The sequence below is a fragment of the Lactuca virosa genome, chromosome 9 (assembly GCF_052849685.1).
Source record: "Lactuca virosa cultivar CGN04683 chromosome 9, Lactuca_virosa_CGN04683_v6, whole genome shotgun sequence".
Lineage (NCBI taxonomy): Eukaryota > Viridiplantae > Streptophyta > Magnoliopsida > Asterales > Asteraceae > Lactuca > Lactuca virosa.
In genome coordinates, this window is record NC_136434.1 from 212,091,303 (window position 1) to 212,163,391 (window position 72,089).

General features: G+C 38.5%; 1 protein-coding gene, 2 non-coding genes and 1 pseudogene across 4 annotated transcripts; 3 read left to right on the forward strand and 1 right to left on the reverse strand.

Moving 5' to 3' along the window:
* The first annotated feature begins 46,845 nt into the window (after positions 1 to 46,845).
* TRNAG-CCC (transfer RNA glycine (anticodon CCC)) lies at positions 46,846 to 46,916 on the forward strand. The gene has a single exon. It is a non-coding gene; the product is annotated as a tRNA-Gly (tRNA).
* Positions 46,917 to 47,368: 452 nt separating this feature from the next.
* Positions 47,369 to 49,893, forward strand: LOC145141324 (beta-glucosidase 18-like; annotated as a pseudogene). Its single transcript, XR_013722601.1, has 11 exons — positions 47,369 to 47,595; positions 47,666 to 47,732; positions 47,822 to 47,871; positions 47,976 to 48,126; positions 48,209 to 48,296; positions 48,383 to 48,635; positions 48,740 to 48,855; positions 48,931 to 49,112; positions 49,191 to 49,293; positions 49,375 to 49,483; positions 49,607 to 49,893. The product of XR_013722601.1 is annotated as a beta-glucosidase 18-like (transcript).
* A 59-nt stretch (positions 49,894 to 49,952) lies between these two features.
* Positions 49,953 to 50,023, forward strand: TRNAG-CCC (transfer RNA glycine (anticodon CCC)). The gene has a single exon. It is a non-coding gene; the product is annotated as a tRNA-Gly (tRNA).
* Positions 50,024 to 50,444: 421 nt separating this feature from the next.
* LOC145138731 (AP-5 complex subunit zeta-1) lies at positions 50,445 to 54,244 on the reverse strand. Its single transcript, XM_079072764.1, has 16 exons — positions 53,909 to 54,244; positions 53,652 to 53,792; positions 53,482 to 53,573; positions 53,305 to 53,401; positions 53,184 to 53,227; positions 53,023 to 53,111; positions 52,842 to 52,933; positions 52,620 to 52,763; positions 52,374 to 52,518; positions 52,184 to 52,260; positions 52,020 to 52,091; positions 51,859 to 51,906; positions 51,358 to 51,485; positions 51,116 to 51,272; positions 50,819 to 51,029; positions 50,445 to 50,704 (listed from the first exon to the last, which is right to left on the reverse strand). Exons 1-16 carry the CDS (start codon positions 54,017 to 54,019, stop codon positions 50,637 to 50,639), a joined length of 1,716 nt encoding a protein of 571 aa, XP_078928890.1. The 5' UTR covers positions 54,020 to 54,244; the 3' UTR covers positions 50,445 to 50,636.
* Between the last annotated feature and the right edge of the window lie 17,845 nt (positions 54,245 to 72,089).

The following is a 72,089-nucleotide window of genomic DNA, read 5'->3' on the forward strand; positions in this document are numbered from 1 at the left end:
TTACTTCTACTAAGTCTATTCGTAAACCAATCAAAAGAATGAATTACAATGTTTTCAAAAATATTGCTCCTCTTCATTCTCAATGTAACATCATGTTCGAAAAGATTCTTATTTTGGGATTGTGGATAATAAATGGATCGAGTAAACGCTTTGGGCTTCAAGAGAATAGGGTTTAGACCCTATTGGATGTTGATAATATTGGTTATATCATCTAAGCCCTTGGGTTGTGTTTTGTAGCCAAAGGGTAAAATGGGAAAAGTTATATGTTAGGCTTCTTGCATTGATTATGGTTTTTAGTTTGACATGTGTCAAGCCAAAATTAACTAGATAGAAGTCTGGGGCTCGTCAATACCTTTCTGTAGATATAAAATCGCTGAAAACGGAGTTAAAACGAAGAAGTTATGGTTGTTTGAAGCTGGAATGGATTTGGGTGAAAATCTGTGGCCACTGCGTGGGAGTCAGAGCCCATGGCGTCATGGTCAGTCAGGCCCAAGCCCATGATTTTTTTAGGGTATTCAACGTATTTGAGCTTAAGGTTTCGTATTTTTGGGCATTTTATCAGCCTCCATCATCTCTAGAACCTCTTGGGAGAAACCCTAGCCTCCACCTTCAAGATTTGAGCTTCTCCTCTCTCTCCTCCCTCCTCTTTTGGATGCCTTTTCTATTATTTTGATGGAGCTTAAAGATCAAGAAGGTTCTTTTGGTTGCAAGGAATGATGCTTCAAGTTTGGATCCATCAAAGGCACTACATTTCTAGACCATTGTGAGTATAAAGTTCCAATCTTGCTATCTAGTTCATTAGATCTCGTCATTTGGGGTATTTGGCACTTTTGGTCCATTTTATGAGTGGTCTTGGAGTTAAGTGAACTCCAACATCTTTTGATCAGTTTGGAATGTTTCTTGGACCCCATGGACTAGGAAAGTTAAGATCTTTTGCTTTCCCTTTTAGCCATGTAAGTTATCTTGGTCCTTAAGTCATTTCGGTGTATTAAAGTTTAGATCATGGAAGATTGTGGCATTATTATGGATAAAGTTGGAAACTTTATCCATCTAGACCTCTTGTTGATTCAGCTTTGAAAGTTGGAGACGTAGACTTAATGGATTAAGTTGAGACAGATGCATTTTGGGTCCCTTTGAGACTTAGAGCCTAGATCTTGGTGGTTTGGACCTTCCCAATGGATAAAGTGAGAAACTTTATCCATTAAGACCTTGGGAAGGATCGGATTTGAGCTTTGGAGCTCTTGAAATCAGAAGAAAATAGATTAAGCTAGTTTGAGTTGTTCAGACCAGTCCACACGGTGTGGCCTTAGACTGCCACGGTGTGGCAACTGCTGGATTAGTGACTGTTTGTGCATTGTATGCCCATGACGTGTCTAAGGATGGCTACGACGTGGAGGGCTGTTGATTGGCAATTTTGATTTTGACCGTTGACTTTTGACCAGTTTGACTTTTGGTCAAACTTGAGTAGAATTGAGATTTTGGCTAAGGATTTGTTTCGGTTTAGCTTTAGGAAGCTTGGTTCGGGTGTTCTGTTGCTGAGGTAGCTGTTGGGATTCTGTTGAATAGTTCAGGTGAGTCTTTTCATTATACTCGTGGGTTGAAGGCACCAATGCTGACCCACTAGATTATGTTTGTAGGATGATAATTGTCTTTGTGACACTTGTTGATATATATATATATATATATATATATATATATATATATATATGCGTGTGTGTGTGTGCTTGTTGTATTTGTGACTCTTGCTGATATGATTGTATGCTTAGCTGTAGGGATGAAATAGACCCAATATCGGTTGAAAGATATCGAAGGAGTTGAAATAGACTCAGGGGTGAAATATGTTGGTTTTTAAGCAATATAACACTCCTATGGTGCACATGCAACCCTAGATGCTTTGGATCTATGTTTTCTCTAATTATACATGCAATATGAATTTTCCAAAGCATACATCCTAACTAGCATACGATGGAGGATATACAATATAAAACTCATAGTTAGATGAATACCTCTTGATGTAGTTGTCGTTCTTGGCCTTTCAAGAGATTAGCACCTCAAGTGTTATGCCTCAAATGGTTCACAAACACCATGAACAAAGGAGGACTTGCGAGAGAGGTTAAGCACCACCAAACTCGGCTAGTGTTCTTTTAGAACTCTTAGGTGTGTCGATTTTGGCTAAGGGGTGACATTTATATAGTGTAGGATTCCAAGATTCATGGGTAAAACTTAATCCATACACTTGGGTTATGATCCATATCTCATGTGGGTTAACTCTTATGGATACTTACATAAACTTAGCCCATCATGGGTCAATAGCCCAAACACTATATATCACTTATTTACATAATCAGCCCCCGTTAATTTAATTAGTCTCTTTTAATCATTAAATTAATTCTAAATTAATTCTTGATCAATACTAATTAAATATTATGATTTCATATTAATATATTATACTTGTAATATATTAATAAATCATAAATAACCTCTTTCTCAAATATCCATCCTATCAGATTGTTCTGGTGAAGGCAACCCAAATAGACCATGCTACTCTCGGGTCAAGTACATAACAATTATAGTTATAGGCTTAGACACCTAATCCAACAGTCTCCCACTTGGATAAGTCTAATAACTATTATTGCAAGTATGACTCCAAAATCCCGACTAGCAATCGTAGCTCTTAAAAGCCGTTATCGAACTCTGACCTAGTCAAATAATGCGTCCATTAGATAAGGGATCATATATTCCTCCATTCTAGATATCGTATAAACTGAGACATGGATTTATAATCATTCTCTATGTTCATGTGTTGTTTCCCGATTTCCGATTTATGACGACCGACTAATTGAACCAATCAAATCAGTCCAGGCTTGGCCAAGCACTTAGGGTTGTCATCACTAATCATCAAGGGGCCCATATATATCGCTTTTATCCACATTGGGTAAAAGGAACGGATAAACTTCGACTCAAATGCTTGCTTGTACTTACTCATCAAATCACACACAACAATATGTTTTATAACACCAATTTACTGGTGCGTTTACATATGTCAATGTGCGACCGACTTGTAAACTACAACTCACATGTCTTGGTTTCAAGAATATAAGATATTATCGTCTCACAAACACTCGTGATAAAATCCATGAAGTGATTCAGATGAGCGTGGGTTTAATCCAATACTCGAATCTTATTCCAGAAGTACTCATGAACACTGCAGCAAACTTGTGCTATGTGTAAAACACTTTAGACAATCTACAGACGGATTCATGACAGTCTTGCCTCAATACCTACTTCCAAAGTATGATCGACTGTGGATAGTTTGAATAACCTAGTTATTCGGGAAGTCAAAACATGCAAAGTGAAACACATGAATAATCGAATCCAATATGGTCTCAAAACTTTTGAATATAAAGAAAACACCTTCTATTTAATCACCATATTGATTACACATTATTCGTTGTATAATGTTTCGATTAATCAACTTGAATTGAAACAATAGTTGTCTCATGCTCCAAGCATCCACACTATGTTTACCTATGGTCTTTACTTTGTTAAATAGATCAATTGGAAACATTTCCAATGACACTCATTTCACAATTCCAAATCCTTATCATAAGTGTAAGAGTACCAAGTCCTTCCCACTTACTGTAATCTATTAGATTCTAAGCTTATATGCAGTGATCCTTTTGTAATGACTATGTGCACAAGTCACAGAGACGTTTCCAGTTACAAAAGTTTCCATTGGATATTATTACAAGACAATTCCATAGATCCAAAGTCTCATATGCAAAGCATATTCCTTTGAACATCCTTCCTGCATAAAAGTTTCTAACTTACTCATAGATTCTTGATATCCAACTCCCATTACGGAAACTTTTCCATAATTGGCATATGACTATCCATTCTTAATAGAATCATATCTATTCAAAATCATATCAATATGGTCCATTCATTACTATACTTCCAACTGTCCTTAAGAAACCAATCCTTAGCGAACTTCAGATCATCCTTGACAGTTGTTTAATAACTTTAGCCATATCCGATTCTAGTCCTTTTTTCCCTCTTAATGCCCTAGGCATTTGGAAAATTATAACATGTGAATATTATAGCATATGTAATTGATCCTATATCCGAAGGTCACGATTCATAATGTCTTACATACAAACCTGATACTTTACCAGTCTCTTGCTATAACATTTCCATATACAGAATTTCCTTATGTTGAATCTTTTCAACATAACATTCATATATGTCCTTGACTAAATTAAAATCTTAATCTAAACTTTTTGAATTGAAATGAAGTATAAGTTCCTCTCCTTTAATTATAGCAAAACAACTTTTCAAACCCTGCAACTTTGAGAATTGAAATCTTTGTTTTCTATAATTAGCATTGCTAACTCGCAACACATACTATAATAATTTTGCTCCCACTAGCATAAAAATTATTATCTCACTAGCATAACACTTATGCTCCCACTAGCTTTGACATGTACCCTGAAATAAGCTGGACTTCGAGAAATCAATACTTGTTGACTTTCTTACCAAAATTCAGATTTCTGATACAAGACGCTTTGATAAGACTCTATCTAGGCTTCTTAAACTCATACACCTTTCCTTAGATAGCTTACATGTGTGTCTAAACAATTTTAGAACTTACAGCAATAAGTCTCAAATGTTTAGACGTTTTTTCCATTACTCACAATTCGAACTATGAATAGGGATGCAGTAATCATAATCGAATTTGAGAATGCAAATATCACAATTGCTAACTCTTTAAAATCTACTTAGCGAAAGCGTTTCCTCACAATCATTTTCATGAATTGGAGAGAAACCTTATGACACTTAGATTTTATGGTGTATGTGTTCCTATCTATGTGAATTTGTCATAACCATAATAAAAAGACAAGGTTAGTGACAAATCTAAACTCATATGGACTAAACTTGTTCAATCTTAATTTCTTGCCACTTGGCAGCACAAGGGCCTACCATGTCTTCCAGGTTGTTAAGCAGCTCACCCATGCTGATCAATGAACTTTCACTGATCAAGATGCTTTGCCTTATGCAAACAGACGAGAACTCATAGAACTCACATGCATAGTCAACTTTAACTGGAATGGCATAGAAACAAGAATATGTCAACACGATAGGTTACAAACCTCAAGTCGTGTGCTAGTGATTAACAACAGGTTTATTCTTGATTAGTTATTGAAACTTTTCAAGATCTTTAAGACTCCCACTGACCTCTTGACATATAAGTTTCTCTTTGTCAAGAAACATTCCTTGACAACCAAATATTCAAGAGTTAGTGCGGTTTCTTATCAAGACAAACACTTCTGACAATCGGTCTTAGTTGATCTTTGGTTTATCCAAAACATCACAACTTACCAATTTCAAATGTACAAGAGTAGAAAACATTTTACTCTACATTTGATAAGTGTTATAAACATTTCTTAAGATTATGTCACTCAATGCACAATCTTGGAGTATGACTCTAAGACTTGATTTTGGAACGAAGTATGATTCACCTTTTGATTTAACCATTTCAACAATTCACGATTCCTCTTCTTAGCCATACAAATGCACTAAGATGTCCTTAGAGGATCATTTTGTGATATGATTTCATAATCACTAAGATAATCATAAAACATGATACTAAAGTACTATCCCATCCTTTTAGATTGGAGAAACTTTTATCTTTCTGCCTAATTTGATTCTTCTTATTCGTTCTGCTATACATTGAAACTTTTCCAATGACTCAGAATTATACTTAATCTTGTAAGCATAACCATATTTACTAAACTTTTAGTAAATCATAACGAATAGTCTTATCGTTCTTTGTGGTGGACCTGACCAGTGCACAACCAAGTGTACCCAATCCCCTAGTCCTTTACTTGACTCACATATACATGTGAACAAGGAATTAGTCTTAATTTCCCAAAGATGAAGGTTCTCATACATCACACAATACAAGTTGCATGATTCCAAGTTTCTATTCAATTGAAACTTGGGTGATAAGAATCTTTCCTTATTTGGTAAATTTCGACACTACCACAAACGAAAGAATCAAATCCATATTGCTAAAATTAGAAACATACAAACATCAATTTTCACAAATGCCATTGCAAGGAAATATAAAACAAGATAAATTTCAAAATTTTCTCTGTATATAATACGCGGATAATCTTGTCCTTAAAATGCAAGTACATGTGAAAACTATGTTACTACATATTTCTAAGCAATCTGTCATAACTCTTAAGTAGCATCTCAAAAATCTGATCATCGAACCATGCGATCGAAATCCATCTCTCCGCGATCAGACTCAACATATTCTTCCTTTAAGCTTCCTTTGATCCTACAAAACATCAAAATGTAAATACATTACATCATGTATTAAGAATCTCCAAATAGGAACTTAATGGAGTTAGATAGTTGACTTACCTGAAACAGTGTCAAACTTTTTGACTTTACCATCTCTTAGATTTCTCAGGTAGTCAGGACAGCTTCGCAGCCAATGCCCCTTCTTTTGGCAATCGAAACAAACAGACTCTTTTGGAATGGTACACGGGACAATCTCAGACTTAGCCTTTCCCTTTCCCTTGGAAAGAGAAATCTTTTCTGGACTTCCAATGTTTCCATTGCCAATGTCCATGGAAGTTTGGGAAGCAGATCTTCCAATCAAATTTGCATTACCAGTGCGCCAAATCATTGCTGATTCGGCAGCAATTAGCAAATATGTAAGATCGATAAGGGACATGTCGCGGTCTGTCATATAGTAGTCTTTAACAAACTGACTATACAACTCGGGAAGTGATTGAAGAACGAAGTCAACAGCCAACTTCCTCGACACAACGACTCCTAACATTCCCAGCCTGTCAATGTGTGACTTCATCTCCAAGACATGTGCACACACAGACCTTCCATCTTGGTGTTGGCTTGCCAATAGGGCTTGAGTGACCTTGAACTTTCCAAGTCTTTGAACTTGTGGGTTAGGGAGAATTATTGGAGGAGGTGGAGGAAGTGAAGTTCGACTACATCACGAAAAAGGGATTAATCTTTCACCTTGATTGCCTTGTAGAATATCATCTTCATGTGGAAATATTTTTCCATAAGATTCGGGAAGACCATAGTTGTCTGACCTAGACATCTATAATGGGAGAAATTCAAGTTAGTTGATTCAAGTCCTTAATATAACACCCAAATGAAATATTAAGGCTAGGGCCCAACACAATATTCTACAATTCGGAAGAGGGATGTCGTAATCCAATTGTAAAATATTTGAAGGTAGGTAAATGATGATTTACCAATTTCCACCATGAAAAACGAAAATGAATTTTAGGTTTTAAATGAATTGAAATTCCTAGATTCTTTGAGATTCATTGAACTTTTCAATGGCATGTTTAAAACTCGATAATGCCCTTCAAGTTTGTGACTGGGATGCCGAGGATCACAAACAAGGTGTGAATAACCATGTAAATTAGCTTGGTACACTTAATGTTACAAATCACCTAATCAATGTGCCGGTTAACCACACACGCGCCATTGATCTATGATTAACATCGAGCTACCCATTGCCATCCTTCATTAGTCCCAGATTAGTGTGCTGGTTAACCATACACGCTGCACTAACGACTAATAAGGTGCAATGTGAAATTTCATGGGTTAGCATCAAATTTACATTTTTCTTAAGTAACTAAGATTGGGAATTTATAAGTGTTTAGTTACTTGATATTTTCATTATACTTTTAATGAGAATTAATGTCCTATCCACCCGTTCGGCTAACGACCCTCCACCAGTCAAGGAAGCGGTGGGTGAGAATGGACACCCATTAAACCACCATTTTATAGGCAGTAACCTTATACCCCCTTATAGACCGACTTCGTGAATGAGACCTACTAACGGTAAGACTGACCTTGAACTTATACATATATAATATATTAAACTTTTAATTTTATATAGTATAAGGGTGTATTTTAAACATTTAAAATACTTGGTGGTTTAATCTATTAATAAATTATACTCTTAATTTAATTAATCTTAAACCATGTTATTATGGATTTATTAAACTTCTCTTTTAATTAAACACTTTAATCAATTTAATAAAGTCCATAAGGTGTAATTGAACTATTCAAAGCAACTAGGTTATTAAAAATTCAAAATTAAAACTATTTAATTAATTTTTAAGTTATGAACCCAAGAGTTGCATCTTTTGAAACATTTTAATTACAAGAGTTAATGTTTTCATAATTTGAGACTTTTCAAATACCAAAACTTGAGGGCAAGTTTTGTAACTCTTGAAAACTTTTCATTTCCATAACTTATGAGTTTTAATGTCATTTTAATGGATGAGACTTTTCATGTTTCATAACTTGAGGACAAGTTATGGAACTCATTAAAACATTTAGATCAATTCCAACAAATAAAATTATCATATAATTCATGATTGATCTTCCTAAACTCATAAAGTAAGATAATTCATATCAACAATTTACAAGCAACTTTGTTTATCATATAAGCAACAATTAACTTAAAACTTTGACAATTATCTTTTAATTGGAAGAGGATCATCATTACCAAATCAGAAAATACAATTTTTTATGATTACAAAACAGTTTGTGGTAATGATCATAATCCAATTCTGGCCAAAAACTCGAAATTCTGCAACCAGAAGCACCTACTCGACGAGTGCATGAACCTGACTCATCGAGTTGCCCTTTTACTGAGTGGACTTGTCGAGTCATCCAGTGGACTCGGAGAATTCATCAGTCAGAGGCCATAAAATCGATTTTTTTCAACTTTTAAAATTAGCAAGCATCAAATATAACAGAAAACAATCTTAGGCTCTGATACCACTGTTGGGTTTTAAGCACTATAACACTCCTATGGTGCACATGCAACCCTAGATGCTTTGGATCTATGTTTTCTCTAATTATACATGCAATATGAATTTTCCAAAGCATACATCCTAACTAGCATACGATGGAGGATATACAATATAAAATTCATAGTTAGATGAATACCTCTTGATGTAGTTGTAGTTCTTGGCCTTTCAAGAGCTTAGCACCTCAAGTGTGATGCCTCAAATGGTTCACAAACACCATGAACAAAGGAGGACTTGAGAGAGAGGTTAAGCACCACCAAACTCGGCTAGTGTTCTCTTAGAACTCTTAGGTGTATCGATTTTGGCTAAGGGGTGACATTTATATAGTGTAGGATTCCAAGAGTCATGGGTAAACCCTAATCCATACACTTGGGTTATGATCCATATCTCATGTGGGTTAACTCTTATGGATACTTACATACACTTAGCCCATCATGGATCAATAGCCTAAACACTATATATCATTGATTTACATAATCAGTCCCCGTTAATTTAATTAGTCTCTTTTCATCACTAAATTAATTCCAAATTAATTCTTGATCAATACTAATTAAATATTATTATTTCATATTAATATATTATACTTGTAATATATCAATAAATCATAAATAACCTCTTTCTCAAATATCCATCCTATCAGATTGTTCTGGTGAAGGCAACCCAGATGGATCATGCTACTCTCGGGTCAAGTACATACCAATTATAGTTATGGGCTTAGACACCTAATCCAACAAAATAGACCCAGTACCGGTTGAAAGATATCGAAGGAGTTGAAATAGACTAAGAGGGAGAAATAGACATGGTACCGGTTGAAAGATACCGAAGGAGTTGAAATAGACTCAAGGGGTGAAATAGACCCAATTTAGTTTCGATCTGTTATGTATGTTTGGTATGTGGTATTTTGGGGAACTCACTAAGCTTTGTGCTTATGGTTTATGTTTAAAATGTTTTCAAGTACTACTGTATCCAAAAGGAAGGGCCCAGTTTGATCACACCGCATCCCATGGAGATTTATTCTGCATTAACTACTTATGATTTTACTATGATGTTTTGAGCATACTTTTATTATGATCGTCTTTTGGGATAATGAATGAATGGTTTTGACTTGTTTAAAATGAAACTTTTACTTGGAAATTTTGGGATGTTACAAGTTGATATCAGAGCTTTGGTTTGAGGGATTCGGGCACACTCTCGGGTGTATCTGAACTCAAACTGGGGATTTGGTAATCTTTTCTAAAAATAAACAAATTTTCTGAGAATATTTCTATAAAGAAAAAGCGGTGCGGTGCATGCAATCAGCCGATCTCTAGTAAGTATTTCCCAAAATACCCATACATGTGTTATGTTTATTGTTTTGGTATGAGTATATGAGAATTTCATGTTAGATTAGGGCTAAGGATCTGCTTTGTATTTGCATGATAGAATGCTAGGAGAGATGCATTTATATGCCTGTTGATTGAGCTTTTCGAACTGCATGATAGTATGGATTTCATATTGTTTAATAGACTGGCCTGATGAAGTGAGGCACTGGTTTAGATTACTCGATGCTCAAATGATGCTTGCTTTGTGCTTTAAGGGACCTCCAATAATATTGACTAACTATTAAGCGAATACATTAGGTTACATGTTGGAAGGATTAGATAATTTTAGAAGTCTAGGTTTAACTCTATTACACAGCTCTTGTTTGAGTCTAACTGTTGTAGTATGAGACCTTACAGTCGAAGAATTATCTAGTGCCTGTGGTATGTAATTGTATTCGCGCGTGAGGTAGTTAGAAGCTATTAGAGGGAGTCTCTTTTGCAGCTGATGGTGGAGAGTGGTGTGAAGAGGACCCTAGGAAGGCCTAAGAAGAATGTTAGAATGTGCTTGTATGAGCATTTTTAAAAGAGAGGTCCTAAAAGGAGAATCTAGGAAGATTAGCAATGTTGGTAGAAGTTCCTAGCATCGAAGAAGCAAGTTAGTTGGAGGGTGCCTTTTATGTTTTGTGGCCTATAGAATGTTATTGCCTGAATGTTGCTTGATTTGTGCTTTATGGGACCCATATTGATGTGGGCTAACTATTAAATGAATATGTTAAGTTACATGTTGCAAAGGTTAAATAATTCTAGAATGATTGATTTAGCCCTATTGTGCAACTCTAATTTGAGCCTAACTGTTGTATGGTTGGGTCTTTTATTCAAAAAATTATTTAAGTTTTGTTGCATGTAATTATATTCATGAAGTAGTTAGTTGATATTAGTAGGGGTTCTTTAACAGCTGATGGCAGCGTGAGGTAGGAATCCTAGGAGAGCCTAAGAAGTGCCTTAGAGGAATTGGTACATTGTCTAGCAGTGCATATTCATTTGAGAGCGGGTATATGTAATTGGATCAGACGGTAGTGGACATGCGTAGTTCCTTAGAGGATCCGGAATGATTCTTGAGGAAAATATGTATAGGTGTGGAAGGTAGTATTGGGCCCGTACTACTGAAAGCACAATATCTGTACTCGAATCGAGGAAAACTTTCTAGGATTCTAAGGAGTTGATTGGGGGTAGATTGTATGGTTTGGCACCATGATTCATTGCAATGTGTTTTCGTCTTTTTTTTAGTTTATCGGTTATGGTTGTTCAGACCGAGGATGGGTCTAGTAATTGTTTGGGTCTTAGTGGCCATATCAGTTTGTTTTGAATGGTGCAGACCTAGGTGAGTCTGTTGATTTGAATTCTCGAGGGACCTTGCTCGAGGTAGTGTCAGTTGAGTCGCGAGAATCAAGAAGGAATCGAATGTGATGATCGGCTTGAGGATTGAAGCCAGAGGCTGAGTGATTGGCAGACAGATTGGGATGTCACTATCTTCGATAGGGGTTATGTCCTTCTACCTTTCCGTGTTCGAATGAAAGAGAGATCTTACATGTGATTTTTAGATTTGGGATGCAGACCCAACATAGGGCTTGATAGTTGTGGTTTTTGGCGGCAAGTATGATAGTGTGGGAATGAACAAGAGGATTCTTGTGGTAAAGTTGCCTTGAGATGAGATCAAGGGTCTGCTTTCTTTGAATATAGGCAGTTCAGGTGCTAGTTGATTATTTCAGGTGATCAAAGGAGGTGAATTGGGAATGACAACATTTGTTGTCTCTAATGTATCCCGACTAAGAGAATGATGCCTCTTTCATTTATAAATGATCCTCACAATGAGTTGATGGTTAGGGATTTATGGTCGAGGTGAGTGGTAGTCTATTTGTTTCTAAATAGAGAATCGGTGCTATGAATGGACTATTAGAATTATTTCTTGTGTATTTGCATGGGATTCTTGATGTTAGAGGCAGGTTATGATTGGGAGCTTTCTGAGGTCTCCATCCAAGATTCGAAATCTCTTTGAGTTTACTTGGTCTTTCTAGAATATCATCTAGCATTATGTTATACATTCCAAGGGTCAGAGATACTATGTACCTGGATGAGCTGATTGGAGTTTTGGTCTAGTTGCAATGTCAATTATAGGTAGTTTGAACCCTAAGTGAGGGAGAACTAGGCATTCTGCTTGGAGGATCATCGATCTATTCAAGTCTATAGTTTCAGAAGAATGATTCACAGGGATCTGCAGTTCAGGTATGCAAGACTTTGGTTCAAGATTTGGTCAAGACGGGGGTGCAGAGCAGGTTACCATCAGATGTATGTGCTCAGGAATGCATGAGTTATCTTCATGGCAGGAATCTGTTGGAAAAGGAGCTCGTTGTAGCCATTGGTTCCTTTGGGATGATGGCGAATAGATCAAGAGGCATTTGGGTTGCTCAGGTTGAGTATCAGTTGTTGAGGGATTCATCGGCTCGTTCTATAGATTGCTATCTATAGTTTAGGCTAGGTAGTTATTTATCGATAAACCAGCTTCGTAGTTTGGTCTGTTTAGTTTTGCATGGGTTTTGGTTCAATAGTGTATTGGATCATTGGATTCGTTGTCAATGCATTGTCGATCGTTGGTCATTTCATTCATCTTCAATAGCAGAGGTTCTTCGAAAGTTTCGGGTTGTATCAGGTGAAGTTCAATGGATACATCAACCTATCGTCAAATTTTGTATGTTGTGTATTTGGTTTCTGGTTATGGGTACCCTCAATCATTGGTTGTGGAATCACTGTTCATAGTAGGCTCGAGTTTGGAAAATGTCCTTGGTTATTGGAAATTCGAGATAAAATAGTGTAAATACCTGCCGATGTAGGCTTGATCTTGTCATCCTTAATGTCCTACAGGTACTTGGGGCAGTTTCTCTTCCAATTCCCCTTGTCTTGACATTTGAAGCACGTTGCATCCTTTGGATCTGAGGCAGGGGGAGCAGAAATGGTGTTTCCGTTGGATCCACTACTAGAAGACCCATCATGAGAATTTCCCTTCCAATTTTGCTTTGAGTGAGCTTTCCTCGTTTTCCCCTTTCCTTTTCCAATAGCCAGGACTGGAGCAGCAGCAGTAGGAGTGGATTCAACACTTTTTCCTTTCAATCCACTTTCAGCGGTTCTCAGCAAGCCTTGAAGTTTACTCAATGTAACTTCCTCTTTGCTCAAATGATAAGTCATCTTGAACTGGTCATAGCAAGGAGACAATAAGTGCAAGACTATGTCAATAGCCAGCTCCTCATCAAAGTTCACATTCAGCTTGAGTAAACGATCCACATATCTTTGCATGTGTTGCAGGTGGGTCGTGATGGACTCTCCATCCTTCATCTTGGTGGTTATGAGTGACCTGACTATTTCATACCTTTCTTGACGTGCACTTTGATGGTACTTCTCCATCAAGTCCTGGCACATCTCGTAAGGCCAATAGTCCTCATAAACCATTGTAGCTCATGATTCATAGTCGCCACCATAATGCAAGACACTTTAGTAGCATCCTTGCATTGGGCCCTATACTCAGCCATTTCTTCAGGAGTAGCTTTTGTTTCATCTATCTCGTTCAACTGTTTGTCGAGGACGTATTCCTTGTCCTCGTAACGCATGGCCATTCGGATGTTTCGGATCCAATCATTGAAATTGGAACCATCGAATGTGACCCTCGCACAAATGTTTAAGAGCGAGAATGAGTTTGAGGAGTTGTTGTCGTTGGAGGAACCAGAAGCGTTATTTGAGGTAGACATTTGAAAAAGAAGAAGAACAAGTTTTAGATTAGATAGGAAATCCTTAATATAACACCCAAAATGAAATAATAAGGCTAGGACCCAACACAATTATTCACAATTCAGAAAAGGGATGCCGTAATCCAGTTGTAAATTATTTGAAGGTAGGTAAATGATGACTTACGAATTCCAATGAAAACGAAATTTTAAATGAATTAGGTTTTGAATGAAATGAAATTCCTAGATCTTTTGAGATTCATTGAAATATTCAATGGCATGTTTAATCTCGATTATACCCTTCAAATTTGTGACTGGGATACCAAGGATCACAAACAAGGTGTGAATAACCATGCAAATTAGCTTGGTACTCTCGATGTCATTAACCACCTAATCAACGTGCCGGTTATCCACACACACTCCATTGATCAATGATAATTTACAAGCTACCCATTGCCACCCTTTGTTAGTCCAAGTTAGTGTGCCGGTTAACCACACACGCTTCACTAACGACTTGACAAAGTGCAATGTGCAATTTCATGGATTAGCATCAAATTCACATTTTCCTAAAGTAACTAAGATTAGGAATTTATCAAAACATTTAGTTACTTTATATTTATCATTATACTTATCAATGAGAGATTAATGTCCTATCCTACCCGTTCGGCTAACGACCCTCCACTAGTCAAGAGTGCGGTGGGTAAGAATGGATACCTAATGGCGGTCATTTTATAGGTCGCTTCCTTAAACACCCCTTATAGACCAGCTTCGTGAATGAGGCCTACTAACGGTAAGACTTACTTTTTGTTATACATATATATAAATTAAACTTTTAATTTTAAGTATAAGGGTGTATTTTAAACTTTTAAAATACTAGGGTTCTAGAATTTAAGATTTCAAAATTAAACTTTTAATTAAATTTTAAATTCTGAAACCAAAGGGGTATTTTTAAAATTTTCAAAAATACTAGATCAAATTTTAAATAATTAAATTAATCAAATAATTTTGTCTTTAGCTTAAAATTTCACCAAATCTCTTAATTTGATAAGGATATAAATTTACTTTTCCAGAAAATTCTATTTTAGACATTTAAAACGAATTTGGAAATTATCCTAATCAAACAAAGATATAAAAAATCGAAAAATCAGGGATCTGACAGCCCGACTCGTCGAGTTATTGCAATGAACTGGTCGAGTAGGCTCAACTCGTCGAGTCCCATGTGGAACTCGTCGAGTCTGACGAACAAATTGACGAATCTGTTCCCACCTCCTTTGGACAATTCACATATGCATCAAATTAAACTGAAAAACATCTTAGGCTCTGATACCACTGATGGGTTATGAGCATAACTACATTCTATGTGATCATGCAACCCTAATTGCTTTGGATCTAAGTTTTTCACTAGCTGAACATGCAATTGAATACCAAAGTAATGAACCCTAGATCTAGCATTTTCGAAAATCAAATAACAAAAGGGTTTTGATGTTTACCTTGCTTGTTATGTAGTAATAACAAGAACTCCTTGTAGATCCTTGACTCTTGAAAGCTTAGTGCCACAAATGTTGCACCTCTAATGGCTCACAAACACCACTAGAAAAATGATGAGAGGAGAGAGGATGGAAGCACTTAGAATTTCGGCTAGGGTTCTCTAGATGCAAGCATTGGCCGGAAATCCTAAGCCTAGGGGTTCCTTATATAGCTGAGGGCTGCTAGGGTTTCTGGAGGAAACCCTAATTTCCTGCTTAAGGCTTAAGCAACCCATGGACCTCCCACTAAGAAGCCTTGGACGAAATCCATAGGGCTTCCCTATAGAATTTCGTCCACTCCTAATTAAGGAGTCCATCAGCCCAGTTTCACAACTATCAATGATTTGCAAAACAGCCCCTGTTCTTTTAATCAGTTCCTTTAATCCCAAAATTAATTCCAAATTATTTTCTGATTAAATACTAATTAAATAACATGATTTCTAATTAATATATTATTTTCATAATACATTAATAAATAAATTTATTATTCCAAATAATAAATTCAACCTCTTTCTCCAAAAGTCATCCTGTCAAGTTGCTAAGGTGAAGGTAACCCAAAAGGACCATGATACTATCAAATCAAGTACATACCAGTTATAGTTATGGGCTTAGACACCTAATCCAACAGTACCACACCCTTTGGGTAAGGTTGTGGGGAAGAAGGAATGCATTAGTTCTAGGGTTGGTTATGTGTTTCCCATGAGAAGTGTATTTGGACTGAGTATGATAACATGAAAACACTTGGATCGGGTTATTGGCATGGTTCTTATTTGGTTTATAGCTCTTGAATTGGAACAAAAGTGCAACTGTCTATCTCATTCTCTAATTGTGTGTGATCATGTTTTCATCTGATTTTGCGTTGGTATCAGCCTGTAAAGGAACTGTGAGTGATAAAAGGGTATGGCACGTGTTGTGTTTGGTTAGCGTTGAAAGGGATGTTGATAGGGTTCCTACAAGTCAATGGATTGATGGTTGAGTATTTTTAGGCCCATTTGGTGTTGGTCGTGAGTCGTTAGGACAATGATGGAATAGCGGCAGGTCGGCGTAGTACTGTGAGCTTATCGTTCTAGAGGCTAGAGGGTGCAATGATGTATCGTGAACCAGTGATTGTATGACTCATATGGGAGGGACTCGGTAGTCATTTGATTGAGACTCTTAGGTCTCAGATCGTTAGTCTTTGGTCTGGTTGTGTGTTAGTGTATTTTCTGGAGTTGGGAGACTCAGTGACCAGTTGGTGTAGATCATGTGGATAGTAAAAGTTTGTTTGGGTTGATGTATTAGTTTTTCATTGGAAGTCTCTTGATGGATGTTTACAATTATGGACCCCGTTTTCTTGTGGATTGTTTATTAGGAGTTTGGTTACCATTGTTGTGTATTGGTTCTGAAATCTCAATTCATGAAGTTCGTGGTAAATGCCTCGAGTGATTTTTCAGGTGGATATACACCTAAGCTGATAAGGGATTTGGATGCAACGTGAGATTCTTGGATGAAACATCATCATGCTCGTGGGATCAGTGGGTTGTCGATGACTTGTCAGGAAGTTAAGTGTGTATTTAAGGTACTTGGGCACAACTTCCGGATCTGGGATTGGTTGAAATTCACGATCGGTATGTTTTGAGTATTCTTTCTACATGTTTTGGTGGTGTTCCTAGTCAGAGACTAGGGGTATGTACGACGATGGATGATCATCAATGTTAGAGTATGGGTTCTTGTAGTGACCTGATAATGATGACTTACGCGGAATTATAATGATCAAGTGAATCTAAAGCAATATTGAAGAACACACAATGTAAATAATCTCGTTTAAGATCTCATTAGATCTATTAAGATGTTACAAAGTGGGTTATATAATAATTCTCTCACTAGACTAATCTCTCAAAATGGATCTTACATAAAATGTGAGCCACTCACTTCCTATTTATAGGATAGGCTAAACTCATTACACATCACAAGAGGGTAAGCCACATCCAAGGAGAACTTTGCAACCTAACATTCTCCCCCTCAAAGTTAGGATTGGATGTCCCGGCTTCAATTTCCAAACGAGCTCCAAGAGATTAAGACCCAACTCCCCCTCAAAGTAACACCGGTCTTCAAATCCGCTTTGAAAAGAATATCCAATAATCTTCGAATACCCATTTCAACATTCTTCCCCTTTTTATAATCAACAAATGATTATAAAACCCACAAGGGTATGAGAAGCGCTCGAGAAATAAATTATACGAAACTCCCCCTTGATGTGTGACAAAAATGAATCATTTCAATCTGAGAAAATCCAAAAAAAATACATCGATGTCTTCAAATCTTTGATCTCCCGGGCTTGAAAATGAACACTCAATGTTCATATACCACGAAAAACTTGCACCAAAAACAATCACGAAAAGCCGAGAAAATTTTTCAAATTTTGTGAAATTTTCGACTTTTGGGTGAAAGTAGCAAGAATTTCAAAATCTAGGTAAAAAGTATCATTTTCTCAAATACTGCAGGGACCCATTGTGACAAAATCAGCTTCAAATGCGAAACTTTATGTAAGGTCCCAAAAATCATGACATAAAAATTTTTGTTTTTAGATTAATAAATCGTTAATACATTTCTTTCTCATAAAACCAAGGTGACCAAGAGTTAGCAAAAACATCATCAAATCAGAGTAATTCATAGAATGGGGAAACATGTGGTGTGTACCCTGCAATCGTACCGAGCTCTTTCATTTGAAAACTGGAGTTGCTGAAACATAAACTGAAAACCGTAAGCACAAAGTTTAGTGAGTTCTCCTAAATACCATACAACATACAACCACAAAATATCATGCAACATAGATATAGTTGCCATGGGTCCCCCATGGTCTTTATCTGGTATGCCATAGGCTCCCCCCATGGTCTTTACCTGGAATGCCATGGGCTTCCCCCCATGATCTGATATACAGTTGTCACGGGCTCCCCTCGGGGTCTTCCATGCAAGTATCACATAGACAACTAGCATACCACATAACACATAATAGGCCGACATTGGTGCCTTCGACCCATGGATATAGTGAGAAGACTCACCTCGCACTGTCGAATCAAATATAAAATCCCTGGCTGCTGGCTGACAGTTCCCCGAACTAACAAATTCAGAACAACACCCAATCAAAAATTGGGTTCCAATCCATAACCATAAATCCATTACTAGGGTAAATGATCAATTTACCCCTTACCTAGTTTGGACAAAGACTTAGGCACAAACCTAATAATCCAAAAGGCCAAAATACCAACAACCATCCAAAGCCCAACCCATGGCCCAATTTTCCAAATTGGGCCCAAACCCATTATAGGCCTTCCCAAAATAATAATCAACCCAAAACCTGATTGGCCAACAGGGCCCAAGACAACTAAACCCAAAAGAAACAACTCAGCCCAACCGAAGCCCATACCAAAAGAGTCCAAGTCCAAAAAGCCTAATTCCCATCTGATCAGATGTATGCACGGCGTACGTCGCCGATCCAAAAACGGGTATCATAGCCGGAACGCGTGGTGTTCTCGACGGCCACCCAAAAGTCATTCTAATGACTTAATCCTTAATCCAAACGTCCAAAACCTTATAATAGCTAAATACAAGTGACTTGATCCATAAAATCGAAGGCTTTAAGCCTTTTCATGGCTTAATGAAGCCCAACACCAAAGATGAACTCCAAAAAGGTCAAAATCACTCCAAAAATGTCTTAAAACTTCTTAATACCTTAAGACCTCAATCCAAACTTCCAGATCTTATTTCAAGGGACTTCTTAAGTCATAAAGTTTCCAACTTTATGACTTAACATAACTCAATGGGACCTAAATCAAAACCCTAAGTCCCAAACATCATCAAATGATGACCAAATCATGCATGGAAGGTTTATACCCATCAAGATCCAAACTTTATGACTTCATAACCTCAATAAGGACCAAATATGAAGCTCAAAGGTTCTGAAGTAACATCTACTCACAAGAACCACCTCAAAGGGACCAAAACCATCACAAAATACTACCTAGCTAGATCTACATGAAAGAGTTGACAAGGTTAAGACTTTATACATCTAGAAGATAGATCTAGATGCACAAAGCTTGGATCCAAAAGCTCCAAGTCAAGCAATGACTCTTCAAGAAGTTCCTTCTTCTTCCTCAAGCACTAAAAACACACATAAATCACTTTGAAGCTCAAGAATCACTCAAATGGAGGCTAGAGTTTCCTTCTTAGGGTTAGAGAGGATGGAGGCTGAAGGAAATGAGGGTTGGAAGTGAGTTAAGGTCTTTAAATAGGGTCCAAGACCCTAAATTAGGGTTTTAATCTGGCCTGACGAACGCACCGCGTTCCCAAATGCACCCGCATCCAAATTCCCATGTACGCCATGCGTACCTCTCTTGTACGCCATGCGTACCCGTTTTGGGCCAATAACCCTCTAACTTCAAATGGTCATAACTTTTGCATCCCTTATCTGTTTTCGACGTTCTTTATATCCAAGAAAAGGTAACGAGAAGCCCTACACATCTATAAATTTTATTTAGTCTGAAAACCAGCCGAGTTTGTCACGAGATGCCAGGAGGAGTTTGCACTAGCGATATAGGTGCAACAGCTGGCGATGGAGTTTTAGGACCTTCGCCAGATTACTGAGACTATGACATAGATCACTGCCAAGTGTCGGGAGAGGGCTTTTTTGGTTCCACAATATGCAGTGGACGAGGATATGAAGAAGGCGGGGTATCATGATATGTTGAGGGAATACATCAGGGAGTTTGTGAGTTTATCAAGGTGCAAGACCCTGAATGATATGATTGCTAGAGCACGAGAGCGGGGATTGATTTGGAGCACCTCAGGAAAAGGAATTCAAAGAAGATTCGGATTGTAGTGGGCTAGACGAAGAGGGTCAAGACTCAGGATTCACATCTAAGAGGGCATCAGGGTCGGGGCCGCTATGCTAAGTATGGGATGACTCATGAGGGAGGTTGTCAGGAACAGGAATAGGATGTTTCAGTTGTGGGCAGATGGGCCATTTCAGTAAGGATTGCCCTCAAGGATTAGTTCCAATGTGTTTTCACTGCAATCGGGTGGGCCACAAGAAGGCCGACTGTCTGAGGATGATGAGTGGAGTAGTGAAGGCACCTACTCCAACTACATTGAGGATTATTAATGACCGAGAGGGCAGAGTAGAGGCTCCATCAGTGAGGAGTCGAGCTTTATAATTGCAGTCAGGGGAGACCAGTGTTTCATCAGATGCTATCGCGGGTATGTTATCTTCTGTTTTCCTCGTGCTTTATTATTTGAATATATATGTGCCTTTGGATCATGTGATTGTATGTGTAAGACATTATCTTCGGTTTAGTTTCCCTATAAGTGTCTAGTTAGTATTAACAAGGGTCGTTATATGCCATTTTACATGCAGAGAGTCATGAGTGGAGCACATCTTGTTGAATTGGATTATTTGATTGATTATTTGGCTTTGGGCTTCAGAGTTTGAGTTTGGGCCTTTCTTTTGAACCAAACTAGGTTAGGGGTAAGAGAGTCTCCTTACCCCAAATATAGAGTTGTGGTTATGCATTGGAACCCAATTATTAATTGGGTGTTGTTTTGATGTTGACAGTTCGGGAATCTGTCAACTAGCAGGTAGAGTTTTATCCGTGAGACTTCAGCAGTGTGAGGTGAGTCTCCTCACCATACCAATGGGTTGAAGGCACCAAGGCTGGCCCATTTTGTGATATGTGGTACACTAGTTGATGTAGTGATATGTAGTATGCCAATTGATTATATGTTATATGCTATGTTATTTGTTTATGTGATATATGCATGAAAGACCATGGGGGAGCCTATGACACTTGGATGTAAGACCATGTGGGGGAGCCCATGGATTTTCAGGTAAAGACCATGGGGGAGCTCATGACACTTGGATGTCAGACCATGTGGGGGAGGCCATGGCTTTCCACGTAAAGACCATGGGGGGAGCCCATGGCACATAGGTGTAAGACCATATGGGGGAGCCCATGGCATCCTGGAGTAAGACCCTGGGAGGAGCCCACGAAATCCTTATATGTGGTATACTAGTTGTTTATGTGATATGTGGTATACTAGTTGTTTATGTGATATGTGGTATACTAGTTGTTTATGTGATGTGTGATGTGCTAGTTGTCTTTATGATACTTGCATGAAAGACCATGGGGGGAGCCCATGGCGCTTGGATGTCAGACCATGTGGGGGAGCCCATAGCTTTCCAAGTAAATACCATGGGGGAGCCCATGGCACTTAGGTGTAAGACGATGTGGAAGAGCCCATGACATCCTAGAGCAAGACCCTGGGAGGAGCCCACGGCATCCTTATACGCTTATGTGATTGATATGCCTTATATGACTGATATGGCCTATGTGATTGATATGGTTTATGCGGTTATGTGGATTATGTGGATTATGTGGGATATGATCTGGGGAACTCACTAAGCTTCATACTTACAGTTTTGTTTATGGCTTCAGGTATCATTGTTTTGGAAAGGAAGAGCCCGGCCTGATCGCAGCGCACACACCCGTGTTTTCCACTTTATGTGATTTTGGGACGTAACTCTGATACACGTTTTAATTTAAGTAATGTTTTGAATGATTGGATGAAGTAACATTGGTGTTTGACTATAATGAAATGAAATTTTTACCCTTGATTTTTGGGTCGTTACAGGTATGTTGGGCGTACGCAACCCAGACTCAAACCCTAATATTTGGGTCTTGGGCCCTAAAGACCTTAACTTATTCCAAACCCTTATTACCTTCAGCATGCATCCTCTCTAACCATAACTTTAAAACCCTAGCCTTATTTGTGATATCCTTGAGTTTGTGAGTGCTTTGGAGTGTTCTTAGTGCATCTGGGAGAAGAAAGAGCTCATTGCATAGGTTTTGGTTGCATTGGAGCTTGTAGATCCAGACTTTCTTCACCTTGATATTTCTTCTAGAGGTATAAAGCTTCAATCTTGATGGTTCTTTTTGTAGATCTAGTTTTGGGTTAATTTTCCATGTTTTGGTCCCATGTTTTTGGTTCTTGTGAGTAAAAGCTACTCCAAAGCTTAAGGGTGTCATTTCTTGTTAGTTATGAGGTTCATGTAACATAAAAATCAGATCTTGATGAGTATAATTCTTTCATGCATGAGCTAGTGGCCTTTTGATGAAGTTAATGATTTAGGGCTTTGGTTTGGACACCATTAAGCCATACAAAGTCATAACGTCGGGAACTTTATGACTTAGGACGTCGCAAAAGTATCAGATCTGGAAGTTAGACGTTTCGTCTTAAGGAATTAAGAGCTAAAATGGAGTTTTTGGGCTTCATCGTCGTACGTCGGGCGTATTGGAGTGGTACACGGGGCGTACGCACCAAGATGCCATAATGGGCCATTTTTGGGACTTGGGTCTTTTGGGATTTGGGCCATGAGTTATTGGGTCATATATTCGAAAGGTAAATGTCACAACTAGAAATTTCCAAGCCTAGAAACCAAGCCAAAAAAGAGACTCGTACATGTAATGTTTGTATCTATGCTATTATTATATCATAGTAATGTAATTTTTTGAGGATTATGCTACTCTAAAACTCCTTTGAGCCATACAAATTAAGGCAATATTGAACTTACGTCAAATATGATCACATAAACAAACATATTAAGGATCTTACACATCTAGACCATAAACACTTCCCTAGGAAGCCCTTGACCGTGAAATACATTTGGTGGAGTGGCTTTGGCCGTGAACAACTTCCAAGGAAGCTTTATGGCCGTAAACTACCCTAAGCCTTCAAGAATGGACCATGACCACCTTCCTAGGATCCCTTTAGGTCGTAAACCACCTTGAGTGGATCTCTTTTGGCCGTAAACCCTTTAGGGGATCCCTTTTTCACCGTGAACCTTGGCTTAAGGAACATCTAGACCGTGAACTCCTTCCAAATTAAGTGTGTTCACGGTGGTTATGAGCTGTAATGCGTAGATTCCCAATACCTATCTTAGTAATTCATGCATTACCCAATAGTAATCAAATCAAACATCTAATCACTTCCTTATCCCATATTAGGGACCGTGAACCCCATTTCTTCATTCCACAATTCATATTTGCATTCTGTAAACTCCATGTAAACTCTCCCAAGGCTTCACCCAAGTTCCAGGAACCATTCTCTTCATCAATCCTTCCAAGTTCTTGTAAGTGTTTCATGCCTAGTAGATGTTTCATACAATTAGTTATTTTAAACTCCAACTCACACATAAATTTATGTGTTCATAATCTTATACTAGCTAAAATCCTCAAGAGGTTCATCCCATACTTCAAGTGTTCTAGGCTCTAACTCCTCATCTCATCTTTTTCAACTACACTATCTTCTACCCAAGGTGAGCTTCATACCCCTCTTTTTGTTGTTTTTCATGGTTTTGGGGGAGGATACAAGTCAAGGTTTTGTTTAAGTCTTGATATACTTGCTTGTTATACATGTATGCCTAGTTATATATGTGCTAAATCCATGAAAACTCCATATGAAATAGTCCTAGAATTCGAAACTGTGTGCAAATTTCAAGTACTAGAACCATAATATACAAATGATGGATAGAATCAAAAACTAGTATATTACAATATATGAGTTACAAAATTTTTATGACAAAAATTCTAAGGATTTCCTAAGAATTTGCTTAAAACAAATTGTTGGACAGCATATTTGAAAGTTGTTAGAAAATGGAAATAATGGTATTTTTGGGGGACCATTTTCGGCCATATAAATATACAAGGACTATTTTGGATTATGGGATAAATTTGGGAAATTATTGAACATCTCAATTTTTAAAGGACCAAAAATGACATTTCTGGATAGACAAGGGCTTTTTAAATATTTTCTCAAACATAAGTCTAAAATGATCATTTTAGAAGAAATGGGCCATTTTCACACATTTCACCAAGTTTCCGGGCTACTTATGACACCTTTTGGCAAATATGGGTCTTATTTGATACTTTATAAAAAGAAGGGCCATTATTGCCAATACCGATAATATAGGGTCGTTTTTTATAATTATGATTCCAAGTGGATTATCATCAATAAATGAAAACGATAGATCTAGTCAACGCGTATAAATATTGTTATTTATTTAATAAATAATGAATTTTCACGATTTACTTAAAAACCTGTTAGTATTCTAGTCAGACAAATCTCCAATGTACCTATATATATATATATATATATATATATATATATATATATATATATATATATATATATATATATATTAGTGTACGCCTAAAGTCCTGTAAAGAGTTATAACCAGAGTCTCCTGGAGGGAGAGCGGAAATTTGTGTATAGATCTATACGGGGTTGACACCCCGCACCTTCGTTGTTCGCTACAGCTAGACCGACCAGTCTAGGGTGACAAATGTATTTAAACAAATGCAGGCGCCTGAGAAACGCCAAGACAGGCCTCTGTCATATTAGTATGGTTATAACGACTCACTTAGAATATAACAGTGAATTGTTTAGAAATAAACATAAGTTACACCTTTCGACTATAATAACGATTGTTTGGATACTTTAAACGAAGCTTTTACCACACAAGTATTAGGGTTTTAATACTACTATTTTACACATCAGAAAATATAGGATTTTCTGGGGAAAACGATTGTATATGATTTCGAAAATGATAAACTAACACACACAAGCAACTATACTTGATTGAAAATGAAACTTACAACTATTTTGACAAGAAAATATTGGATTTTCTGGTTTTTCCAACTATCACAGATTTTTATACAAAATGCTTATGAACTCACCAACATATTTTATGTTGACGCTTTTCAAACGACTTGTATTCTCAGGAAATCGGTAAGAAGGTTAATGGGACGCGGATTCAGGATTATTTTGTTGTATTTTGGAAATTATTCCCTATTGTCTCTTTTGTGTAATTTGAGAGCATAAACATGATGTAAAACGATGTAATATTGTTATCTTTTTGTATGATGTTTGGATTTGCTATGTTTCATTTATATTCAATTGTTATGATACTCCACAATGAAGTCACCCGCCTCCGGACATTTCCGCCACCTGGTTCGGGGGTGTGACAGATTGGTATCAGAGCATTGTTTATAGTGAACTAGTATATCTAGCCATACAATATATACAACTATAAATACAATGGGACTAAAAGACTCTGACTAAAAGTATACATACTTGCTAGAACCATATCATAACAAGAACAAAACAAAAGAACTCCAAGGTTGAACACTACAGTCAAACCTGGACAGTTATGTAATCATATCTGAGATAAATATAGCCTGATCAACTATATTTATTTGAGATATGACCAACATATGTTTGGGAGTGGTAGTGGTGTTGCAACAAGTCTAAAACTCCTCAACTCGTTATCCAAAAGCTTTAAGAACCAAACCTAAACAATTAAAAATACTATAGGAGTATTTTGTCGCTTCGAAAGTTTTCTACACTCTCCTTATGCCCTATTATCGTACAGACGACATGGCAGGATTTCATTTGCCAGGCGATCCCTATTTCCCTAATCAGGGAAATGGAGGGTGGATCGAGGAAGAACTAGAGGAAGAACCCATGGAAGAACTCGAGCAAGATGATATCAATGAAGAAGAAGAAGAGGATGATGTGTCGGACGCCGACTCCGAAGTCATCGACCCTCCTTACGTCAACAGGGTACCTCCACATCGTCTGGGCCCCAATGGTCATATGCCTCCATGGGCTCATGACATCGAGAGATGGAGAAGGAATCAACAACAACCACCTCCTTATGGGATGGAGAAAAGATTCTACGACCTTCGCCAGGGAGGACCCGCTGACCACGCTCTTCCAGTCATGGTCCGACTGATTGGGGACATTGGCGATCAGGCTCAAGTGACCGCCGACCAAATGGTGCAAATGAGAGCTACCTTGGAACAAGAGAATGCTCGCATTCGTGACCTGGAATGGAGCTATGTTCCAATGGAACGCCTGATTGAAGATCTTACCGCTGCACGAGCAGAGAGAAGGGAATATCAGGTGCGACACACTGCCCTTGAGGAGAGAGTACGCATCGCCGAGCGCCAACTAGCTGGACTTCAGGGCCCATCCTCGTCGTCAGCCGCACCATCGGATGCTCCTCATCGCAAGTAGAACCCGTTTTACTTGTTGTCGTTAACCACATAACTCTCTTTTGCTTATGAATGTAGGATTAACTCTAAAAACTAAGCAACCACCCTCCTCGTTGAATCTATGTACTAGCAGATTTTGTTTCCTCTATGTACTGAATGCCTTTCGAAGGCAAATTTTCATGTGTATACCAGTTCTGTGTTTTATTTGAGATGTATCTGCTATGTTTTCTAATATTGGTTAGGTTGTGTAAGCAAACCACCCTGATCTCTAAACAATCACCGACATCTGGAATCATTATATACTCATTATCCTTCTGTTTCATGACAGAAAGATGCCGAAGAGACCAACCCGTAAGAACAAAAACACAGCACCACCACCGCCGCCTCCGCTGGATATGAAGTCTGCTATATTCCAAGCGGCAGTTTCAGCTGCAGTGACAGCGGCCCTAGCCCACATACAAACGGGAAACAACGGTGGTGGGAATGGTCGAGGGACGGGAAGCTCCCACCAAGGGATGAATCAAGGGCCTGTAAAGGTCTGTACCTACAAGGACTTTTCCAATGCCAAACCCCACACTTTCAACGGGACTGGAGGAGTCATGGCTTTGAAACGATGGATTGAGAAGGTTGAGTCGGTGTTCGAAATTTACGAATGTCTGGAGGGGAGTAAAGTGAAATTTACAGCCTATACATTCATCGACCAGGCCTTGTCATGGTGGAACGGTCACATTGAGGCCATGACACTTCCCGTTGCAAACGCCATGTCCTGGGAAGAACTAAAGGAGATGCTAATCGCGAGTACTGTTCCCAAGGGGAGGTACAAAAGCTCGAACAGGAACTATGGAACCTTACGGTGCAAAACTCGGACATTGACGCGTACATATCGAGATTTGGCGAACTAGCTCTCTTGTGTCCTGGTATGATTACGTCCGAGGGAAAGAAGGTCGAACGATTCATCTGGGGATTGACGCCTCCCATTCAAGGTAACGTGATTTCCTTGAAACCTGAGACCTATAACAGTGCAAAGCACCTAGCCAAGAAGCTTTATGATCACAACGACAAGAAGAGTACCAAAGCAACCGAGGGAGAAAACAAACAAGAAGGAGGGAACAAGAAGAACTGGGAGAACAAGCGAAAAAGGGGACAGAAATCAGGGTCGTCCCAGAAACCACAGACAGTAGCGGTCCATTCTATTACCGCTCCAGTCACACCAGCTCCACCCACCCCAGCCTCAACCACAACAGCGCCAGCCAAGTCATACGCGGGTTCCAATCCCAAGTGTGACAAGTGTAATTACCACCATTTCGGGGCATGTAAGGACTTCCACTACACCAACTACAATCGAAAAGGACATAATGTCCGATGTTGCAGGATGCCCCCACAAAAAAACAAGCAACACACTGACAACAACGTCGGAGCCACCCGTGCATGTTACGGATGCGGGGAAACCGGCCACTTTAAACGCAACTGCCCCAAGAACAACAATCAGAATGCAGGAAGGGTCCTAGCCATGGGACAGGGTGAGGCAGTGCAACATCCAACCGTGGTGACTGGTACGTTTCCCCTCAACAAATCTTATGCGTGCATTTTATTTGATAGTGGTGCTGAGCGGAGCTTCGTAAGTCACAAATTCAAAAACCTACTCAATCAAACTCCCCACAAATTGAACGAAACTTTCACGGTCAAAATGGCCAATGGTAAAACAGAATCAACCAACGATATCTACGTAGGGTGCACATTAGCATTAAATAATCGCTCCTTTCCAATCGATTTGATGCCTGTTAATATTAGGAGCTTTGATGTGATTGTTGGCATGGATTGGTTAAGCCCCCACCATGCCGAAATTTTGTGTCATGAGAAGGTCGTTCGCCTTCACCTTCCCAACAATGAGACCCTAATAGTTTATGGCGATAAACCCGGCACAAACCTCCGACTCATTTCTTGCATCCAAGCACAAAAGTGTTTGCATAAAAAGAATCACGCCTTTCATGCTCATGTTGTGGATAAAACAAAGGAGGAGAAAAACATTAACGATATTCCGGAAGTACGTGATTTTCCCGACGTATTTCCTGAGGATTTTCTAGGAATACCCCCCGAGCGTCAGGTCGAGTTCCGAATCGATCTTATACCTAGAGCCACTCCAATCGCCAAATCACCTTACAGGTTAGCTCCTGCCAAGATGCAAGAGTTATCTAGCCAACTGAGCGAACTTCTCGACAAAGGATTCATCAGGCCGAGCTTTTCACCCTGGGGAGCCCCGGTCCTGTTTGTCAAGAAGAAGGACGGATCTTTCAGAATGTGCATCGATTATCGGGAGTTAAATAAGCTCACTGTCAAGAATCGATACCCACTCCCTCGAATCGATGATCTATTCGATCAGCTCCAAGGAGCCAGTTACTTCTCCAAGATAGATCTGAGGTCTGGATACCACCAACTAAGAGTCCGAGAGGAGGATATTCTGAAGACTGCTTTCCGAACCCGATATGGGCATTTCGAATTCGTGGTCATGCCCTTCGGTCTCACAAATGCACCCGCAGCCTTTATGGACCTGATGAACTGAGTCTGTCGGCCGTTTCTCGACAACTTCGTGATCGTTTTCATCGATGATATCCTCGTATACTCTAAGAGTGAGGAAGAACACAGCCAGCACTTACGACAGATTTTGGGAACTCTAAGGGCGGGGAAGCTATACGCCAAATTTTCCAAATGCGAGTTCTGGATTCATAGAGTGGAATTCTTGGGTCATGTAGTCAGTGAAGAAGGAATACATGTGGACCCTACCAAGATCAAAGCTATTGAGGGCTGGACAACTCCAAGAACCCCAACCGAAATCCGACAATTTTTAGGCCTTGCTGGTTATTACCGAAGGTTCATCTAAAAATTTTCCAAAATCGCCAAGCCTCTCACCACTCTCACCCAGAAGGGTGTGCCCTTCAATTGGAATGACAAGCAAGAAGCTGCTTTCCAAACCCTGAAACAAGCCCTCTGCAGTGCCCCGGTGCTGTCCTTGCCGGAGGGAACGAAAGATTTCGTAGTATACTGCAATGCTTCTAATCAAGGGTTAGGTTGTGTGCTAATGCAGTCCGGGAAGGTGATAGCCTACGCATCTAGGCAACTAAAGACCCATGAAGTAAACTACACCACCCACGATCTCGAGCTGGGAGCTGTGGTCTTCACCCTGAAAATTTGGAGGCACTACCTGTATGGTACTAAGTGCACCATCTTCACAGACCACAAGAGCCTCCAACACATTCTGAATCAAAAAGAATTGAACATGAGACAACGGATATGGGTTGAGCTGCTAAACGACTATGAATGCGATATCAAGTACCACCCAGGAAAGGCTAATGTGGTAGTCGATGCCTTAAGCCGGAAGGAATACTCGAGTCGCCGAGTCTGGACGCTAACAATGACCATCCATTCCCATCTATCCTCACAAATCAAGAAGGCTCAGCAGGAAGCCTTGAAGCCAGAAAACATCGCCAGTGAGGCATTGCGCGGAATAGAAAAGAATCTGACGATCAAAGAAGACGGAGCCTACTACCTTATGGACCGGATCTGGACACCGAGGTTCGGTGGATTCCGAGATGTGATAATGAATGAGGCTCACAAAAAGAGGTACTCTATCCATACCGGTTCCGATAAGATGTACCTGGATATCAAACAACATTATTGGTGGCCGAATATGAAAGCGGAGATCGCCACTTACGTGGGCAAGTGTCTCACTTGTGCCAAAGTTAAGGTGGAATATCAAAAGCCCTCGGGTCTACTCCAGCAACCCGAAATACCCCGAGTGGAAATGGGAGAGGATAACAATGGATTTTATAACCAAATTACCCAAGACGGCAGACGGTCTGGATGCTATCTGGGTGATCATTGACCGATTAACCAAATCTGCCCATTTCCTGCCAATAAAAGAGACGTACAATATGGAAAGACTAACGCGAATATACCTGAAAGAAGTAGTGAGACTCCATGGAGTCCCCATATCTATTATCTCTGATAGAGATAGCAGATTCACTTCTCGTTTTTGGCAGTCGCTCCAGAAAGCTTTGGGAACCCAACTTGATATGAGCACTGCCTACCACCCTCAGACTGATGGCCAAAGCGAGCGAACCATTCAAACTCTAGAAGACACCTGCCCCTCATCGAATTCTCATACAACAACAGCTATCACACGAGTATAGGAGTCGCCCCCTTTGAGGCCTTGTATGGCCGGAAGTGTAGATCGCCCCTCTGCTGGGCTGAGGTGGGAGACACCCAGCTGGCAAAAGGGCAATCTCCCAACAGCACCCTCACTGGACCCGAGATTATTCGAGAAACCACAGAAAAGATAGTCCAAATCCGAGCACGACTCCAAGCATCGTGGGACCGACAAAAGAGCTATGCAGATAGAAGGCGGAAGCCTCTGGAATTCCAGGTGGGTGACCGAGTGTTGTTAAAAGTCTCCCCCTGGAAAGGGTTGATCTGATTTGGAAAGAGAGGTAAACTAAATCCCCGATACATAGGACCATTCGAGATCCTTGCACGGATCGGTCTGGTAGCCTACAAACTCCAACTACCCTCCGAACTAAGTAATGTATACCATGTGTCAAACCTAAAGAAGTGTCTATCGGACAAAACCCCCCACAGTTCCACTAGATGAGATCGAAGTGAACGAGAACCTTCTATTCGTCGAGCAGCCTGTCGAGATTATGGATAGAGAGGACAAGCGCACGAAACAAAGCCGCATCCCCATTGTGAAGGTTAGATGGAACGCCAAGTGCGGACCGGAATTCACATGGGAACGCGAGGATCAAATGTTGCAGAAATACCCTCATCTTTTCGCTAGTTCGTAGGAATGACTTCTAAAGAATTTCGGGACGAAATTCCCTCTAACGGGGGGATGATGTCACAACTGGAAATTTCCAAGCCTAGAAACCAAGCCAAAAGAGCCTCGTACATGTAATGTTTGTATCTATGCTATTATTATATCATAGTAATGTAATGTTTTGAGGATTATGCTACTCTAAAACTCCTTTGAGCCATGCAAATTAAGGCAATATTGAACTTACGTCAAATATGATCACATAAACAAACATATTAAGGATCTTACACATCTAGACCATAAACACTTCCCTAGGAAGCCCTTAACTGTGAACTATATTTGGTGGAGTGGCTTTGGCCGTGAACAACTTCCAAGGAAGCTTTATGGTCGTAAACTACCCTAAGCATTCAAGCATGGACAATGAACACCTTCCTAGGATCCCTTTAGGCCGTAAACCACCTTGAGTAGATCTCTTTTGGCCGTAAACCCTTTAGGGGATCCCTTTTTCACCGTGAACCTTGGCTTAAGGAACATCTAGACCGTGAGCTCCTTCCAAATTAAGTGTGTTCACGGTGGTTATGAGCTGTAATGCGTAGATTCCCAATACCTATCTCAGTAATTCATGCATTACCCAATAGTAATCAAATCAAACATCTAATCACTTCCTTATCCCATATTAGGGACCGTGAACCCCATTTCTTCATTCCACAATTCATATTTGCATTCTGTAAACTCCCTGTAAACTCTCCCAAGGCTTCACCCAAGTTCTAGGAACCATTCTCTTCATCAATCCTTCCAAGTTCTTGTAAGTGTTTCATGCCTAGTAGATGTTTCATACAATTAGTTATTTTAAACTCCAACTCACACATAAATTTATGTGTTCATAATCTTACACTAGCTAAAATCCTCAAGAGGTTCATCCCACACTTCAAGTGTTCTAGGCTCTAACTCCTCATCTCATCTTTTTCAACTACACTATCTTCTACCCAAGGTGAGCTTCATACCCCTCTTTTTGTTGTTTTTCATGGTTTTGGGGGAGGATATAAGTCAAAGTTTTGTTTAAGTCTTGATATACTTGCTTGTTATACATGTATGCCTAGTTATAGATGTGCTAAATCCAAGAAAACTCCATATCAAATAGTCCTAGAATTCGAAACTATGTGCAAATTTCAAGTACTAGAACCATAATATACAAATGATGGATAGAATCAAAAACTAGTATGTTACAATATATGAGTTACAAAATTTTTATGACAAAAATTCTAAGGATTTCCGAAGAATTTGCTTAAAACAAATTGTTGGACAAAATATTTGAAAGTGGTTAGAAAAAGGAAATAATGATATTTTTGGGGGACCATTTTCGGCCATATAAATATACAAGGACTATTTTGGATTATGGGATAAATTTGGGAAATTTTTGAACATTTTAATTTTTAAAGGACCAATAATGAAATTTTTGGATAGACAATGGCTTTTTGAATATTTTCTCAAACATAAGTCTAAAATGAACATTTTAGAAGAAATGGGCCATTTTCACACATTTCACCAAGTTTTCGGGCTACTTATGACACCTTTTGGCAAATATGGGTCGTATTTGATACTTTATATAAAGAAGGGCCATTATTGCCAATACCGATAATATTGGGTCATTTTTTATAATTATGATTCCAAGTGGATTATCCTCAATAAACGAAAACGATAGATCTAGTCAACGCTTATAACTATTGTTATTTATTTAATAAATAATGGATTTTCACGATTTACTCAAAACCCTGTTAGTATTCTAGTCAGACGAATCTCCAATGTACTTATATATATATATATATATATATATATATATATATATATATATATATATATATATATATTAGTGTACGCCTAATGTCCTGTAAAGAGTTATAACCAGAGTCTCATCTGGAGGGAGAGCGGGAATTTGTGTATAGATCTATACGGGGTTGACACTCCGCACCTTCGTTGTTCGCTACAACTAGACCGGCCAGTATAGGGTGACAAATGTCTTTAAACAAACGCGGGCGCCTGAAAAACGCCAAGACAGGCCTCCGTCATATTAGTATGGTTATAACGACTCACTTAGAATATAACAGTGAATTGTTTAGAAATAAACATAAGTTACACCTTTCGACTATAATAACGATTGTTTGGATACTTTAAACGAAGCTTTTACCACACAAGTATTAGGGTTTTAATACTACTATTTTACACATCAGAAAATATAAGATTTTCTGGGGAAAACGATTGTATACGATTTCGAAAACGATAAACTAACACACACAAGCAACTATACTTGATCGAAAACGAAACTTACAACTATTTTGACAAGAAAATATTGGATTTTCTGGTTTTTCCAACTATCACAGATTTTTATACAAAATGCTTATGAACTCACCAACATATTTTATGTTGACGCTTTTCAAACGACTTGTATTCTCAGAAAATCAGTAAGCAGGTTAATGGGACGCGGATTCAAGATTATTTTGTTGTATTTTGGAAATTATTCTCTATTGTCTCTTTTGTGTAATTTGAGAACATAAACATGATGTAAAACGATGTAAGATTTTTATCTTTATGTATGATGTTTGGATTTGCTATGTTTCATTTATATTCAATTGTTATGATAGTGCACAATGAAGTCACCCGCCTCCGGAGGTTTCCGCCACCTGGTTCGGAGGTGTGACAGTAAAATGGTCTTTTACCCATTGGTATGATTGAATATGAATTGGACCTTGGATTATGGGAAATTGCCTTAATTATTGATTAGGGAAATTTGGATGTGTTCAGTGTAAGGATCCTGGTAGCAATAGCACGTTTGATTATGTTATCTCTAGATTGAGGTGAGTCTTCTCATAGTGTTTGGCGGGTCGAATGCACCAATGTCGGCCCATTGATTATGTTCATAGGATGCTAACTGTCTGTGTGAATCTTACATGTATTGTATACGTTTGTATGTATACCAGGCGGGGGCCGATGCCAGGTGGGGCCTGATGAATGTGTTGGGCGGGCCCATGGCATGTTACGGTCAGATCTGTATTGGGCGGGGCCCATGGTATGTATGTTATGTGGTATTTTGGGGAACTCACTAAGCTTTGTGCTTACTGTTTTATGGTTATGGTCCCAGGTACATCCAGTTCGAAAGGGAAGGGTCCGTCGTGACTGCACAACATCCCCCAGAGTTTTATTTTGCGTGACTGTTTATGATTTTTACTCTGATGTTTAAATAACATATCTATTTTTATTGGTTTTGGAACAAATCGTTTCTACAGTTTAATGTTTAAAAATGAAAATTTTTCCTTAGATTTTTGGGACGTTACATGCTAGAGAAAGGAAAGTTGCATGAAGCTGAGAGAATACTGGCAAATTTGTATGAAGATGCAAATCAATCGTATTACCAATGAATCTATTAATGTTATTATTATAATATGTTGATTACATAATTTATGCTAAGGTTATCGAAATACAAATGACATTATAATGTTTTTCGAATCTAAAATGAAAACCACCAACAACATATATTCCCCCCCCCCCCTAATTGCATTTGTAGTTGAACAATTTAAAATTATATTCGATAGATAATAAATTTTCAATATGAATTTAACGCCGCCAACATAAAATATTCGGTTCCCACACGTACATTTGGATTTGAACATTCGTCAAATTATAATCGGTACAATAAAACGACAATGTTGCCAATAAACTGAAATATTCTATGCTGACAATTATGTGTAGTGTAAAACCCTATAATATTCACTTCCCATAACCTTATGTCCGGTATCCACGACTTCGACTTCTATCGATTGCAATCTCAAAACTAGAAGAACATGTTTTTTTATGTTAAATATTATTTATTCATAGAAAATTGATTTTTTATGGAAGGAAATTGTTCATAGTTTTATTCAGTATAATATTTTTTGCCGATGATTATGTGCGGTGTTGAGCGGTATGATATTCAGTTCCGACAACCTTATTTTCAGTATCTAAAACTTCAACTTCTATCAATTGTCATTTTAAAACAAGAATAAAATGATCGCCGCTTTATCGACTTTTCGAGCGACATAAGAACTTCCAACAAAGCCCTCATGGTCTGCAAATCTTTGTTCTTTAGACCAATGAGCAACACTTTTAAGCCGAAGTGCTTAGGTGAATTTGATAAATCTTTGATTTCCTCCAATATTTATCATTCGCTTCATACTCTTTACTGATGTCATTAAAAACCTTTCTGAGCTTCTCCTTGACATTTTTCTCGTTGTCGAGAGCATGTTGTAGAAAATTCTGAATGTTGGTCAATTTGGTAAGAGCAATGGTTTCCATTTTTCAAGACCTAAATTTTACATAGAAAAGTAATCAAATTAAATAAGGTGAATAGAAAATATCAAAACTAAGTAGATGATCAACATATATTGAAAGGTGTGTCTGACTCTTCGAATGGTAAGAAATATCATAAGACTCTTGGTAACTAAAAAGACAAAATGTAATGATGACTACTCTTAAATGGTAAATAATCATGACCACATTTACCATAAGACGGTGATAACCTTGTAACTAAAAAGACTCAAGATAACAAGTACTCTTTAAAATAATAATGTGGATAGATTGAGCAAACTCATTTCAATTTTTTGGGGACTAAATTTTGTTGAGAAAAGTAATCAAAGTATATCAGGTAAAAGTAAAGATCAAATTGAAAGTACATAAGGTAAATGTAAAGATAAAATTGACTTAATACAGTGAGGACTATTATTTAAAATAATAATAGAAGATAATAATAATGTGGATATATTGACCAAAAATAATCAAATTAAATAAGGTAAATGTAAATATCAAATTGACTCAATGTAATGATGTCTACTCTTTAAAATAATAATGTGGGACAATAATAATGTGGATAAATTGACCAAAGTTATTTCCATTTTTCGGGGCCTAAATTTTAGTGAGAAGAGTAATCAAAGTAGATAAGGTAAAAGCAAATATCAAAACTAAATAGATGATCAAAATTTATAGAAAGGTGTGTCGGCGTCTTCGAATGAAAACATAATCATATTTGGTTCCTAGAAAGTTATATATAATAATAATGTGCAGTGTAATTTGGAAAAATGTTTACAACGTATGATACTTACTGAACAAATATTACGTAAAATGTTTAAAAAAAACCAAACCACACCAATGACAACAAACACTCAAACAATTTAAATCGTCTTAATTATTTTCCACTATTTCCTATTTATCATTTCTCATTTTCAACAAGGAAAGATTATCACGAATAAAGTCATATATGTTTCATCGTTTGTAACACCCATAAAATTCAAGCGAATTTAAAACTTTTAAAACATTTCCAAAGTCATTAACCATTACAAAACTTGTTTTCAAAATGTATCATATTAGAGTAGCCCAGAAACAAAGTCATAAAATGTGAGGAGATGTACGATCACGCCTTCGCCTTGTCGCGATCCCCTGATATACCTGAAACAATAAACTGAAACTGTAAGCCCGAAAGCTTAGTGAGTTCCCCCAAAATACTCATGCCACAACAATACACATATAATCATAAACAACATACTATGGGTCCAGTCAACCATCGGGTTGGAATACCCCAGGCCCTCAACCATCCGGTTGGAATGCCAACATACTATGGGTCCAATCATCCTCGGGATGGAATACCCCAGGCCCACAACCAACAGGTTGGAATGCCCACATAATACGAGTCCAATCATCCTCTGGATGGAATACTCACGGCCCACAACCTACAGGTTGGAATGCCCATGTCTATTGGCCTCCACACAAAGAAGATAAACCTCAACCTCTAAACGAACATGTGCACATATAACATATAATCACATAACAGTCTATAGACAATACTTGATCTAACAGATCATACCACATAGCACATGACACCATCCTATCTACCAGGATGCCGATCTAACAGCTCATACCACATATCATATAATATTATCCTACCTTCTAGGATACCGGTCTAACAGGTCTTACCACATACCATATAATACTATCATACCCTCTAGGATACCGATCTAACAGATCATACTAGCATAACGTAACCAGATAACAAATCCAAAGGGTCGGCCTTGGTGCCTTAGACCCTTGAGTATGATAAGGATAACTCACCTCGCAAGTAGCTCGGAAGGTAGTGTCAAACTCCTCCAGATGTAGCTCCAACTCCAACACCTATATTCACCAATGTCCTTTGCTATCAATATTCAATTTACCAAAATACCCTCAGAAGTCAACTGGTCAACCATTGGTCAAAGTCAAAGTCAACTGCCACGGTCAACAGTCCATGTTGACCTCAACTCGTCGAGTACCCTTATCTACTCGCCGAGTTCCTTGCATAACTTGCCAACTCGCCGAGTCACTCGTCTGACACGCCGAGCCTAAGGCAATCTTCATCGGACTCGTCGAGTCGTTCATACGACTCGCCGAGTCCCTTCAGTCCTTCATCCATACATATGCTTTTTAAGCCCTGCTAAGGCTCCATACTGCAGATCCAAGCTCCTAGGGCATGTTTATCACGTAAAGTTGCAAACTTTACGTGCATGCAAGGTGCTAATGACTTAAATCAAGCTAAAGAAAAGGTTCTAGGCAAAAGAGCTTCACCAACATGCTAAAGACTGAGACTTTATGATGATAAGAGCCCAGATGAGCCTAGATCTGAAGTTGCAACTTCAGATCTTGGTTCATCACTTGAAATGTAACACCAAATGCCCAAAATGGTCCCAAAACTCAAATATAAAAGGGATCTAGCTAGAAGAAGCTCAAGGTGATGACTTGATACCTTCAAATAATGATAAACTGAGGTAGACTTCAGATCCCCAACTGTTCCTTGCTCAAAGCTTCTTGATCTTCAAGCCTTTCCTCACCAAGATCCACCTTTCAAGCTTAAAAACAACAATGGAGAGAAAATGGAGATTTAGGGTTTCTGGACTCACAGGGGTTGTAAGGGAAGGCTAAGGGGGCAAAGGATCCTTTAAATAGGGTGCAAAACCCCGGGGATTAGGGTTTCACCCTCCAGCTCCAACTCGTCGAGTCACTCTTCCGACTCGGCGAGTTGGTCACTTAAATACGTGGCCCAATCCCGCTCCTACTCGACGAGTCAGAGCACCCACTCGTCGAGTAGACCTTGAAACTTGAAATTTAAAGTCATACTATCAATACCTGAGAATCGGGGCGTTACAATCCTCCCCCACTTGAACTAGACTTCGCCCTCGAAGTCTGATGCGGTGAACAACTCCGGATAGTGCTCCCGCATCTCAGCCTCCGGCTCCCACGTCCATTCGGATCCCCTCCGATGCTCCCACTGTACCTTCACCAAAGGTATCTCCTTGTTCTGTAGAATCTTCACCTTCCTCTCTAGTATGGCCACGGGCCTCTCAATATAGTTCAGGCGCTCATCGACCTGAATGTCATCCAAGGATACCACCGCCTCCTGGTCCATAACACACTTTCGCAATTGCGAAACGTAGAAAGTGCTGTGAATCCGACTAAGCTCCTCCGGAAGCTCTAGCCTGTATGTCACCTTGCCAATCCTGGCAACAATCCTGAACGGCCCAATATATCGGGGACCCAATTTTCCCCTCTTCCTGAAGCGGATCACACCCTTCCAGGGCGAGACCTTCAGGAGTACCATATCACCGACCTGAAACTCTAACTCCGATCGGCGCCGGTCAGCGTAACTCTTCTGCCGACTCTGAACGATCTGCAGCCACTGCCTAATCTACTGAATCTTCTCGGTAGTCTGCAAGACTACCTCCGTCCGACCCATCACCTTGTGTCCGACCTCACCCCAACAAACCGGGGTGCGACATCTCCGCCCATACAACAGCTCGAAAGGCGGAGCGCCAATGCTGGAATGATAGCTTTTGTTTTAGGCGAACTCTTCAAGGGGTAGGTGGGAATCCCAGCTCCCACCGAAGTCAATAACACACGCCCTCAACATGTCCTCAAGGGTCTGAATGGTCCGCTCACTCTGACCGTCGGTCTGCGGGTGAAATGATTGGCTAAAATGCAACCGCGTGCCCAGTTCCTCGTGGAACTTCTGCCAGAATCGGGAGGTAAATCTAATCTCTCGATCGGAGACAATGGAGACTGGGACTCCGTGGCGAGCAACAATCTCGCGGACATATACGTCGGCCAACTTCTCGGCCGATGAACTCTCCCGTATGGCCAAGAAATGGGCACTCTTGATCAATCGATCCACGATGACCCATATAGCATCAAACCCTTTCGCCGTCCTCGGCAACTTGGTAACAAAATCCATCGTGATTTGTTCCCATTTCCACATGGGAATCTCCAGAGGCTGCAGCTTGCCATGCGGCCTCTGATGCTCGGCCTTGACCATCCTACAGGTCAAGCCCCTCTCGACGTACCAAGCGATTTCTCGCTTCATACATGGCCACCAGTAACTCAAAATCAGGTCTCTATACATCTTGGTGGCCCCCGGGTGAATAGAAAAATGAGACTTGTGAGCCTCCTCCATGACTGTCTGTCTGACCCCACCAGACATCGGAACCCAAAACCTGACCGCATCGGGTCAATAATCCCCGGATATCCTGCACAAATCGGGTGTTCTCACCCTTGATCCTCTACAGCTTCCAATTCTCCAGTCGCATGCCCTCAACCTGGGCGTCTCTGATCAGACTCACAAGCATAAAATCCACCACTATCCTCATACATATAATAATCGGCTCATAAGCACAAATACTCATACCTGGCCCAATCAGCCTCGGGCTGGAATACCAGGCATGCCTACGACGGGTCCAGTCATCCCTATGATGGAATACCCTCGTATCACGCACATGTTTGGTCCAATCAACCCTCGGGTTGGAATACCAAACACGTCAGTTCCACTCAATCGTAGGGTCCGGTCATCCTCACGATGGAATACCCTAGATTGGAATACCACTTTATACATAACTCGGGTCTAACCCATAACTTGAAATCCAAGGACCTATCCTTGCATCTCATCTAAAATCCTCTGATTTGTCACAACCGAGTAACACTCATCTGAAATATCGGGTTCCGGCCCGGTCGCGGAGCTAAAGGATTCCCACATAGTTGCCTCACACGACTTCCGAACGAAATCCTTCCCTGGAACTAGTTGGCACTAGATATCATGCCTCTGCGACTCTAACAACCTCCCGAGCCAACCGATCGGATCCATGCATCAAATCCTGACGTCACCAAATCCAAGGCTAAAAGTGATTGCTACCTAACCAACGGTAGACTTATATCACAAACGACCTTAAGCAATTCCTTGCTTCCTTGATCTCTTAACTGTAGTGGCATTCCTACAGTCTTATTGCTGGCTTAACCAGGTCTAATCCCTCTGGGGAAACCCATAACCAATTCGTGGATTTCCATATCCTCACTGCTACACCCGAACTGGTGGATACTATTGTTCCCTCCGCGTCCTAGCAACACCCTCATACTATCTACCAACCTAGCGAATGTTGCGGCTACACCCACAGACTTACATCACTCTAGCACTATTTGTTAACCTTGTGAATGCTACGGCTACACCCACAGACTTATAACACTTCTCACACTATCTGCTGCTAGTGAATGTTACGGCTACCCCCGCAGTCTTACAACACTTCCCATACTAACTGATCACTAGTGAATGCTACAACTACCCCCCACAGTCTTGCAACACTTCCATACCGGTCGAACACGCGCTCGACCTAACACAACTGAACTTAATTCATGGCTAGAATCCCATCTTGTTTTTCCCCAAGTTCTTCTATCAAGCGCCGAGAAGACGCGATTCACATGCTGGGGAGCTTTACCGAACTCCTAACTCACACAACACTCAAACCAAGCAGCCACTTGGGTTGTCTTCCTTCCTGACAACTATGCAAAACTTATCCCATTTTCAAAACCGATCCTGCTTCTGCATTCCGGTTCGATTCTCCCCCACTTAGATTCAACTAAGTCTTCACAATACATGGAAATTTGAGAATTCCCAATCCTTCTTACTTCCAATGATCGATCTGATGACAATCAGACCTCACCAACTAGTACTCCTTACTAGCCGCCCCAAATGATCACATGCTTCTAATAACTAAATGAACACTTCCTGAATCCCAGTGAAACCGACAGTCCCTAATGCTTGGATGACCCCACGTTCAAGTCCTGGAGACCAAAAGGTAGATGCTCCAAACAAGTTTCCCGCTCTCGGGCTCTAGAATCATTCTCTTTAGGGTTTGCACCCTGACTCACTTACCAGCTTAAACATCCACAACTGCACTGCAGCAACTGAAGCAACCTCTGCCCTAAACCGGGCTACAAACCACTCCCAAAACAGAGTCTACAATCCCAAAAGTGCAATAGGCCGCACAATCAATCCTTACCGCCTAATACAAGAGATCCAAGGCAAACCGAACCTCACAAAATATTTATGCCACATCGACCCACCTGCGCTCACCGGTGCTGAAATAATATCGCCAATCCCTGCAACCAACTGACCCGAGCTGGAATACAGCCTGATCCTGGGGTCACAAGCCTGCTCACTCCTTCGAACTCGAAAAACTGAAAGGGCACAACCCTTGCCATAGATGATAAAATTCTAATCAATCACTCTACCTCCCCTCTTCTAATGAATCCCTGAACTCTAATCACCTACAATCCTTTGATAATAAATTTCTCCTGACACCTCCAATGGCCTAACAACTCATGAAACTCCGCAACACATAGATCAGACAGAACAAGCAACTAACCCGAAATTACTGCTTATCCATATTCAACAATACTCCAAGACAAAATAAATACCAATCACGGACGATTTTACCACAATATTATTACAGAATGGGGTTTTCCAATTACATACCAGAGACTTCTTGCAGCTCGACCTTGACCTCCTGAGGAACGATGACCGCTGGAATCTGAATTCCTTCCGTCATCAACCCAAGACAGCTGGACCTGAAATGACCTGGCTGGTGATAGTGAAAGCATATCTGATCCTTCTTGCAATCCCGTCGCACATGCCCTCTCTCCCCGCACTTGTAGCACCTGAATTTCTGACAAGCAAGTCCGTGGGTCCCCCACACTTGCCACACACCTCCTGAACCTCCTGACTTCCAGTACTTAGGTTAGCTGTCTCCAACTCTTCGTCCTCTGCTGAAAAGTCCCTCCTCCTCTTTCCTAGTTGTGACCCCACCACCAGCACTCCCCCAGTAGTCATCCCGGTAGCAACATCTCTCACAGATTGCAACGCTGCAACTTGCTCCTCAAACTTGGCGATCACCCTGGCGGTGACCCGGTCCACGACACCGAACAATTCTTCTTGCAAAATATGAGAAACCTCCACGGAAATCATCTCCTGTATCTGATCGACGGACAATACCGGCCTATCCTGGACACTCGCTCCCGATCCTGATCCGGATCCCGCCTCAAATCAATTCGCCATCACCATACTGAACATATACCAGGAAGATATCAGATAATCTGCATATACGACGGGGAACCTACTCCCAACCAAACCCTAGGGGTTGTGACTTCCTTGATACGTGTATGGGTCATGTGCTTTCAGTAGTACGGGCCCATACTACCTTCCACACCTACCCATATTTGTCTCAAGTATCACCACAACACCCTACAATATACACATACATAGCGCGCGATAAATCCTCACTCCTAGAGGAATGCTAAATATCTCATAACTGGCCTCCCGGCCTCTCACTACCCACCCATCCACCAACTGCCACATGACCCTCCATTGGTGCCAGTTAACTATTGCATGAATAGAATCACATACCACAAGGCTTAAACAATCTTAGACTAAAATATTTAATCCCACAACGGTTGGACTCAGACAAGATTTGCACAGCAGGACCAAATCCCTTACCCTAAGACCATTTAACCCATGTAGCATGTGACTTAGAGTATTCACCCAATAGTTAGTTCACACGCGAAAGAGTCACAAACAATCAATTGAGCTACTCTACATAAGATAAGGCATCAAATATCAGGCAATTCTATTATACGATTCTTGATGATCCCTATCTTACTACTAGCATGCTGTTCTAACATATCACATAATATCAAATAACTTGTATGGTATTTTGGGGTCTACTTACTGGCTCCGGCTGATCATACACCCTGCATCCTCTTTTACTTATTTTGAAAACCTTTTGAAAAATCATTTTGAAAATCCTTTCCTTGATTTGAGACTGGAGTCACACGAGTGTTCCTCCAATTCACTCAAACCAAGGCTCTGATACCAACTTGTAACACACATAAAATTCAAGCGAATTTAAAACTTTTAAAACATTTCCAAAGTCATTAACCATTACAAAACTTGTTTTCAAAATGTATCATATCAGAGTAGCCCAGAAACAAAGTCATAAAAAGTGAGGAGATGTACGATCACGCCTTCGCCTTGCCGCGATCCCCTGATGTACCTGAAACAATAAACTGAAACTGTAAGCCCGAAAGCTTAGTGAGTTCCCCTAAAATACCCATGCCATAACAATACACATATAATCATAAACAACATACTATGGGTCCAGTCAACCATCGGGTTGGAATACCCCAGGCCCTCAACCATCCGGTTGGAATGCCAACATACTATGGGTCCAATCATCCTCGGGATGGAATACACCAGGCCCACAACCAACAGGTTGGAATGCCCACATAATACGAGTCCAATCATCCTCTGGATGGAATACTCATGGCCCACAACCTACAGGTTGGAATGCCCATGTCTATTGGCCTCCACACAAAGCAGATAAACCTCAACCTCTAAACAAACATGTGCACATATAACAGATAATCACATAACAGTCTATAGACAATACTTGATCTAACGGATCATACCACATAGCACATGACACCATCCTATCTACCAGGATGCCGATCTAACAGATCACACCACATATCATATAATATTATCCTACCCTCTAGGATACCGGTCTAACAGGTCTTACCACATACCATATAATACTATCCTACCCTCTAGGATACCGATCTAACAGATCATACTAGGATAACGTAACCAGATAACAAATCCAAAGGGTCGGCCTTGGTGCCTTTGACCCTTGAGTATGATAAGGATAACTCACCTCGCAAGTAGCTCGGAAGGTAGTGTCAAACTCCTCCAGATGTAGCTCCAACTCCAACACCTATATTCACCAATGTCCTTTGCTATCAATATTCAATTTACCAAAATACCCTCAGAAGTCAACTGGTCAACCATTGGTCGAAGTCAAAGTCAACTGTCACGGTCAACAGTCCATGTTGACCTCAACTCGTCGAGTATCCTTATCTACTCGCCGAGTTCCTTGCATAACTTGCCAACTCGCTGAGTCACTCGTCTGACACACCGAGCCTAAGGCAATCTTCATCGGACTCGCCGAGTCGTTCATACGACTCGCCGAGTCCCTTCAGTCCTTCATCCATACATATGCTTTTTAAGCCCTGCTAAGGCTCTATACTGCAGATCCAAGCTCCTAGGGCATGTTTATCACGTAAAGTTGCAAACTTTACGTGCATGCAAGGTGCTAATGACTTAAATCAAGCTAAAGAAGAGGTTCTAGGCAAAAGAGCTTCACCAACATGCTAAAGACTGAGACTTTATGATGATAAGAGCCAAGATGAGCTTAGATCTGAAGTTGCAACTTCAGATCTTGGTTCATCACTCGAAATGTAACACCAAATGCCCAAAATGGTCCCAAAACTCAAATATAAAAGGGATCTAGCTAGAAGAAGCTCAAGGTGATGATTTGATACCTTCAAATAATGATAAACTGAGGTAGACTTCAGATCCCCAACTGTTCCTTGCTCAAAGCTTCTTGATCTTCAAGCCTTTCCTCACCAAGATCCACCTTTCAAGCTTAAACACACAAGTATGGAGAGAAAATGGAGATTTAGGGTTTCTGGACTCACAGGGGCTGTAAGGGAAGGCTAAGGGGGCAAAGGATCCTTTAAATAGGGTGCAAAACCTTGGGGATTAGGGTTTCACCCTCCAGCTCCAACTCGTCGAGTCACTCTTCCGACGCGGCGAGTTGGTCACTTAAATACGTGGCCCAATCCCGCTCCTACTCGACGAGTCAGGGCACCCACTCGTCGAGTAGACCTTGAAACTTGAAATTTAAAGTAATATTATCAATACCTGATAATCAGGGCGTTACATCGTTTGAGCAATCTATTGAACCTCCCTATCAAGTTACCCTCATCCGTACCATAAAGACATTTCTCTATCATGATCAAACAAATAATGCAAAGTAAAGCAACAAAGAATAGATACCTCAACAAGCAATATTGTTTAATTTTGACACAAAATAACAAATCAATAAGAAAACTCACAACTCAACAACTATACAGATAAATGAGAATAAACAAATAATTTGTTGAACATATTATCTAAGAAATCTTATTTATACACCGGAAAACGACTGGTTACAATGGCAATCGAAAGATCAAACGTTGCCATAAACGGACAAACATAAGATGTAACCGCAACCCATGGAAGAATCATTCCCAACCGAACGACATGTTAGAAAATGACCCCTTACCACATGTTATTTTTCGCAAATAGCGTAGAATTACACATGTCATATGGCCTTGAAATGCAGTGTTTTCGACAACTCAACAAGAGTCTTCTTAAGCTAGATAAAGCTAATATAAGATATAGATAACTACCTGCAACCTTAATATTGTCGTGTAATTATATTATTTTTTACATATTATATATATATATATATATATATATATATATATATATATATATATATATATATATATATATATATGTATCGAGATTGGGGTCGGAGACCAAGAGTATCCCATCCACATCCTCATACATGTCTTTTAATTCGGTGATTATCCATATCCCATGTATCCATATCCTATGTAGCCATATCCGATTAATTTGAGGATTTCTATTAAAGCGGGTTTGGGTATCATATTCCCTTAGGTATAAGAATTTTTGTCATTCATAGAAAAGAGAAGAATTGATATTTTGGTTTGAGTTTCTAGATACTTTTAATCATTCGGAATGAAACAATGACAAAAATTGTTTTCCCAAAAACTTGATAAATATAAAGTGAATATAACATACTTGGCACTAATTCGTTTTGTTTGATCCGGTTAATTTTTTTATTCATATTTCAGTTCTGTTAATTCAAACTTATTTTTACACACTCCTTATAAATGCAAGATGGATTTTGGACTATGTATTTGCATTTTCTATCGGCATAATTTTTGTGCTTATGAAAATGATCTATTAGATGCAAGAGGACTTACTCAAGAACAATGACCACCCAATTTAAATTATTTTTTGAAGAAGTTTAAACTTGGTAAAAAATAAATCAATGTTAAACTTTTACAATAAACAATTACTCACTTTGTTGATTGAATTTAAAAAAGTTACAAAAACTATTTAACTTCCGAAAATGGTAATAAAATTCGTTGAATTGAATTTATTAACCTTCATAAGGTACACATTGTCATCAAAGCGCATCTAGTGTAGTGGTATCATAGTACCCTCCCACGGTACTGACCGGGGTTCGATTCCCCGGATGCGCATGCCTACTTTTTTAACATATGTTCTTTTTTTCAAAAGTTATTATTTAGCATATTATAAAATGTTCATCTTAATACAAAACCCATTTTAATACGATTTTGATTTACACCGGCCTTTTTGACTTGAAACTTAAATAAAATCAAAATAATTAACGCAATGTAAATTCGACAAGTGATTGTTAGTTCATCAATTAATAAAACATTTTGTTGCATACGAAACTTGTTTATGTATACATAAATTAAAACAATGCTTTAGTTAGTCATTTTTTGTTAAGCTTACAAACTGTAACACATCCGGTGAAATTTCTTTATTTAAAACATGTGTTTCATAATGCATTAAGCTAATTTAAAAGTTAAAACTTATTTTTGCATGAAAATTGTGTCAACAATTGATTTTGGCATGAAAACTGAGTTTGTGGTTAAGTTTATTACTATTAGATGGCATAATCTTTGACGATATTGATGAAGGGGAGATTTCCCTCAGTGTTCCAGTATGAAAATGAAATCAAAATCACCCTCCATTTTTCTCTTATTGTTTATCATCTGTGTTTGTGCTCTTGTTCTTGAGGCCTCCAACAATGGTCATGGATCCTTCAAAATGGAAGGAAACGAAGAGCACCATATCAAAAGATCAGATTTTCCAGATGGGTTTCTCTTTGGAGCAGCTACTTCATCCTACCAAGTCGATCATCCCCTCTTTCTTGCTCATGATCATAGCTATTTATCACTTAACTCATGATGAATATTTGTAGGTTGAAGGAGCCTATCTTGAGGATGGCAAATCTTTAAGCAACTGGGATGCATTTTGTCATTCCGTAGGTTAATATCATAAATTTCCTGATTTCACATCAAAATGGTTTTAGTAATTTCTACTTTCTAGTCATTAATCCATGGTTATTGATTAGTAGGATGTGGAGAAAATGGAGATGTTGCAGACGATCATTATCATCTCTTCTTGGTTAAACTTCAGTTCATCTATCTAATTTGGAACTTTTATATGCAGAAAACATTCTTTATTTTGATTATTTTTTGTTTATTATTTGTTTTTTTTTAATATCATAGGAAGATATTGATATGATGCATTCCCTTGGTATAAAAGCATACCGATTTTCGATTTCATGGGCTAGAATTCTACCAAGAGGAAAGTCGGGTGAAGTTAATCCTGCAGGAATCACGTTCGATAACAAGATCATAGACAATCTAATTCTCAAAGGTGCTATGGTTTAAAAGTTAAATAATGCATGATCAAATGATTTCATATTATTAACTCATTAATTTTTACTTTCATGATACAGGAATCGAGCCATTTGTGACGATTCACCATTTTGATTTTCCTCAAGAACTTGAAGTGAAATATGGATCTTGGCTAAACCCCGAGATGCAGTACTGCTAAAACATTAATTTTCATTGTCACATCAGTTTTTCTCTGCTGCTTTTTAGCATATATTTATACTTTGTACTTTTGTTAGGGAAGAGTTTGTACTTTTGGCAGAAACTTGTTACAAATATTTTGGAGACCGAGTGAAGTACTGGATCACAATCAACGAACCAAACTTATTCACAAACGCCGCTTATGAAAGCGGGGATTTTCCACCGGCTCGTTGTTCAGAGCCCTTTGGCAACTGTCTGGCTGGAAACTCTGATGTGGAGCCTCTCATTGTTATGCATAACATGTTGTTGGCTAATGGCAAAGCAACAAAGCTATATCATGATATTTATCAGGCAATAATTTATATTTGTCATGAATTTTGTCTAAATTTTTTTCGATGCAATGAAAGTGTTGAACCCTATGGACTTATTGGACTAATGTATAATTATGTGTGCAGCCAAAACATGGTGGATCGATCGGAATTGTTGTGAGTTGTTTAATGTACGAACCACTAACAAATACGGATCTTGATCGTGAGGCTGCTGAGAGGGCATTTGCCTTCAATATTGGCTGGTAATGTTCATGAACGTATGAAAAACAAGAGAAAAATATATATGATCTTAGTTCAACTTCTTATCTATTAAATAGGGTACTTGATCCTTTGATATATGGAGACTACCCCGAAGAAATGCACAAATATCTTGGAAGTCGATTACCAAGTTTCTCCCTGGAAGAAAAGAATCTTTTGATGAACAGTATTGATTTTATTGGCATCAACCATTACTCAACTATGTATGGGAGAGCGTGATGGCGTGTTGATCGGTGAATGTGTAGGATATAATGCTTTTTATTATGAGATTGTGTCTTTTTAATTGATAATAACATGTTTATCTTTATTTTGCAAATAGACGGGTTTAGAAGTATTTTTCGTTGTTCCTAGAGGCATGGAGGAAATTGTTAACCATATCAAGATTCGGTACAATAATAAACCCATGTTTATTACTGAAAATGGTAATGGATGTGTGTTTCAGATTGAATAGATTATAAATGTGTAATTGCTCGTGTCTATAAATTTGTATTTTTTTTTTTCAGGGTATTCTTCACCGGATGTGTACGAGGAACGAGTTCATGAGATTTCGAATGATGTGAAACGAATTGAATTCCACTCAAAATACCTTGCTTTTTTAGCCAAATCATTAAGGTTTCCTCTATAAATATTTCGATACTTCGACTTTGTATATTTTGAAAATTGTCCATTTGACTTCAAAATTCCAAATCTTCCATCATGAATTATGAATGTACAAATGTTGCTTTTGAATGACAGAAACGGAGCCGATGTACGTGGATATTTTGTGTGGTCATTGATGGACAGCTATGAATGGTTACAAGGTTACGATGTGAGATTTGGATTATATTATGTTGATCGTGAAACACTAACAAGAAGACCAAAACTTTCTGCAAAATGGTATAAAGATTTTTTGATGAACAAGAGTGAACTTATTGATATGAAAGCATTAGGAGGAAGAAGATCTTTCCAAAACAATGTTACGATGCTAAGAAATGGATAAGCATAAAAATATTTGATGCAAGAGAAACGTATGGTTTGTAAAATATATATTATTATCGGAAGTATTATTAGTAATAAAAACGTAATGAAATAAAACAAGCAAGCGCATCTAGTGTAGTGGTATCATAGTACCCTCCCACGGTACTGACCGGGGTTCGATTCCCCGGATGCGCATTTCAGAATTAATAATTTTAATGGTTTTTTTCTCTTTATTTAATCTATTTAGCAAAATGTTCCACTTTATACAAATACAAAACCCAGATAATTTATTTTCGTTCGTAACTAATAACCACAATTCCAATTAGATAAACCGATTGTCAGTTCATCAAGTAACAAAGATTATACATTGTTGGTGATCTATTACGATGTCTATAAAATTGAAAGCTTTTGTTTATTTAGATATCAAATGTTCATCTTTATACAAAGCCCAGATGATTTTTATTTTTTTTTTCATTCCAAACTAATAACTATAATTCCAATTTTATAAATTATTTGTTAGTTCAGCAAGTAACAAAGATTTTAGATTGTTGGTAATCTATTAAGATATCTATAAAATTGAAAGCTTTTGTTTATTTAGATATGACAACAGTATTCGTTGTATGAAAAACATCATGAATCATATATAAATCCAGCAACAAAATAACTGAAAAATATACAAAAGTAACTAATTTATTGTAGTGGAGAGATAAAGATAAACCATGGGATACATCATAAATAGATTAAAAATAATGCAAATTAAAGGAAAAAAAATCACAAATTTCCCAAATAAAGTTGTGAAAGCAATTCTCTAAAGTCGATAAGTTGCTGATTTGGCAGGAAGAATGTCCATCAAAGAGAAATCATGATGAGGGGGGCCTACATTTGATCAAACAAGAAACCCATAAAAACTACAACATTCATGTCTTTAACAAAAGTACATTGCTATTTCTCACATTTAATTTAACCCTACTATAAAAAAACCAAAATTACCTTCTTGTCCTCCAAGAACATAAAACGGTATATTGGCAATCATCTTTGTTCTCCCTTCACTCCAATTGATCATTCCCGGCTTCTGTATGGACCCACTTGATGGTCTTGTGGGCCCCAGCACAGACAGACAAATCGCGGGTTCATTCATTAACCCTAAATAATCACGCGCTCGCTTCCACACCCTTGCATCCGATATACGCGAATGAGCCACCTATAACGTTCAAACCAATTATCGGAACCGCTTTGTAAAATGACCAAACTACCCCTTGCCCCCCAAAAATAAAAGACTAAACTAACCTTGCCTAATGACACACGCGCCCTCGGGAGTACTTCGCGATGGTGCGTTGCAATCTTTGCTATTGCGGTCACAACGAAACAAAGAAGCCTTGATTGCGATGATCTTCTGACAGTTGAGCTACTTGATCCAAGAACCGAATCTCCTACACCAAGACGGCTTAAAGAGTATATATATTTGAGAAAGGGTATTTTGGGTATTTGAATATTGTTTATGTTGATGAAGAAGAGTATTTGTGGCATACCTTGATGAAAGATTTTCATAAAGAAGTAATTCTAGGCTCTCGAATAGCTCACGGGCTGCGTCTTTGTGAGATGCGCCACCCCCTCCATGCTCCCCAATGGCCCAACATAATTGTAATGCCAACTCCGTCTGTTGTAGAAGGGTATTTTGGGTATTTAACTTATAATGTAAATGAAAAACATACATGCTATAGAAGGGGTGTTTTGGGTATTGGACTTATAATCCAAATGGTAAAAGTACATATTATAGAAGGGTATTTTGGGTATCTGACTTAATTTAAAAGGCAAACATACATTGATAATACATGGTACAGAAGGGTATTTTGGGCATTTTACTTATGATCTTACATATTATAGAATGGTATTTTGGGTTTCTTACGTATAATTTAAAGGGTAAACGTACATACTATAGAAGGGAATTTTGGGTATTTGTATACTATAGAAGGGTATTTTGGGTATTTGTATACAAGATCATCATGGAGAGTTTTTATTAAAACACTTACCTTTTCAGGACTATCATAAGCTTCTCCAAGCCTATCTACTATGGGCTTCTGCACAAATACAAATGGTTGAGAAATATTTTTAACAAAAAAAAAAAACAAAAAAAAATTCAATAAGAAAAATACTAAACACCAAATTATAAAAATATTTTGCAGAATAATACCTTGAGAATTGCAACGAATTCAGGGGATTGATGAAATGCAGCTAATATGAAATTCAAAAGCCTCTTTCGCACCTATATAATATTATATAACAAAAAAATAAAAAAATATAACCCAAGAAAAAAATTACAAAAACATTATAAAACCAAACAGAATATTTACTTACCTCATAAGAAAAGATCTTTTCAGGAAACAGTTTAGAATTTCTATCAAGAAGCATGGGGATTAAAGCACATTTCAAAGCTGCATAACAAAACAAGTATTTATAATTTTATATCAAACATTTTATAACTTTTCTTATATATAAAAAAAAGGAAAAAATGGCATACAAATATACAATGATACATCATACATACACTGATTGACATCATGCAATGCTATTGAAAAATACACATCAAGAAGCCGAGGTGCCATTTTTAATGCTTGTTTTAGTCTATCAGATGGAATAGAAATTGATGCCTGTAATGCTGATTCCATTCCAGGAGAAGTCCAATGCCGTTGCTGAAATATCATTTATTAAAAAAAATTATTTATTTATTTAAATTGCATTATTACATCATCGATTAATAAAAAAATAAAAAAAGAATGTAATGTTACCATACAGCAAGTCCATCATTTTCATCTTTAAGAAGCTCAAGAAATAATGGATCTGAAGTGATTGAATTATTGTCCTCAGATTCCGAATCTGCCCCTCCATCTCCTATGGTTGAACCAGTATATGCTTCATCCATGAGAGCTAATAACATCTGTATATAAATTGTAAAAAGTTTATTTACATTTTTTATATTTAATTTATATAAAAAAGTTTCAGAAAGAAAGAGTACCTCTGGAGCTGCACTCTTTTGGATTGAAGCTATACTGCTACCAATTAATGGTCCAGAACTTTTTTCAACTTTTTCCAGTGCCACAATCAATACTATTTAAAATTTAAAATAAGAAAAAAAAATGTCAATTGTTCATAATCGATGATCAAACTTTAAATAGAAATTAAAAATGGATGTTTACCTGGTAGATCAACAAGTGAGATAAATAAAGGAAGAAAAGACCCTGGAGATATCAATCCAGGAAAAACTCTCAAGAATGGTTTTTCTAATCTGTGTGAACAAATTAATTTATAGATTTATCAGATGAATTAAGCTACAGAAGAGAAAAAGAAAAGGACTTACTTTTCTCCATTCCATGCGATCATTTTAAGCAGCAATGGATAAAACTGAAAGTGGAGATTGAAAAAGAAAAAATGTAATTGTAGAAAAAGTGAAAGATTTGGATTTTGAGATTATAATGTACCTGAGGGAGTAAAGTAGGAAATGCAAGTAAGATTTTCTTCTTGTTTATGATTAGAAAGTCTAGAGTTGCTTCGGCAACTTCAGGGTCTGCAAACTCACTGCAGTCAATGGCGATTTTAACTTAATTATTGAATTATTTAGAGCTTGCTTTCGGAATCGAAATGGTGGTGTATCTTACCGGCTTAAGCATGAACGGAAGAAAGTACGGAGGCTAGGATCGGCGTCATGTAGAACAAATTCTCCGTAATCAATGAAAAATTGAAGAATGGCCTGAAAATTGAAAGGTGTTAGTGAGTTTGATTAGAAGTGGAAGGAAAAGGGGGGAAGAGAAATTGAAAGATGATTTACCAATAGCAGTAGTCCAGAAGGGGATCGAGAGTGAGAAATAGAAGAAACAGAACGTTGAAAGATCTTATTGAGTTGGGGATAAACCCTAGCTATCAGATTCTCGGAATTTTCACTTTTACACAACTGGGTCAGCTTCCTTACCTACAATAAGTATATTATCGAATTGGAAAGCAGTTTAATTGATTAGGGTAATGAAGAAAACAATAACTTTAGAAAAGATTCACAGACAAATGTAAAAAGATTGAAAAGGGAGTTACAGAACGAAGAAGGGAAGGATATGAAGCGGGATCATTGGAGAAACTGGAGTCTCTGGCGTTCGAAGATAATGTTCTTAGATGTATTTCCCAATCGCTGTCTCCTTCCGCCATTTTCACGGAATTTGTTTTGTAAAGAACACAAAGAAATCTAATCCGAGAGAGCTCAATAAATGGGGTTTCTTGAACCGTAACTTGGATACATGCTCCAACTCACTCAGAACTCAGACCCGTGCCTCTCCTTCCGCCATTTTCGATCAGCAGATTAGGTTTTTCCCTTTTACTTCATAGACTTTCCCGGAGAGATATAAAGGAGTTTTTAACCGTGTTTCTGAAGAACTTATTTATGTATATTTTTGAAGGTTCTAAAAAGCTCCCCTTTCATGTCTTCAAGACTGTATGTGCCGGCAAGCTTTACCAAAAAGCCACTCATATATGTGTATAAAAATGAATAATAGTAGAAAATACCAAGGTTCTAAATAACGTAAGGCGTGACTTGGCGACAATATCAAGCCTCAAGTTTTTTCGAGCCTTGGCGAGTCACGTCGTTTGTAAGGCGTGACTTAAGACGGCAATTTTGTATATAATTCATATTTTTATATGTATTTTCTACTATTGTTAATTTATATACACATATATGAGTCAAGTTGGCGTTTTGGTAAAGTTTGGCGGCACATACAAGCCTTGGAGTCATGGCGCGTCATGACGGAGCCATGGCGAGCTTTTTAGAACCTTGGAAAATACATATAAAAATATGAATTATATACAAAATTGACGCCTTAAGTCACGCCTTACAAACGACGTGACTCGCCAAGCCACGGAAAAGCTTGAGGTTTGACATTGCCGCCAAGTCACGCCTTACGTTATTTACAACCTTGATATTTTTTAATTTTTTATCAAACAATTTAATAAATTAAAAAAATAAAAAATAATAAAATAATAAAAAAAGTCTACTCGTTTTCAATTCTTTTCTTCACAGGCATGTAAATTAACTTTCTCTTTTTTCTTTCAAATTCATTATACTTTTATTTTTTAATATAATTTTCTTTGAGTTTTGGCTATTAATTTTTAAGGAAATTATCAGAAAAATCTTAATATTTTCTGGAAAAATTTCATGTAATCCTAAAAAAAATTTGAACAGCAAAGTCACATTATTTAATTTTGCACGATAATATGTCATTTCCTGTTAAAAAAAAATTTGTTAATTTCAGTCAAAATGAAATAATCAGGACTTTTATGTTCAAAATATTAGGACTTTTCTGAATCTAAATTAATAAAGTGAATCTTTTCCGAAAATATTGAGATTTTTCTAATAATTTTCCTAATTTTTATCATTTTTGTTTTACAATCACGGTTGTAATCAATTATTTTTTGAATCTAAACCAATAAAAGATTCTTACCAAATCAACAAACAATTTTTTGAATTTAAAGGAACATACACCATCTTAAATAAAAAATAATAATATATAGGTTCAATTTAAGTACAAAAACAACAATCATTTCTTACGGATTACAAAAGAAAATAAGAAGCATTCGGAATAATTTGATTCAATAATTACTATTTGTAAAATAATAATAATAATAATAATAAACAAATATAAATAAATAAATAAGATATAAAATCATACCAATGAACACAAAACAAAATATATTGAATATTTCTTCAGTTACCTTGGTTTAAACAGACATTTTTTTATTGTGGCCATTTGCTTACAAATTCCAGAAAGGTTCGTTTTTCTTCTTTCTTTAATGTTCATTCCATTTCATAGTCTCGTTGAGCACAAACAACCTTTTTTATTCCGTAAGAACTCTAAATTTGGAAGCAATTCTTTAAAAAGTGATTGTGGTCAATACGCTTCATGAGGAAATGGGGAAAATTCAGATGCCCAAGTATCACAATACTTTACGATTTAATAACATTTATCAACATATTGCCAACTATTCAAAGAAAGTTTGGCACATGCACTCAAGACATGAGAACAATGATATTTAAACACTTCCCACTTACCACATATGCAAGTTTTTTGCTCCAAATTAACTACTTACACATTTCTTCCTCTTTGTGTTATCAACTCAAATATAAATTTCTCTCGATTAAAATATCTCAATGAATGTGCACTTGCTTTTGACATCAAAGTTACTTGTTTTACAAAAAAATGAGGGGTATATGCATCTCCATTAGCTCGTGAACCATTTACTAAAGGACGTATCTCCTCAAAGTAATGCACTAGTCTATAGAAAGTAATTTGGACACAAGTTGTGATTGGTTAAAAACGAGCACCTTTAAGGATACTAGTGGAAAAATCTGATTATTATAATCAAGACCCATTGCAATCATCATTGTTCCCTTGTACTTAATGTATGTCATCAATGCTAATCACCGGTCGAAAGATCAAACCCCTTGATAGAAGGAGTAAAAGCCCAAAAAAAACACGTATAATCTCCATGGGTTCTGGATTGGTTGATCTCGAAACATACCACTCGACTATAGTCACCAGATTGAACTTCTGAAATGCACATAGAATTTTGGGTAAATTGGAATAAGATTCTTTCCAATTGTCAAACACTTGTTCAATTGCCTTTTGTTTTCCAGTCCAAACCTTTTGTATGCAGGAATATAGCCTAATTTATCAACTATTCCGGATGTCAAAGCATGAATACTAATTAAAGGTTGCTCTTTAATAAGGTGTTTGATTTCCTGAGCTATCAAGCTTCCATCTAGGTTTGGATGGTCTTGAGAAATATTATTGTGTAAAGAAGTACGTGGAGTGATGTACTTTGTAACTTTCAAAATATCCACTTTGTTTTTTTTATTACACGAACTTACCATTTGCAACCAGGTTGTAAATGTAACTTGCATCGTATGGTCCATAGAGTTGGACGTATCTCAATGACCTCAAACTGTTTATGTTTCCTAATGTTGTAGAGCTTGATAGCTCTAATAAGTTCTTTATCATTGAAAGAATCTTTTCCCAACTCTTGTGTAAAACCATTTTTGCTCACTAATTATGATACAATCCAATTGTTGTCACCAGTCATATTTGTTTCCTCTATACTAGTAAAATTTGAAGGAATTTGAAAGTTGTTGTCAAAAGATTCTTCATCATCTTTTTTCTCCTGTAACACCATGATTTTTCACATTTTTTTTATTTTTAAAAACATTATTTAACAAATTTAGGCAACAAAAGTCTTAATTATTGTATTAAAAACATCATCGGTATTACTTTAAAAAATAATCCATCAAAAGTTCAAAGTTGCAAACCCATACCAAAACAAATACCAAAACCAAGTATAAATGAAACATCACAACAAGTCTCAAACTGGTATCATTTCTAAATACGTAAATAAAACTACCCAAAAAGTCCCAACCTCACGATACCATCAATATCAAGCTACCTGTACCAATACAAGCCACAATAACAAGTAGAGAAACAAGTGTCAACATCACAGTGACTCAATCCCAAGCACATGGATAGGAAATAAACATACTACATAAAAGATGTTTGTAACATCCCCAAAAATTTCAACAAATTTTAAACTTTTCAAAACAACTCATCGACTAATAAAAGTGTTTACAAAACCATTGTTTCCAAAACATTATTTAAAATCAGAGTCTCCCAATATCAACAACATAAAATCAGGATGTGTACGGTCACGCCTTCACCTTGCCATGGTCCTCTGAAGTACCTGAAACCATAAACTAAAATTGTAAGCACAAAGCTTAGTGAGTTCCCCCAAAGTACCAACACAAACAGATAACATATAAAAATAACAGCATGTACTTGGTCCACAGCTAAAAGACTAGATTACCCATGAGCCCACAGTATGAGTCTGGCTTGCCTATCAGGCCCACAGCTCATATCTGGCTTGCTCTTGAGCCCACAACATAAGTCTGGCTTGCCCTTGGGGCCCATAGCTTATGTCTGGCTTGCTCCCTAACCTAATCAGTCATCGGACTGGAGTACCAATGTTCAGCCCTCAGTACGAGTCTGGCATACTAACTGGTCCTCAGATCGTACCTGGAATGCTCCTGAGCCTTCAGTATGATTCTGACATGCCTACCTGACCCTCAGCTCATATCTGGAATGCTCCATGGTTTGTTGGCTACAGCACAAAGCAGTACAACCTCAACCCAACACAATATGTCGACTTATAACAAATAGCAAACATATACAGATAATCATGCAGACAGAATCACAGGTAGTCCTACAGATCTACCAGACCAACATATCGACAACTAGAATAGTCATGCATATCTATTCCATACTGTGACAGCCCATAAATTTCAAGTAAATAAAAGTCAACAAAAGTCAAACAAGGTCAACCAAGGTCAATTAAAAGTTAAATTTATTTAATTGCAATTTATTTATGCTAAAATTTATAACTTAATATGTAGAAATTCCTTTCATTAAAGTGTTGCAAAATTTTAAAAATAAAAAAAAAGCATAAAAACCGAGAGATTTCGCATCTAGGTTCACCCTCCCTTCGGACCGAAAACGGGTCCTCCACCGAAAACATACGAAACTGCTGGACCGCAAACCCAGTTCTCGGTCTCGCACCAGAAAACCTGTTCTCGGCCAAGAACTGTTCTCGGCTGTAAACGTCCCTCACACCGAAAACCCTCTCTTCTCGGATGTTGTTCAGGGCTGAAGACCCTATACTTTATCTTTTGGCACACTAATCAACATCCCTACTTGCCAAATATCCCACCGCCTTCTTTTCCTTCTTACATAAGATACAAATGTGGATCATTTAACATTTTCAATAAGCATTGCCATCTCATATGCTCCCAAAACATTTACCCAATTAAATTTCCAACCTTCAACATAAATTCAAGAACATATCAAATCTCCAGAAAATTCGTAAGTATTATGCATTAGTTAATCCTTTTTACAAACAATTAACATGTCTATTCAACTAATCAATATATAATGATATGTGTATAATATTATTAGGATACATTTGTTAAACACGTATTCTAGCCCGGGAAATCATCACGACCAAGTTGTACCCAACCAAAAACACGCACACAAGGTGAGTTCATAACCCTACACTTTTCCAAATTTTTCTATGTTTTTAGGGGGGAGGGGAGGGAATACAAGTAAAAACACAAGTAATATTGTGTTTAAAATACAAATTGTTTATTTCACTCTTTTATATACTTTATAAATATTGTATGTAAAAATACTAAGTAAACGTTTTTATTTCCAAACTTATAAACTCTAAAGGTTGTTAAAATGAAAAAGGCTCATATTACGTAAATTACATGCATATAAACTATAATGGGTATAGTTTATGGAATTTATGGAATATTTTACTAAGTAAGGGAAAACGATATGAAAATACACATATAAATTATAATATGTATAATTTATGGGTCAATTCACAATATCAATCATCTTAAACATATGGATGGAAAAATTTCATCTTTATTTGTTAAAAGGTTTTTCCACTGTATTACTCGTAATCTCGTTAAAACAATAAGTTTGTGAGACACTTCGTGGTGTACTTACCTAAGTACGACCTTAAGTCCTGCCTTATTAACCAGAATCTCCTGGAAGGAGAGCGTGAATTTGTGTATAGATCTATACGGGACTGACAATCCCGCACCTTAACTGTTCGCTACAGTTAGGCTGGCAGGCCTAAGGTGACAAATGTCATATCATTCCGACGCCTGAAGAACGTCGCATCAGGCATATCAGTCATATAGTATGGTTATAAGAACTCACATGGATAAAACAACGATTATTTTACGTAGTAATATACTTCTTTTAAAGCAGTAAAACAAGGTATTTACATCATATCTACTTTACAGGCCAAATATACCTTCAGTTAGTTTTACTTGTGAATAAAACTACATATCATGAAATTAATTATGGAAATTAAACCTATACCTTTTTGGTTTTAAAATGTTTAAAACCACAATTCGGTATTATGGAAAATATAAGATTTTTCCAGGATCAATATCATTATTTTACAGGTGAACCGTTTATAGATTTATTTTCTGAAAACAAACACAACTGCTTATCGAAATCAATGTTTTACAGTAAAACGAATATAACTAAGAATATGTTTACAAAGAATTTAGCACTTATTTACGAATGGTATGTTATACAATAGTTTTATTTGATTATTAACCATACATTCGGATTTCAGGGCAAATGTACTTTCAAATGTTTTATTTAAATAATAAAACTATATTACTTTATTTGTAAGTAATAAATTCTAGATTTGCACACGAATTACACGAAAAGTAAAACATTATATTGTTACTAATATGGTACAAATAGAAGTTCAAGAAAACATATAACGAGTATTCTTTTTATTAAAGTCTATGATTACTTAATGTATACATTACGATTCTATATAATGAAGATATGATAAACAGTGGAATGTGTGATTTCCGCCTTTCTTCCTGTTCCTTGTTTGGTTGTGGGCTTAGGGCAGATTCACCCAATCGACTGTCCGTTCGATTTTTATTATATATAATTGTATACGCTAAATAATCATAGGAGGTAACAGGATGGGTCAGACTAAGTACATGAATCAGAATATCGAATCATAGGTTATAAACATAAGAAACTTATACTTTTTAGTCTCAAAGTACTAAGATTATGATATGTTTACTAAGAAAATATTGGATTTTCTGGAAGAACACATTAACATTGTTAATAACAAAGAACACATCTTTTCCACCAAAATACTTATGAACTCACAAACTTAAATGTTAATACTCTCTTTTCAAACCACTTGTATTCTCAGGAAAGTTAGTAGCAGGTACTCTCTCAGGCGTTACGAAGACGGAGCATAGTAGCATTACGTCTTATCTTTTGCTATAGTTTTAATGTTATACAAGTAATGTTTTGAACACAATGTAAATACTATGTTATTAATAAAATGGTTGTTGTTGCTTTGATTACTATTTTACAATTGTTGTGATACTGTTCATGACGTCCTCGACCCCCGAACGTTTCCGCCATTCCGGTTTGGGGGTGTGACACATACTCAGCATATCAAAATCTGGTGCCTTCGACACGTAAGTACAGTGAGGAAAACTCACCTCAAAATCTGGCGAATAGCTGAACAATACACTGCTTAGAATACCGGCTCTACAGGGCACTTATTCAACAGATAGAGACCATGGTTTAACTATATCTTAGAATACCCAAAATACCCTTAAGTCAAACTTGGTCAACCCTGGTCAAAGTCAAAGTCAATAGTCAACATTTCTATCAGTTGACACTCAGGTCGTAACTGGTCCTTGGTCACGTCGTGAGAACGCACTTAGTCAGATTCTAACTCAAATCGCTTCAACTCGGTCAACTCGGTCCCGAATGACCTACTCAGCAGACCTTACGACGTGAACCTTCCTTGGTCACGTCATGAGATCAGTCAGTCGAAACAATCTCGTAAAAACCACTCTCACGTTGTGCCACTCCCTGTGTCACGTCATGAGCCACGTCTGATGCTAAATCCTAATGTCTTAAGTCCTTAATCCATTAAGTCATCCATTCCAATTTTCCAGAGGGCTTTCATACATCAAAAGCAACATAAAAATATTTGGTTTATGGAGATGCATGTCCAATATTTAACACCCCAAAATTCAAAACCAAAAATTTTGTTTTTAAAATAAGTAAGTGTAAAACCAGTAGTCTGAAACATCCATAGTGTCAACTCATTTCATAATCAAAACCAGTATTTCAAATAACTAAACATGTCATAGAAAAGTATCATCAGAGTACAACTCCCAAAGATCTCATAATGCGGAAATCATAGTGTGATGTGTTGCGATCATGCCAGCTCCTTTCCTTTTTAAGAAGAAGTACCTGAAAGCAAAACTGAAAACCGTAAGCACGAAGCTTAGTGAGTTCCCCCATCATACCACATACCATACAGACATAACAATCTAGCATATATGGCTGCTTACAACCCCTTCGGTCTCTTTCAACCGGTATTGGGTGTATTTCAATCCCTTCGGTCTCTTTCAACCGGTACTGGGTATATTCCAACCCCCTTCGGTCTCTTTCAACCGGTAACTGCCTAGCATATTTGGGTGCTGGACTACCCCTTCGGTCTCTTTCAACCGGTTACGGGGTCTATTTCTCCCCTACCACTTCCACATAATAGCATACATAATCATTCATAAACATACTGTCCGACATATCTGGGTGCCCGGCCTACCCCTTCGGTCTTATCGACCGGTATGGGGTCTATCCTACCCCTCCTACCACTACCACACAATAACATAGCATACAAGCACATAATCTCTACCGATAGTGGCATACCAGACAATTATCACAAAGACAATCATCTCTACTATAAACATTTACTAGTGGGCCAACATTGGTGCCTTCGACCCACTTCTACAGGAAGGTAACTCACCTCACATTGCTGAAGTCCATTGCAGGAAATCCTTAGCTGCTGTCCTGGCAACTCCTTGGGCTATCAATACCAAAAAATCACCCAATTAGCAATTGGGTTCCAAACCATGATCCATAATCCTTACTTGGGGTGAAATGATCGTTTCACCTCCGACCCATCAAGGCCCAAACTATAAAATCCATGAAAGCCCATCAATGGACCAATCTTCCAAGTTGGGCCCAAACCCTTACATGGAACTACCCTTTAGAACTTATTCTGTACTTCATAACCTTCCCGGGGTCAACCTTGGTCAAAGTCAAGTCAAGGTCAAAGTCAACATTCAAGTCAAAGTCAAAGTCAACGCTCCGAGTTGACTCAACTCATCGATTTATTCCTTCAACTCGACGAGTTCCCAGAAACCACAGAATTGTGATACTACGTATCAACTCGTCGAGTTCTCCCTTAACTCGTCGAGTTCTTTCCTTTTTAACAGAACCGGGTCATACTCACATCAACTCGCCGAGTTCCTTTGTGAACTCGTCGAATTCCCCAGTCTGTTTACTTTTTCTTAATGCATTAAGCCTTTATTCTTCAGATCTGAACCCAATACTCTAGATCTAGACTGGAAGTACCTTTTAGAAGGGTAAAGTTTCCAACTTTACCCAATAATCCCTTCCTAAAGAGAATAAGCTCAAACCCTAACCCAAAATAGCTTAGATATAACTCCAAAAGCCATCAAAACTTCAAGATAAACCATGAGGTCATACATCTGGACCATAAGAACCAGGATATCACGTAAAGTCCTAAACTTTGTCCACATGCATGGCCATTTGGGGCATAAAAGGCCAAAACAAGAGCTTAGAGGTTACATGGGACTTCTAGGGCCACAAAGTTGGCACCTTTATGCCATGAGAGCCTCTCAAGGTCCTAGGTCTAAAGTGTTCTCCACTTGGGACGTCCAACTCCTCACTAATCATCTCCTTTGGACCAAAACAAACAAAAAGGACAGTAAAAGGAGATCTAATCAACTACTTGGCAAGTTTGAGACTTGATTACCAGAAAGTGTCGGTACTGGAGTGAGGTCTCTGGATCTAGCAACTCCTCCTTGTTCCTTTAATCTTCCCTTCCTTCCAAGAGCTTCAAGCACCCACAAAAACACCCAAAATAGCTCACAATCACTCAAATATGCTTTAGGGTTTCGAGGTTTAGGGTTAGAGACTTGGAGGCTGGAAATGAGGCCAAACCCTAGAGCTTAAGTTGTTTAAATAGGGTGCAAAGTCCCGATTTTAGGGTTTCCCAAACCCAGTCCAACTCGTCGAGTTGATCCTCCCCAACTCGTCGAGTTGGTCTTCCAAAAACACGTGACCCAACTTTCCAACACGTCGAGTTTCTTTCCCAAACTCGACGAGTTGCCCTTTAGAAATGAAGATTATCTTTCCTTAATTGGCCTTCTAGATTTTCGGGTGTTACACAATGCATGTCTTGAACTTGATTAGGTCAAAATGGATAAAATGAGATCCAAATCTCATTCATGGGAGCAAAACTCAACCAAACCATAAATCTAGCACACCAAACCTCAAAGGGACCTCATAGACCCATAAAGTTGCCAACTTTATGGAATCTAACCACTCAAACCACATATAACATGAAGAAAAAGGCATAAAATTCTAGATCTAGAAGAATAACACATAAAGGTTAGAACTTGAGGACTTACCATGGTCCAAGGTATGATCTTTAAGGTGGTGAGGGAACTTGATGTTGGATCTATGCACCAAGAACATCTTCTTTTTATTCAAGAACCAAAATCTTCATAAATGGATGAAACATGAGAGGAGAGGCTCAAAATGGTGAAACAGTCATAACCTTTCCAACTCTGATCATACAACGGCCTATCCCGATATACTAAAACCATCCTTAGAGTAATATTCTTCAAGCTCGGTGAAGAACGACTCCTCGATCTCTCAAATAAAACCAATCCCGCTTCACCTGGAATCCAAAACCTAAGGTCTTAGTGATCTAACTCCCTGTCAGACCCCTCACACCGAACTGCCACCAATCACACTGCTGCTAAAAAGGAAACAAAGGAACTATCCATAAACGGCTACAGAACACTTATACTTGATAGAAGGCTCAGATAGTCCTTCGAGTAGTAAACTCATTCCTGCAACGGTTAGACTCAGACGAGAGCTGCACAACAGGGTCAAATCAACTACTCTAAGATTATTTAATCCCGTTGTGAGTGACTTAGCATTACCCAAGCAATCAATTACCCATCCATACATGAAATCCTAAAACACTAGTACTACCAAGCATATCTGGGCGATGGCCTCCCCTTCAGTCTATTTCAACCGGATATTGTCGAGCATATCTGGGTGCTCGACCTACCCCTTCGGTCTGACCCGACCGGATACTGTCGAGCATATCTGGGTGCTCGACCTACACCTTCGGTCTAACCCGACCAGATATTGTCCGAAACATTGGAACTGTCTGAAACAGCATGCTGCCTCCTAGCTGCTTTCCAAAATCCACCGATACCCCCTTGGCCTCGTTCGTTTTCCAATCATCTGAAATGCCGGGTTCCGGCCCGGTTGCTAAGCCAAAAGACTCCCACACAGTCGCCCCACACGAATTCCAAACGAAATCCTCATCCATCAATAATTGCCATCAGTTATCTTGCCACCATGGCTCTAACGACCTTCTGATCCAACCGATCAGGTCCATACGTCGAATCCTGACATCACCAAATCCAAGGCTAAAAGTGATTGCTACATGACCAATAGTAGCCTTATATCACAAACGACCTTGAGCGGTCCATCACTTCCTTGATCCTATTACTGCAGTGGTGCTCCCACGGTCTTATCACTGGATCAACCGGGTCTAATTCATCTGGGGAAATCCGTAAACCAATCCGTGGATTTGCCACGCCCTCACTGCTGCACTTGAACTGGTGGGTACTACTGTTCCTTTCGTGATCTAACAACACTTCCATGCTATCTACCAACCTAGTGATTGCTACGGCTACTCCCGCAGTCTTACAACACTCTAGCACTATCTTCCAACCTTGTAAATGTTACGGCTACACCCGCAGACTTACAATACTCTAGCACTATCTGCCAACCTTGGTCCTACCACCAATCCAACTATACCCATCCTGAGTCGAACACGCACTCGACCTAACACTCTGAAGGGTTTTGAGCATTCTAACACTCCTATGGTGTACATGCAACCCTAGAAACCTTGGATCTATGTTTTATCTATGATACATGCAAATTTGTTTTTCCAAGGTTCATAACCTATCTAGCATACATGGGGAACTTTTAAACATAAAAGATAGTAAGAGATACATACCTTTAGTTGCTTGAATTCCTTGAGAACCTTGTGAGCCTAGCACCTCAAGTGTGATGCGTCAAATGTCTCACACAACACCAAATGCACTTGGAATAACTTAGAGAGAAATGAAGAACACTTAGAAATTGGCTAGCCCTCACTTGTATATCTTAGTGGCCGATTTTGGTGAAGAACATGAAGCTTATATAGTGTGTTACAATTAGGGTTACACCATGTAAACCCTAATTGTCATCACTTTTCATTTCCATGACCCATGGGTTCTATAAACACAATGGAGCATCCATGGATCATCCTATGGGTTTTAGCCCAACTTGATAATCCATGAAGCATTAGCCCACTATATAAGTATGGATGATTTACACAATCAATCCATATATTTAATTAGTCTCCTTTTGATCACTTAATTAATTCCAAATTAATTCTTGATCAATACTAATTAAATAATATTATTAATATATTAGAACTTATAATATATTAATAACCTTAAGTGTTATTTCTCTCATTTTAGTCTATCCAAATGCATGATGCCATGCAACCCAAATGGACCATGCTAATCGGGTCAAGTACATTCTAGAAATAGTTATGAACTTAGACACCTAATCCAACAGTCTCCCACTTGGATAAGTCTAATAACTATAACTACAAGAATGACTTCAGGAACCGATCATCAATCGTAGCTCTTTCAAGGTCTCGCAGAACTGAGATGATGATGATACACCATTTAAGATAAGTGATCATATAATCCTCTATTCTAGATATCAGCCGGACAAATACATGGAACAATGTCTTACTTATTGTCCAGCAGTTTGTTTCCCGATTTCCGATTTGTTTGACATAGAACTTAATTGAACACATCAACTTAGTTCTGACCGGGTCCGGTACATGGGTCAACACAAAATCATCGAGGGGCCCAGATATTGCTTCTAATCCAAGAAGGAACAGATAAACTGTGAATCATATGCTTGTTCTACTACTTGTTGAATCATACACAAAGGCACGTTTTATAACATCGAGTTACCAATGCGTTTTCGTACAATCAATTATTAACCAACTCATAGGCAATAAGTCATATCTCTAGGTTTGAAGACTTATATGATATTACCGTCTCACGATCACTCGAGATAAATTCCATGAAGTGATACCAGTGAGCGTGGGTTGAATCCAATACTCAAAACTTATGAGCACTCATGAGTGTTGTAGCACCACTTATGTCCAACATCTTAGACCTCTACAAGCCAACCCATGACAGTCTTGATTCATATATACTTCCAACATATGACCGACTGTGGAGAATTTGAATAATATGAAATAACATAACATAATTATTCTGGAAGTCAAAACATGCAAAATGAAATGATAGTAAACGATTAACAAAGGATAGCAACACTTTACTCATAAATAAATACAACTTTTATTCATTATCAAATGTTAATTACACTTTACACATTTCAAAGCTATCTAACTACTAAAACTAATATCATCCTTCAGCCCTATGCGCCTTGCATACTGGAGATGCTTAACCCTGCCCAGTCCCTTCGTGAGGGGATCTGTCGGGGTTCTCATCCGATGATACCCTCTTTGCCATGAGGAGTCCTTCTTCTATTCGATGTCTGATGAAATGATATTTTCTGTCGATGTGTCTGGATCTCCCGTGATCCCTTGGTTCCTTGGCTAAGGCAACTGCACTTTCACTATCACAGAAAATCTCTATAGGCTCCTTTATAGCTGGTACAACTCCAAGGTCTCCAATGAAGTTCTTTAGCCATATAGCCTCCTTTGCTGCCTCGCTTGCCGCTATATACTCTGATTCGCAAGTTGAATCAGCCACTGTCTCCTGCTTGGAACTTTTCCAAGAAATTGCTCCTCCTTTTAAGGTAAAGACCCAGCCTGACTGAGAGTGGAAATTATCCCTATCAGTCTGAAAGCTAGCATCACTATACCCCAATACTCTCAAGTCATCACTCCCACCGAGGGTAAGGACCCAGTCCTTAGTCCTCCGCAGGTACTTTAGAATGTTCTTTACCGCAGTCCAGTGAGCCTTTCTAGGGTTCCCCTGATATCTGCTGACCATGCTCAATGCAAATGCCACATCAGGACGAGTACAAGTCATAGCATACATGATCGAGCCTACAGCGGAAGGATACGGTACTCGACTCATTTCTGCTATCTCAGCCTCTGTACTCGGACTCTGAGTTTTACTCAGTCTGGCGTTACTCTGGATCGGTAACTCTCCTTTCTTGGAATTCTGCATGCTGAATCTATTCAGCACCATCTCCAAGTAGGTACTCTGACTAAGTCCAATTAGTCTTTTACTTCTGTCTCTCAAAATCCTTATCCCTAGGATATAGGCAGCTTCTCCAAGGTCCTTCATAGTGAAACACTTCCCAAGCCAGGACTTAACTTCCTGCAGAGTTGGGATGTCATTTCCTATGAGTAGTATGTCATCCACATACAGTACCAAACAGCTGACTATACTCCCACTAGCCTTGACATATACACAATATTCATCTTCACTCCTCAAAAAGCCAAACTCTTTGACTTTCTCATCGAAGCAAAGATTCCATCTACGAGGTGCTTGCTTTAATCCATAAACAGATTTCTCAAGCTTACACACTCTATTAGTGTACTCTGTACTGACAAAACCCTCTGGCTGACTCATGTAAACATCCTCAGCCAACTTTCCATTAAGGAAAGCGGTTTTGACATCCATTTGCCATATTTCATAATCATGAAATGCAGCAATGGCTAACATAACCCTAATAGACTTCATCTTCGCTACTGGTGAAAATGTCTCATCATAATCAACTCCCGGAGTTTGAGAAAAACCCTTTGCAACCAGTCGTGCCTTATAAGTGTGTACATTACCATCCATGTCAGTCTTCTTCTTGAAGATCCACTTGCACCCGACTCTCTTGCGACCTGGTACATTGTCAACCAAGTTCCAAACTTGATTGTCATACATGGATTGTATCTCGATGTCCATAGCCTCTTTCCATTTAGCAACCTCAAGGCCTGCCATGGCTTCCGTGTAGCTGTTAGGTTCATCCAAACTCACCAGTGTGCTATCACTGATAAGTGTATCACCTTTCGCAGTAATATGGAAACCATAGTAATGCTCATGTGCATTCCTAACTCTCGTGGAATGCCTCAGAGGTACAGACTCTTCTGTCGGATCAACAGGAGTTTCCTCCTCAGGTTGATTGCTAGGATTTGTGGTTCCTTCACCACTTGACTCTTGAATTTCTTCTATGTCAATTTGCCTCCCACTGTTTCCTTGGCTCATGAATTCTCTCTCGCGAAAGACTCCTTTCCTTGCTACAAAGACCACATTATCACTAGGTCTGTAGAAGAGGTAACCAAAGGATCTATGTGGGTAGCCGATGAATATACACCTCTCACTTCGACGTTCGAGCTTATCGTGAGACTCGCGCCTCACAAAAGCCTCGCAACCCCAAATCTTGATGTGGTCCAGATTGGGAACTTTTTCGGTCCACATCTCATGAGGTGTTTTGGCAACCTTCTTTGTAGGAACTAGATTAAGGATATGGGCGGCAGTCTCTAAGGCATACCCCCAAAATGAGATTGGTAGCGAAGCTCGACTCATCATGGAACGAACCATATCCAACAAGGTTCGATTGTGCCTCTCAGCCACACCATTAAGCTGTGGTGTCCTGGGAGGTGTCAATTGTGAGATAATCCCACATTCCTTAAGATAGTCAAGGAACTCTGTACTAAGATACTCACCACCTCGATCGGATCGTAGCATCTTAATGTTCCTGCCCAACTGATTCTCCACTTCCTGCTTGAACTCTTTGAATCTTTCAAAGGTCTCTGACTTATGCTTGATTAAGTAGACATATCCATATCTACTAAAATCATCAGTAAAAGTCACATAGAAGCGGTTAGCATCTCTTGTGGCGGTTCTGAAGGGTCCACACACATCAGTGTGTATGAGTTCCAACAAACCCTCACCCCTAACACAAGTACCAGTGAAGGGTGACTTTGTCATTTTCCCAAGCAAACAAGATTCACAACTATCATCCGACTTTAGGTCAAACGACTCCAAGACTCCATCCTTTTGGAATTGGCCTATGCGTTTCTTGCTTACATGTCCAAGACGACAATGCCATAAAGATGCTTTATCCAAGCTAGTGGAAGAATCGATACACAATACATTATTTCCTAGGTTATCAACAACCGACACAGTTTCATATACACCATCACAAGGTAATGCTTTAAAATAAAAAACATTATTAAAGAAAGCATTAATACCACCACTATCATTATCAAATGAAAAGGTAAAACCTTGTTTGTACAAACCATGAAAGGAAATAATATTTCTCGCCATTTCAGACGAGTAACAACATTTATTCAAATCTAATACTAATCCACTACTTAGCAACAAAGAATAAACTCCAATCTTGGTGAAAGGTGAAGCTTTCCTATTCCCCATGATCAAGTTTATCTTCCCATGCTCCACATTCTCACTTCTTCTTAGTCCCTGCAAATCAGTACATATGTGAATACCACATCCTGTATCAAGGACCCAAGAATTAGAATGGGGTGAATTATTAGACAAAATAGTGTATGTACCTGCATGGTTGGGTTTAACTTTCCCACCCTTCACATCTTGCTAGTACTTTGGGTAGTTTCGCTTCCAGTGCGACTTTTCATGGCAATAGAAGCATTCCGCCTCTTTAAGGTTAGCAGAAGGAGTGACGAAACCTTTCTTGGTTCCACTTGAAGAGGAGTCATCAAGGGTCTTCCCCTTGGTGCCCTTCGAAGGTCTCTTCCTCTTCTTTCCTTTGCCTTGCCCGATTTCCAAGACAGGGGCCGCGGTAGGAGTAGGAGTGGTAACAACCGACTTACCTTTAAGACTACTTTCCGCGGTCTTCAAAAGTCCTTGAAGTTTGCTGAGTGTAACTTCCTCCTTGTTCATGTGGTATGTCATACGGAATTGATCATAACATGAAGGTAAGGAGTGCAAAATGATGTCTATTGCCAACTCCTTGGGGAAGTTCACATTCAGTTTCAGCAAACGGTCCACATATCTTTGCATTTTCTGCATGTGGCCCGTGATGGGTTCACCATCCTTCATTCGGGTTGTTATCATGGAGGAGATGATTTCATATCGCTCTTGACGAGCACTCTGATGGTAGCGGTCCATCAAATCCTGGTGCATCTCAAAAGGATAGTAGTCCTCATAGGACTTTTGGAGTTCGGCTGTCATAGTGGCCAACATGATGCATGCCACTTTGGTAGCATCTCTTTCATAGGCCTGATATTCAACGATCTCCTCAGGAGTAGCAGACGGCTCAAGTTCCTTAAGCTCCTTGTCGAGGACATATTCTTTGTCCTCATACCGAGTGACCATCCTGATGTTCCTGATCCAACCCATAAAGTTGGATCCATCAAAGATGACTCTCCCACAAAGGTTCATGAGAGAGAAGGAGCCGGTAGGGTTTGAGCCAAAAGCAGCATTGTTGGAAGACATCTGGAAAAAGAAGAAAGACAAGTTTATATTAGATATAAAGATAGTCCTTAATAAAACACCCAAATGTAATATTAAGGCTAGGACCCAACACAATATTTTATAACTTAGAAGAGGGATGTTGTAATCCAAGCTATAAAATATTTGAAGGTAGGTGAATGACGATTCACCAATTTCCACCAAGGAAAACGAAATAAATTATTAGGTTTTAATTGGTTTTGAAACTCTTAGATTCTTTGAGATTCATTGAACTTTTCAATGGCATGTTTCAATCTCGAGTGTGCCCTTCAGGTTTTGTGACTGGGATGCCGAGGATCACAAAACAAGGTGTGAAGCAACCATGCAAATTACTTGGTACCCTTAATATTTACCCCTCAATCGATGTGCCGGTTAACCACACGCGCTCCACCGATACTATGATAAATATTAAGTTACCCTTTGCCTACCTTGTTAAGTCCAGGTTAGTGTGTCGGTTAACCACACACGCTCCACTAACGACTTAATCAAAGTGCAAAGTGTAACTTCATGGGTTAACGCCTTATTCACATTTTCCTAAAGTAACTAAGATTGGGAATTTATAAAAAAACATTTAGTTACTTTATATTCATCATACTTTTAATGAAGATTTAAAGTCCTTGTATTACCCGTTCGGCTAACGACCCTCCACCGATCAAGGAAGCGGTGGGTGAGAATGGACACCCATTAAGCTGCCATTTTATAGACAACAACCTTATACCCCCCCTTATAGACCGACTTCGTGAATGAGGCCTACTAACGGTAAAACGACTTTTTCTTATACATATATAATTATTATATATATTAAAGTTGTTCACCAACATGAATAGTGAACTGGCCAAGTTTTTGGCAAAAATGGTCCCTGTGTCGATTTGGGGCATATTTTGACATTACGTATATTCTTTGTCTATACGTGTTAGCAATCTACCGCGTCTTTATCTGCCCTCACTGTATTGCGTCTGCACGTGT

What these genes read in the sequence shown, in the direction of transcription:
- LOC145138731 (XM_079072764.1), bottom strand. Translation starts at nt 54,019, where the DNA reads ATGGCGGAAGGAGACAGCGATTGGGAAATACATCTAAGAACATTATCT. An exon ending in ATCCTTCCCTTCTTCGTTCT is followed by an intron (nt 53,793 to 53,908) that starts GTAACTCCCTTT and finishes TACTTATTGTAG; the next exon opens with GTAAGGAAGCTGACCCAGTT. An exon ending in CGCGTGTGTCATTAGGCAAG is followed by an intron (nt 51,030 to 51,115) that starts GTTAGTTTAGTC and finishes TGAACGTTATAG; the next exon opens with GTGGCTCATTCGCGTATATC.